Source organism: Catharus ustulatus, chromosome 4 (genome assembly GCF_009819885.2).
Source record: "Catharus ustulatus isolate bCatUst1 chromosome 4, bCatUst1.pri.v2, whole genome shotgun sequence".
NCBI lineage: Eukaryota > Metazoa > Chordata > Aves > Passeriformes > Turdidae > Catharus > Catharus ustulatus.
In genome coordinates this window covers 49,753,937-49,816,223 of record NC_046224.1, presented here as the reverse complement: position 1 = coordinate 49,816,223, position 62,287 = coordinate 49,753,937, and the positions used below count along the sequence as shown (strand labels likewise).

The following is a 62,287-nucleotide window of genomic DNA, read 5'->3' as shown; positions in this document are numbered from 1 at the left end:
GTATGTAAGAAGAGAAAAACATATAGTGAAGAGTCACAGCACAATAAACCCGAGTATCTTCTCTTTAAGGAAGGGTGCTTCTCAAATATGAAGGAACAATAAAATTATCTTGTTTTCTCGTTGGTTAGAAATCTAATATGACCCCTATATGACTGCTAAAACCTTTCTCTATCCCTCTAATTTTCTTTCACTAGAATTTTTTTCATTCCTTTAAATTAGATCTTTCTCCCACTCCTCTGGGATTTCCAGTTTTCAATGTCTTGCACATCGTTTCCCCCTTAGTTGTTCTTGAAACTGGGAAATTTCTATGATGTGATTTCTTTAACATGCTGATGATAATTTCCATATAATGTTACAATTTGTGTGTATGAAAAAAATGGTGTCAGAGAACCTCAAAAAAGGATCCTGGCCTCTTTAAGAGATGCTTTTTCTGTTGGAAGTGTTTCTTGGCACTTGAAGTTCAAGTGGTCATTTTTTTCCTGAGCATTGTCTCAGCTGAAAGCAGACAGTTGATGATGTTAGAAGGAATATGGTTGTGGGTATATGGTAGACTTGCCTTTTTGGAAAAACACTGGATCTCAGTCCTGATAACTGTTTGTTAGTTGCCCGCATGATTAAAACTTTGACAGGTAAACTGACTGGAAGGTGAGCTTATACAGTTGGTTTTTTATCAAGAAACATCTCAGTGGATACAGGTCTCTTTGATGCTGAACAAAACCAAGACGATTCATCATTGTCTTGCTGCAATGTTCTCAGCTTTCATAAAAGTCGATAGAATGAGCAGTGAAATTTAATACTATGCTTGTGTTGCTTGTATATACGTGAAAACATTTTGCAAGTGTTGGCTTTGACTTAACATTGATATTTCAATGTTAAGGTAAAAACAAGAAACTAAATCTAGATTTATTAGTAGTAGACTATGTATGTCCAACCTGAGCTATTTTCATACTGAGGGAATACTTTTCTCAGTCTCCTCTCACTGGGTACTACTTGCTGTTGTAGAAACCTGGAATAATTCTACCAGCAGTTGTTACAGGATTATTTATCTATTCAATAATGCTAAGGAAGTCTGGCTTTACTTACTCTTAGAAAACAAGCTGTGTTTATTGGTATTTTATGTTTGGCTCATAAATGCTTCCTAAATGCTTGTTAATCCTTAGTTTAGATAATGAGATAGAACTGTTTCCATGATTAGCTAACAGTAGGCAAATGGTAGCAAGTAGATGGTGCTATTCTGACATAATATCCTTGTAACCACAAAATCCTGTTGCTCATTTAAGTAGAGAAGGATTCTTTCTATACGTGGTAGTATCCAAAACGTATTATGCTGAGGTGATTTTCCTGTCAAAGATGCACCCGAGGTGGTGCTTCTCAGTAGTAATGACTGTTTGACTCAGTTATATCAACATCTGTAAATGTGACTGACTTCCATCTTCATGTCCCTACTCCAAAATTCTTTTCTATATTTTTCATATGAACTATTTATCATGAGAAACCTGTGTCACTGTGAGTGCCTGGGGCTTGTAAAAACTGGTCAGCAGCTACTTGTCTGGTGGATATAATTACTTCCAAAAATGTCCTGATTCCAGACTTCATTGGAACTTTTGCCTTTTTTAGATGTCTATTCAGAACATTTGTATATTTTTCTTCTGTTTGCTTAGTGGTGACAGAATATGGGCAGTTTTCAGCATTTAAAGATGGACTAAAAGAAAGTGAAGTAGCATTTGCTGCTAACCTTAAAAGAGCTTTGTTCTATGTTCTCTTTTTCCCATGTTTTCCAATGTTACCTTAGACAAACAGGCTAATGTGTGATTTAGTTTCGTTAGTAATAGTAACAAAATAGAAGTTCTACATCCCTATCGGGGATGGCTTTGCTCTTGCATTTTTGATTACTGTTACTTTCATCGGTAGTACTAATTACATGACCTGTGTGAAAGTACAAAGACAAGATAAGTCATTTTTATTGCTGTATTTTTTGCGCATGTGTAATTAGTTCTGGGACCAAAGGTCCTTAATATGAGAACATTAGACTTGCTGGCTAGAACCCACATCATCTTGCCTCAAAAGCCTTGCTAGATTCTCCTTTAAGTGTAGTTTAAATCCGTTACATAAAGCCTCAGTATAACCCTGACTGTAGTTATGGAGGAATGACATCAGCTGGGACAAAGTCATTGAAACCTCTGACAAAAGCATGATGTGTTCCTTGGCATGTTCATAACCATCTGGAAGAGAGTGCTTTTGTCCCAGCAGGATCTCTTCACGTAATAGGAAAGCAAAACACTTCTACTGGGTTTTCATGGATGTGGTGGGAGAAAATGAGGCCTTGCAACAGTTCTTTGAAGGTAAGACTAGTTTCAGGAGAAGCCTTAACAATTTTTGGTGGCAGCAAAACCAGTAATTGTTTGGGGGTAATTGAGGAGGAAAGAAGGAAGAAAAAGTACTATTAAACCCAAAGCTGTATTTACAGTAAGTTATCAGATTAAAGCATTACAAATAGTACAGATGTGCTGCAGTACTTTTTTCTTTGTGCTCTGGCCAGAATATCAAAGGGAAGGGCAGACCCAGCAAAACTTGCAGTACAGGCAAGGTAATTGCCTTGAGGAAAAACTAGGAAATGACTGAGGACTCATTGCAGAGTAACACTTCTGAAATCTTAGTGATTTTCATATGGTTAGAGATCTCACTTGCTCCTCGGTTTTAGCATGTCGGGTAAAGAGGGTTTTCTTTCCACTAATGTTCTTCTGAAATGGCCTGAATCTAACTTGTAAAGTCATAATTATGTCAGTATCCTCAGGAGCCTTCTGTGGAGTTAAACTTGAGTATTTTTGTCTTTTGGCTGGGATCATCTGTCCTTTTATTCTAAGACATTTTCTATTCAAGCTGGTACGGTTAGTTTCATCACTCTCTCTTACTACAGAATTCACTTCCTAATAAATTCCATAATAAAACTGCATTTTTTTTATACTCTAATAATGTGTTCAAAGGTTTTTTACTTTTGTATTTATTTACTAAGTATTTTCTCTTTCTTCTTCCTTTTACTTTGCTTTTTGTTTTGTTGTTAATCCATTAACTGTTCTATTCTAAACTGCTTTTGTTGTATTTGTTTTCCATCTATTATCTATGCAGGTATTCACTGATCTCAAAGTAACTTGAGAAACTATCTTTTCTGTTGTGATTTTCTTTCTGTGTTTTTTTTCTCCTGCCCCTCTGTTGCCCTGGGTGAGAGGTGGCGGCTGTAACTTAAGTTTTAATTTCAAACTAGGACATTAAAAAATTGATCAAGGAGATACATTTAAGCCAAGAAATCCAAGAAATTTTAATTGATGAGCTACAGTCTGGGGCTGCTAGCCAGCAAATATGTTTATAGATGGTAGGAAATTCATACCATGTTCCTTAAGTTTGGTTTATGCCATGGAGGTGAAAGGCTAACAAACTTACTTGGCTTTGCTTTCAGCAGCATAATACTTGTTGTTATCAGGCTTGGCATAGCTATTAAATATCAAAGTGGTGTTGAATATGAATTATATTAAAAAACCCCACATTTTTAGGAATCCTCTTGGAAAACACAACTTATAGGTTAGCTTCTGTTGACTTGTGACAATGATACTTTGATGGTAGAAGCTGCGGCAGGGATTTTTAGCTGTGTGTGCTCTTTAATGAGAATTACTATTTTAAATTATATAATTATGGCTTCAGCTGTTTTTAAAAGGTCTTTTGGTAGTCTGTGCCAGTGTGAGGGGGAAAAGCCCTGTTGATTCCTTTAAATTACAGGAAAAATGAAACCCCTTGGGATGTCATGTCCCTTCCATAATGTGTGGTTCTGCTGTGTTCAATTAGAGTGTGACAAAGGTCTGCTAATGCCATAGCATGCAGTGATAGTGTTAGATGGCTGAATTTCATTATCTGGACACACATATATGTCAAGGTTGCAAGAACTAATCATTCATTCAGCATGGAGTAGGCTCTCTTACAAACCATAAGTAAGTCTGTGGAGAGAGCAAGCTGAAGTGAATAGATGGCTTGCCCTCTTTTCAAGCACAGGTTATGTTTACTGTAACTTGTAAACTAGTTCTAAGTAGTGGCATCTCTGCAGCTTGGCATTACAGCTTGTGGGCTGGCTTTGTAATACCTCAATGAGGCAAAACCTCATTGAAGCAAGAGTCATAAATTGCTAGTGTTGATGTGGTGGTCCCTGTGATTAGTTGTAGCAGTGTAGTAGTTATTTTTCAAGGCTATGAAAACACTGCATCTTGCAATATCAAGTGGAGAATGATGCTATTGAGTGGTTCCTCAGTGGTTCAGTTTTGGCTTACAAACACATCAGCTGGCAGTTAATGAATCTATAGATCTGCTTTTTAAGATTATTTGAAATTCATGAACACAAAGAGTCCCCTCTGCCCAGTGCTTTAGTTCCTTACAAGTGTGTGTTCCCACAAGTGCATGTTTGTTTTGACACTCACTAGTAAGACAAAGTTGCATCTGCAGTATTGAGAGGGGAGAGTCTGAAACGGGATTTTTTTTTTCAAGGAAAGTGAGATAATGTTTATTTTCCTGGCAGTCACTTCTTTGAATAGTTGGTAGACCTTTTGGATTAGATAAAACTCTGGGATTTGACCTTGGCTTTTTCTCACTCAAGTAAATGGCTTTTGTCTTGTGTAGCTGAGTTCTCATTTATTTGTTTCCTTTCACTTGCATATGAGAGATTTCATCTTTGATGCAGGTTTTTTTTCCCTATCATTCCTGTTGAAATGAGTAATTATAATTAAAATATTTTGAATTTTAGAGTCAAGAAGTTCCTATTTGTCAAGGGGAGGTCAGAGCTCCTGATTATCTCTTCCGCCTGCGTGTGGCAGAACAATCTGTTCTTGCTGATGTTATCAGTGGGTTGAGAGAGCTGGTAGAAGGTCAGCCTAGTTGCACTGTTGAACTCAGTCTTTTATGTTGTAAGGTACTCTGAGGTGTCTGAAATGCATGTGTTTTGTCTGTGCTGTCTGTGATCTAGAGAAATCTCTTCCTTGGTGGAATCATCACCTCACTGTATAGTCATGCTTCTGCATGGGTAACATGGAATACAGATTAGAGTTTGTGGTAAACAATGAAACCACTGAAGAAACATGCCCTTAAAATACCAAACACTTAAACCCCAGAAGTGCCACATACCATTTTATGGATGAGACCTTGAAACAGGAATAAAAGATGAAATTAAAAATATAAAATATTGGTGGTAACATTTGTTTCTATAAAAATGTAGCTTTGGGGGAAAAAAAAGTCTATCTTAACACAAACTCACTGCTTACAATTTGAAGTAATAGGTCTTCCTGAACTTGAATAACCTAGGCTGTGATAGCTCCTGGCTGGCTACAGCTGATTTATGCTTCAAACCCTGTAGCTCTGCAGCTTGTGTCAATGACAGCAGGTCCGTTCCAGTCAAAATGACCTGAGCTTCTGTGCACAATTTAAATAAACCAGTCCTTAGAGTCCCTTGGCCTGAAAGAAGGGCCTATAAACCCCATAGTGTAAGTCAATAAGGCTCAGCAGGACTTTCCATTGCGCCTGTATAGTGGAGCTCATGAAGTGCAGAAGCCTCTTTTTGTTTAAAAAAAACCAAACTACTTACTTTTATGGTAAAGTGTCTTTAGATGTAAATCAGTTATTAATTCTCAAGCAGAGAAACATATCTCTCAAGTTGGAAGGCTTTGTAGCAAACATGAATTTGTTCAGCAAACATTACTGAACACTGACCATGTTCTCTGTGCCATTTTTAGCTGTATATAAGGATTGTTTCCTGTGTAAAGTAGCTGATATTTTAACACTGATTTTATTACAGATATGTTGACTTGTCTGGCAGCTTCCTTGGCATCCTCTTCTAATGTCAGGAAATTATTAATTTAGTATTGATTTTTAGTCAATACTGTTTCTCTGTCCCCATCCTTCACTTTCCATTTAGATACCGCTGGAAAGGAGGCAGCTGATTTAAATGCAGATATACATAAGGCTATATGTAAGTGTTGGGAGAATTGGTCAAGGTAGGTTTTTTGGGAATTGAGACTTGGTCACAGGACCATAGGGTCAAGCTGAGGAGCCAAGTGATGAGAGCCTCATGTCTTGGAGGAAAGAAGGGGATGTCTGCCAAAGAGTAACAGCCAAATTAAGAGACTGGGGTTCATACTTCTCTCTGGGGGTCTGTGGCTAGGTATTAGGGACAGGCTAGGTGAGAATGGACAGGGAAACAGAAGAGAGTTGTAGTACTGACACGTTTTAGACCAAACAATGGAAGTATCAAGCTTATGAAGAAATGAGAAAAAAACCATAGTCATATGCAGCCTGTGACTGCAGTGTGTGTTCTGCAAACATCTGTGAACCCCCTGATGTGGTACTGCCTTGTCCTTTCATCTTCATCTGTTTGTTGGGTAGCTGGTAGTCCGCTGCACAGTGACACCAGGGTTGAATGGGTCACTCAGTGCAGACTCTCCCAGGGGTGTCTGGGCACATTGCAGTGTGAACTGTGAACTGCAAGCAGAGCACAAGCTGATGATTGAGGCTGCTGACTCCACATATCCTGCGGCAGCTCTTAGCCAGGCACATGGTTCTGTGCAGGAAGCTGTGCTCACAGAGGCCTCACCACAGGGCTTGTCCTGCCACATACACAAAGTTCTTTGCTCTTACGAGCATGTAACATCCAGGTGAGTTACTGTCTTGCATACTGCCCATATCTGTTAAGTACTTACTGTGATTAAATGCCTGTGACGTGGATGCTACCATTTAAAATAAATTTGCATATGATCCAACAAGTCCTCCTCTGCTGAAACAGATGCCAGTGCAAGCACGTGATGCCACTGACCTGGAAAGTACATTAACAAAATTAAGGGCAGCAAAATGTGCCCACTCTTCCATGCACCTGCGTCACAAACATTCATTAGTGGTGGCCTGTCTTCCTGGTGTGCTTCCTTCCTCTCCCAGCAGTGCTTATGCTTTTATTCTCCTCCTCCCCATTTAGCCGTTCATGCAAAGTGGAGAGATTAAAAAGTGATAGATATTTCTGTTATCATCACTTAGCAACAGAGCTGATCTCTGAACTGTGGGATGTCCATTTAAAAGGCCTTGTTCATGTTTGATTTAGAGCAGTATTCTTTGATTCAAAGGAGCCTGTCCCTGATCTTAGTCAAAATAAAGGATTCTTGATTGTGCGGTACAGGAAAAATGTTTTGTATTTGATTTCTGGCCTCAAGTTAGTAATGAAATTATATCATCCTACATGAGGGTGAAAGAAGGTGATTGAATAATTTTGCTGTGGACTTCATTAGTAAAAGGAGAAGGGTTTGTAATTCAAGGTAGGAGGACCCTACATTTGCACATGAAGAATGAAAAGATGAGAATCCAACAGGTTTGAGGAAGGCTGCTAAGGAATGCCAGGCTCTTTTGCACTCTCCAGTTGGTTTTGCAAGTGATCTGCTGCTACTTCCAGAATTTGTGTGTTCCAGTTTTGGAACAGAGATAAGCTAGTGGGCTGCACCTCTTGAATCTGTTCTCTGGTGTGTGTGGGACAGGTTTGTGTACAACATCAGTACGCTGAGGATCTATCAGTAGCACACCTCCAAGTTGCTATGCCCCAGTGAAAGGCAGTCAAAATTAAGCCTGCAGCACCAACAAGTAAACAATGCCTAGATTAATCTATGATCACAAAGCAATTTGGGCAGTGTTTATTAGCAATGTGGATTTATTTGTTAAGACAGACACATGAGGGAATCCTGTGCAAAGTGGTGGATTTTTAGATTTTGTTTGCATGAATGTTCTTTCTAAACAGTGGATGAAGAAGGAACAGGCAAAGACATCAGAAAAGGAACTGAAGAGATATTAGGGTAAGTGTCCTATGCAAGGTAGTACACTGGGAAATAACGCCAAAGGCAGTGACTACTCCTCGGTTTATAGGCAGCAATTAGCCTTTTGTGTTTTCACTAGCTGCTGCCAAGCTGAGGGGACATGGTTGGTGTCAGACTCTATGGCTGAGCCTCACAGCTCTGGATGTGTGGGCTGGTCCATTTTATCATGTGTGAAGTGGGATAGGCACTTGCAACTCGAGCAGCAATATCAAGGTCCTTATCTTGTTTGCATTCTGACTGGCCGCACCTGTATTTATGGAAGGCTGCCTGCAGAGGTGGGGAGCCTGCAGAGTAGGGCTGCTTGGCTGGGCTTTTTAATGAGTGCCTGTTGACTTTCATAGAAAGTTGTCATGAATTCCGGAAACTTTATAATCATAAAATCTGTTTATAGTCTTCAGTTACTAAGCAACAAAGGACAAAGTACTGCGCCTTTCTATTTGCTAATACATTTAAAATGTTAGTGGGCTGGGTTCTTTTAGGCAGAATAAAAAGAAGCCTCCAATCAAACATTTTTAAAGTTTTACTTGGGTTTATTTGAACTCAGTGGATTTTTAAATGGAGTTTTAAAGCAGAAATTCACTTGCAGTACTTGTGAGTACTAATGCACCAAGTGGATCTGTGTAAGACAACTTTGTCTGAGCTTCAGCCCAACAACTGTTTAGACCTCAATGTTGGAAATTATCTTCAAAACCCTTTTTCTCAGTTGCAGACTGAGGTTCTTCAAAACCCTTTTTCTCAGTTGCAGACTGAGGTCCTTCATCCTCCTGCTGTAGTAATTCCCTGAAACCTTAATGCCATGCATTCAGTGGTGTTTGCCCAGTGCTGCATTGTCATCTGCATTGCTCCTGCATGTTGTTAATTGATCTGCATTTCTCATCCTCCTTTTTCCCAGAGTTACTAAACCAGAAGCATGAGCCATTTGTTACATGAGACAGGACAGATTTGGTTTTTCCTTTGTGTAGGATCATTGGCAGCATCACTTATTCTGAAACACTGACAATTCCTTCTGAATTTTTGTCTTTTTTCCTTTTAACCTTAGGGCAAGATGTCCATGGAGCCTTGGAAAATCCCATGGTGGATACAAGCCTGTTGGAAGAATTCATTAGTAGTGACATAGAGTTTGGAACTTTGTAAGTATTATAGCAACATGTACTTCATCTTCTTAGCCACAGCTCCTAGAATTAATGTTTTAATTAGTGCCATGATAAAATTGGAGTTTAAGGAGGATTATGGCTTTCTTGGCATTGTTTCTTGAAACTGCATACGAAGACTTAGAAAAAAATGAACTACAGCCAGTAATGGAAATATGGTTGTCTTCTTGTTCAACAGAACAAATGATAATGAACTCTGAATTGATTCACAACTGTTGAGCTAATTGTGACATTAAATGCAGAGCTGTTACTTTAACATTCCTGTAAGTGCTAATTTACTGTTTATGTACACAACAAGTGATAGAAGTGAGACTACTGTATTGTAAATGGAGAGACTAGTGGAAGTCTCCCAGTCTGAAGGAAGCAAAGCTACTGCTTTCACCCTAATACTTCGTTGAGAACAGAAACTGTTCATCAGTCTCTTTTGAGACTAACTTTAAAACTATCAAAGGATACACAGTGCAAAGGCTTATGGTCAAGGGTGGAAAATTATGTAGTATAGATCCATCAAAGACCTTAACCCTAAATCTTTCATATAGATGACTGTCAGATGGATGTTGTTCAAGGCAAAATACTATTAATAGATAGACTGACGCTCACACTTGCCAAGAATTGGAGCAAGAAGGGATGTTTTAAAAATAATTAAACATGAAATTTTTCATTCTACACAGACTCAGCTGCACGTTTACTTAAAGTGGGCCAAATAGGCTCCTACCTGCTCTAAATAATGAATAATGAATTGATTCTCCTTGCCCACAGTATAAAAGTAAAGACAAATGAAGAGAAGGTTGTATTTAAATACCCATGACCTTTATTTTTAGTTACTAAATGTGTTTTAGGTTAACAAGATTATTGAACTCCTGTATAACAACTTTAAAATATTATTTTGCTTTTATACAAAAAATAGCAGAAATGTAAATGTGTATATATAGATACTATTATGCAGTTTAAGTAAGATATTGTAGTTATAGTGCTACAAAGTACTTACATGCTAGAAAAACATCTCTAAAACTGTTATGGGTTTGGAGGCTGAACAGGATTTTACACTAATACTACAGTTCTATTTCATTATTTACAGCATTAAGAACACTTACTGAATCATTAGATCTCTACAGGTCAAATTATTAAGCATTTGTCTGTAGTGCAGAAAATTTGTGCATAAACAGAATAGAATCTCATAAAGGAAGTTGTCAAAATACATCAAAGGAGAAAAATATTAAAAGCCTCCATATAAACATATAAAATGCAGAACTCCATAATGTCATCTGCAATGAAAAGGGTGCTGTTACCACCAAGGTCTTGGGTGTGCTCTGAAATTTCCATTAAAGATCATCTTGCATCAGAAAGGCCATCAGCATTACATTTATTCTTCTCTTATGCCACATGTGAAGCACCATGTGATTTCCTCATCTTTTCCCACAGTAACACTTTACACATTATCAGTGAATGGAGAAAAAGGGTTGCCAGGTCCTTTGTTAAGTAGGCATTTCATTGATATACTATGTAATTGGTATTTCATTGATATACTATGCTTGTAATGTAGAATCATTTAAATTACAGATTATTTTCCTTCAAAAAGCACAGCATCAGTAAAATTCTAACTTGGAGATGTATCCCTGCTACCATGCACCAGCACATGTCAAAAGTAATAGGCTGCAACCAAAAATGAAACTGCTCTCCTTAATGCTATCCAAACTCAGAAATACAAAACCTGAAGTGGAAGCCATAGAGTGAAATTTTCCCACTGATACTTGGCAATATTTGGTGTGTATGTGTGAACATCTTTTATGCATATGAGGGTGTCTCTTTAAGGAATTTTATTTTATTCAGCTTTGGTAAAAGAGATGTGTCTCATTAGACTTCAGTCATCCTTCCTCTGCTGCAGCATTTTTAGCATAACATGCATTTTAAGTCTTGTGTTTTAGATTGAGCTTCAGAGCAGTGTTTGAGCTGACAATTCATAGGAATACCTGAAAGGATTGAGAATCCGTTTCTTGAATGTACATCTATTCCAAATTTAACAGAGGAACCCTCTGTAGCTCCTTTAAATGGCAGCAAGATGGCATAGGATTTTCTCTTCCTTAAGAGAGATGAAGATGCTACGCATCTCTAACCTTTAGTCTGGAGAGAATGAGGCTTAAATCCCTTGTGTGCTGTATGTTGAGAGTCACTGGTGTGCCTGGAGATGACTGAAGAACCACTCGTGGGAAGGAGGATTGAATTCAGCAGGTTGTGAAGGGGGTATTTGGGTGAGAAGGGATGGGGTTCAGGCCTTCCTGCATGGCAGAGAGCCACTGGAGATGATGTGTAGATGACATTGCTCCTGTGAGAAGGGGCAGCAAACATGGTGAGTGATGTTTCCTGAAGACCCTTGTCAATAGTGAGTGGTCCCCCTCCACTTCCAGCATTGGTGGTTGTGATCCTCCATGTCTTGTCCAGTAGAATGAAAATATCTTTTTCATCCCTAGGCAAAGCCAGTTGCCAGACTCCCCACCAGACTCTGGATCAGAACCATGTTCCCCACCACAGCTACAAAGTAGGTGACATGAATTTGGCCTCTCCCAAGCTTGTAGGAAGATCTCCAGCTCCTCTTCCTTGTTCTTACTCTCTTATCTGTTTATTTCCCTCAGCCCCATGGTGCAACGCCCTGCGCCCCGCTGGGCTGCAGCCTCCGCTCCCGTGCCCGTCTGTCGTGGCACCCAGCAAGCTTCCCTGCAGGTTCATGGAGACTCACTCTGACCCCAGGGCCATGGGCTATCCTTGCACCATCTCCCAAGGCTGCTGCCTGAAGACACAAAATGCTGGGACTCCATGGAATCATTCTGCATCCTCCAGCTCTCTGGGCCTTAATTATTCATACTTCCAGCCTAATGCACCTCAGATTTCTGGGTAAATGATAAAGCTTTTATGCAAAGAGTAAGACATGCAAAAACCAGTAGAACTGGTTTAAGACTCGTTGTAAATCCCTGTGGGTGTAGGATTTTCCACAGGATGGCAGTGTTTAGACATTTTTGAGATACTTGTGGTTGAGGGTTCTTTAAAACATCTTGATTGAGGTTTAGATTGGAAACAGGAATGTATTTAAATTTTTAAAACAATAGAAGGCTAATGAGAAATCAACAGGTTTTTAATAACTGGTTTATAAAAATATTGAGGTGTTTTGCAATACCTGTTGTAGAGATTTGTGCATGAGGATCTTGTAAGTGTTCTAGCAAATGGCATAAGAGAAAAGGAATTATCCTATCTGTATAAGCAAGTGGAGCACTAATCATATACTGTCTGCCATATTAACCCACCAATGTGTTCTGGATGCTCAATTATTTTAAATGTTCTGGTATTCAAAGATTAACTGCTAAAAAGTAAAATTAATCAAGATAAAAGCTGTGATTTTAATGCAAAGGTCAAGAAACTAAACCCCAGCTACTTATGCGCTGTGTAAATTTTTAAATGGGATCAACTTCTTTATTCATGTGACATTAAAAAAAAAGTTTTGGAAGGAAAAAATTGGATAATTGAGTTTTAAAAACCCACCTACAATCTCCTCCCTTAGCAAATTAGAATTTGGATGACAGTGCAGTTAAAATGAGATAAGAGGTTTCTGGGTGTTCTTTTGTTATGATCTCTAGTTAAACTTATAAATGAGTAATACAACATGTGTTTTTACAAAAGTATTTCTGCAGCATCAGGCAAAAAAAGGAAGCTCTCCCAATTACTAGGAGATGGGATTGATTCTCCAGTACAGTCTCAGGATTCCAGACAAGGTGAGCAAGTGCATGAAGAGGAAATTTAATGTTTTGTGCCATAGATAAGTGAATACTTGAGGAGCACGCCTCCTGCTGGCTCAGAAAAGATAATGGTGTTAATGGTCTGTACTCCACTACCCAGTCTGGAGGATTTTACCTTTTTGGAAAACCAGGATTTATTTATATTTGGCAAAGAGAAAAAGGCATTAGAGGCTCATGTTTCCTGATGCTTTTCTGGATAGAATACTCTGCCCTTTTCCATATGTGAACCTCCACTACAGAGATGGTAATAAACTTTGTTTACTTTGCTTGGCACTACCTTGAATGGGCAAATAAATCATTTTGGGTCAGCTGAAGGGCAAAAAGATTGCCATTTCCCATTATCTGCTCCTCAGTGGTTTTTTTTCCTACAAAGTTTCTGCATACACAAGCTTGGTAAAAGCTTTATGTTCTTTACTGCCCCTTCCCCATATTGGTTTAGTTCACTGTTTTATCAAGATAAAAAGAATAAGCTTATGCCAATTCATACAAAAAACTTTATCAGGCTTGTACAGAGGTGAGCCAGCTTCTGTGAAATGCGAGGTTCTCTTTGAATGAACACCTTGTAATGGCCAGTTTACCTGAGGAGTTTTACCCATGTCTGTTAGTGAAAAATCAGAGTTGCTTGTTATTTCTTCAGACTAAATTATTTGTCAGCATTAAATCAATCTTTTAGAACACTTTTAATGTGTAGCAACTGGATTTAGTGAGTTGCTTGTTATTTCTTCAGACTAAATTATTTGTCAGCATTAAATCAATCTTTTAGAACACTTTTAATGTGTAGCAACTGGATTTAGTAAGTTGCTTTTCCTTTAATATCTTTAGTTTAGTGTTTCTTGACTGGGACTAGTCCTCTAAGTCAACCACTGCTGAATAGAGAAGACAAGCAGACACTTCTGTATCTGAAATTCCAATTGCTGTTTTTAATACTGAAAGATATGGCTTTGAAATAAGCTTTCTTTGGGTGTCATTCTTAATAGAATCTCACTGACCTGTGCATTAGAGACATGGGTTAAAATGGCATGGGGATAATTTAGAAGTGAGGTGTGAAGTTCTTTACTGTGATGTTTATCTCTCTATCTCTCTCTCTATCTCTCTATCTTTACTCTGCTGTATGTCAGAAGTGGGGACTTGCAGGTGGAGCTTGGGCCTGAAGTGATTCTGAAGGCTCTGTCTTACTATGCTACCACTGACTGTGGATGGATCTTAGTTGAATGCTCAATTACACATTTTCTCCTGTCCTTACTGCACTCTATCTGTCTCTCTTATCACATTTTCCTCTGTCTTCATAAAATGTATAATATCTCAGAGAATTTGGGTTGACCCTGTCTGTCAAAGAATTCTCTAATGTATAGGCAGAAAGCAGTAAGGAGATTGACCAGATGAAGTGGTGAATGTGCTTGCTATTGGAAAACTGTGCCTCCTGTAGTATATTCTTCAATTGAAACCTGTAGTAGAGGGAATGGGAAACAAATGTAATTATTTTGCTTAATTGCTTCTTGCAGGGTTCCAGATTTACAGTAGAATTCTTAGCTTTCCTTCTTCCCTCTCTCCCCCAAAGGAAATTATTCATCCTTTTGGGGAGAATAAAAAATAGGAAGTGCTACTTGTGTACTATTTTGTAAATCAGGAAAGCTGCAAAATTTATTTTCTAGAGCAAGAGAATATAACACAATCTTGTGGAATAACTGCAAAGGATAATCACATTTAAATATATATGCAACACATTTGTGATTTGTATGTGCATTTATGTAAATATATTTATAAAGATGTCTATGCAGGATTTTTGGCTAGTCCCAAAAGAAATAACTGAATTATCACTATCTCTCTACAGCAATTGTAAAGGACTGTGCTGCTGAAGTGCAAGAATATGACAGTGATGGACAGAATGCAGCTTTGGAAAAATGCTGTCAAGCTCTTACATGGCAACCATTTCAAGCTTCTCAGTGGAGCAGCTTATTTGACTCCAATTATGAAGAACTGTAAGCACTGATGTTTGCACTTGAAAAAAATTGGTTTCTTTTTTTTTGTTTTCTGTTTTATCTGTTGTCGTAATTTTGTAGGAATAAATGATACATTTGGCATCCCTTGTACTTATTGGAAATAAGAATAGAGAAGGAAATAGAAGAGGTTTGATGAAATATGAACTTGCAGTTGTATCAGATAAGCTGAACTTGAAATGGTGGTTGAAATTAGTGACAGATTTTCTGATTTCTCTTCAGGGATTTAGGGGCAAAAGAAAAATGAGTTAGCATACCTGGTAACTTTTGTTTATTTTGTCAAATTCATTGGGGCAAATAATTACTAAGCATATGGCACCTTTCCCTCTAGTGGTCTAAAGCATTAAAGGACAACATTAGAAGTTACCAGTATTACTTCTGGGCTCATACAACTTAAGACGTTATAGACATGTGTGTGACATGCAACTGATTATTCAAAGATTTAGAGTTTTCCTGTGTTAATCAAACTGTAATTTTATTTTTATTTTTATTATTTTTTGCCACATGGTCTTGAAAAGATCATTCCAAATTCACTTTACGTCCCTGATTTTCTCCATTCTGATATTTAGCAAATATCAGAACAAATTAACAAATCAAACCTTTTTTATAGCATCTGGTTAATTATTTGGGATTGGTGCAAAAAACTTGTCACTGTCTACAGGGGACTTATGTGGTACAGTAAATTTTAATGCTCCTCTTGCCCAACCTGCCAAAACGTCTCCTGGGAGCTGGGTATATACCAGTGTCATCGCTGGACTGATGTTCCCTGTTTGCACACAGGGAATAGGGGCATTACACATCTTACTAGGTCCCACACAACCCTTCTCCTCAGGTGTTGATTGACATGACAAGAGAGCAGACCTTTACGCTCCTTGGGAGCTGGATAGACCCAGAAACTCCAGCTGAATTTGTGATATGAGTAGTCACTCTAAATGGAAGTGGCTTCCAACTCCTGTTGCACTTTCAGTCAATGACTACATGAGATCTGCGTGCTGATGGTGGGAGATTGCTCTCCTGCCACTACCCAGTTACTTGTTGCTTCCCATATATCTAAAATTAAGGTTCCAGACACCTTCATTTGTGAACAAAGCCTATGTGATGCTGAGCAATAAAATATCCCAATACACGCTCTGTTGCCATTACCGTGGGAGGGGATTTAGGTGTTACTTGCAGAGGAAGTCAGTATTACTTTTAAGTGAGGTCAGTGGCAGTGCTGCTGTTCCAAGGTGCACTGTAATTGCAGCACATTGCACAGATTTTCTGAGTAGTGCTCCTGTGTTCTGTTGGTCTCAAAACACTCACGTGCTTCTCATTACTTAGTGTAGAGGGATTGATCCCATGCCTTCAAATTGCTGCACCCATTTGAGGGGTATTTCTCAGGTTAATTATTATTTTCCATTTTATTCATACAGTACTTGAACATCTTAGTTATTTCATTTTCAACAATAAAAATGCTACTAGCTGATGTAGATTCATTAGAAAAGGTTACTCTGCTGTTAATTCTGCCCTTCATTGCGTCTACTTGGCACATTCTTGGCCCTTGTCTGATACTGGTGGTGTCTGTCCCAAAGATGTCTGATGACTTAAATTCTGAATAGAAAGAGGAATTTGAAGCACATTTCTAGTAGGGATGCTTTTGTGATAGGGATAACTTTTGCTACCTAAAAGTTATTCCAAATTTTGCTTTGCTTCTTGGTAAGACTTATCATTATTTGTGCACTAAGAACAAAATATATGTTTGCTCATATTTACTGTAAATTATATACTCAGAAAATTGTAATATGAAATTGTTCTTTGAGAGCCATTGTTCCAAACACTGCAACTTGGAGACGTGGACATTTGTAATTTTGCTTCTCAAGCTGCTTGCCTGTGTGTAGGCAAATAGTCTCAAATTGCATTAAGAATATCAGCTAATGAACTTGCTGACGCCTTAATATAAAAAACTACTCCTTTCCCTACTGTGATATATACTCATTTCCTATATAAAAAAAATGAAAAATACCCATTGTAGGGAAAAACTGAGTAAGAAAACTTACTTAACTTCCTTAATAATGATGGCTTGAGGAGATGGTAGAACCTTATTATAATTTTAAAAATGAAGTAAAACATTACTTAGTAGTTTTGAAGAAGTTACAAAGTAGTTTTCTCTTTGTTCCCTGTTCCAGGTAATCAATAGTTGTTTGAAAGGGGACTTCTGTTCATAATTTATAAAACAGTAATAAAATCTGTGTATTTCCTATGAAGTCTGTACATTTTGATTTTTCCAACTAATAATGGAAGAGTAATTAAAATCCATCTTCAGTAATTGTGTTAATGAGAAGTTCTCAGCAACATCATACAAGATTATCATTATCAAACTTTCATTAACAAGAAAAGCCAATGTCTATATAAGGCAACCTTGCCATGTAGTTCTGTTGTTTTAGAATTATCCATCACTTAAATCTGAAGGACTGGAAACATTGTTGGGACGGTGAGTTCACAGTCTCTAATAGAAAGATCTTTTGATACCTTTCCTTGTTTACTGTGAATCATAGAGACGGAATATTCTTGCTTTTTTGGGTGACAAATTGCTCTCTCAAGAAATAAAATAGAGTTGCTTTAGCTAGAGTAGGAAGGACAGCTTATAGTCAGGCTGGAGGGTTGGTACCCATAGCTTTTCTTTTAGCTTAAGTAAGGCCTTATAGAATCCCAGTAGCTTCTGCAGAGGCACTTGCTGTGGGAATTTGTGAACAAAGTGGCTGGCTCATTAGCTCATTGCTATCTGCAGCACTAGCTGCTGACTGCTGTTTGTAGCAGTATTATAATGAATGATTGACTACACTAAAAGGTTGGTTTGTGTTCTTAAGTGCACAGAATTCCTTTATATCAGATTTGTGAGTGAGGATTATGTAAACTTCTCAACCTCTGGTTTCCAGACATTTCAGAGTAGAATTAGAGGACATTTTATATGTATTTTCATTTTTACACCTTTGACATTTTAACAAGAAAATACCAGTAGAACTGGTGGTTGTAATGATGTATTTTTAGTCCAGTTTTGTCACTAAAAATCAGAGGGGTTTTTGGACCACATTAAAAACATAGGAGCTCAAGATGTCACTCAAGTATGTCAGCACTTAAAGTTGCTATTCCTTCTCCTTGTTTTTGTAGACCTGCTGTAGGATATCACATTGTCACAGATAAAGGATTTAATTTTTCAACAGCAGATGATGCCTTTGTGTGCCAAAAGAAGAATCATTTCCAAATCACAGTTCATATTAGAGTCACTGGACATCCAAAATATGTCAAAACTCAGCAGGGGAGGACACCAATAGAAAAGTTTTACTTGAAAGCCTATGGAATTAAGGCAAGTGTGTCTCCTCTTTGAGATTATTACTTTTAATTATCCATGTAATGAGGTAAATAATTGAAGTGAACTTTTTTTTGACCAAGAACATGTAACTATCTTGTGTAGGTTCTCATGTTGAATATCTACATTTATGCTTGGGCGTGGAATGAGCCAATAACAGTTTGGATTCAGAAAGCAGTTTTTCCTTTTAAATTAATGCACTTACAGTAGTTTCACGAATACAAGACGCACGGATTATAAGCCGCACCCCCGGTGCCTCGACAATGTTGCTGTCTTTGTCAATAGATAAGCCGCACCCCGAATATTAGCCGCACTTTCGTTCGTCGCGAGAATCCGTGCGCAGCTTTCACAAATTGGCTGATTAGTAAGAGGATCGCGGCATAGCGGGCTTTACTGGCTCGGGGCGGGGCCAGGCAGGCTCGGCCCGCTCATGGTTGCCGACGGGGCCGGGTGGCCCAGCTCAGCGCCACGGCTCGGCGGGGCTGGCCGGGTGGTGCTGCCGCTGCTGCCGGGCTCGCTGGCCCCCCTCTCCCGTCAGCACCGCCCCGCTGCCGCGTTCGCTCGCCCGGCTGGCAGGGCTGCCGCCGCCGGGCTCGCCGTCCGCCCCGCTGCCGCTTTCGCTCGCCCCGCGCCGCGCCTCGCAAGCGCCGCGCCCGCCCCGCGGCGCTTTCGCGAGCGGCGGCGCTTTCGCGGCTCGCGGCGGCGCTTTCGCGAGCGGCGCTTTCGCGGCTCGCGGCGGCGCTTTCGCGGCGAGCGGCGCTTTCGCGGCGAGCGGCGGCGCTTTCACGAGCGGCGGCGCTTTCGCTCGCCGGGCGGCGCTTTCGCGAGCGCCGCTTTCGCTCGCCCCGCCGGCAGGGCTGCCGCCGCTGCCACCAGGCTCGCCGGCCGCCCCCTCCCGTCTGCACCGCCGCCGCGTTTCCTCGCCCTGGCCGGCACTGCAGGCCCCCGCACCGCCGGGCTCCCCCACGCTGCTGGCCCCGATTCTGCTGGGCTTCCCCCGCTGCCAGGCAGCCCCACCCGCCGGCCTTCCTGCTTCTGCCATGCTCCCCTGCACTGCTAGCCCCAGTTCTCCCGGGCTCCCCCGCCATGCTGGCTCAGGCTCTGCTGCCCTCCCTGCCCCGCCCTGCTGGCTCAGGCTCTGTCGCCCGCCCCCGACACTGCTGGCCCCGCCTCTGCCAGGCTTTCCCACCTCTGCCGGGGCCGGCCGGGCTCCAGCTTGGCTTGGGGCTGCCGCGGGCTCTCACTTCCGTGTTGGCAGCTTTTAGAATTTTGTTAATAGATTAGCCGCCCCGGAATATTAGCCGCACTTCCGGGTTTCCACCAAAATTTTGGTCAAATTGGTGCGGCTTGTATTCGTGAAATTACTGTACTTTCCTTTGTTTTTTTGGGTTTTTTTCACTTTCAAATTATATCTGTTGAAAGACTTGGGTCTTCAGATTAGATTATCAATTATCAATTGATCAGGAGTCAGTTTCTCTATTAATTTCTATGTCATCCCATTAGAAATGAGTGCTTTTTCACTCTTTCAGGCACAGTTTACCTATTAACGTCTATTTCAATTTTTATGTGCTTGAAAATTTACCATTCTTGTTATTTTAAAAAATTATTTTTGTTTTATAGGTGGAAACTCCAAATCAAACAATTGCTATTGAACAGTCTCAATCAGATCGAAGCAAAAAATCTTTTCATCCTGTTAAGTAAGATTTTTGAGAAAATTATTCCATTTTGTTTCAATATGTATGATTGGTTTGGAATATGAAGTAGTTGTTTCTTGAAATCTTGCAGTAGCTCTAAGCCAATTTTCAGATTTTTATCCAGATTTCATTGTGATTGTACACATAGAATCACAGTAGTAATATGTACCTGGTTACACTTCATGAAGGAAAATTATCAACAGCTTTACAGATGTGTTAATTATGTCTATCCAAAATATTTATATTCAGCTAGAAACACTCTTTTATGCTGCTTGGAACTGTATGGCAGATGCATTTCCAATCTTAAAAAATGTCACAATGTTCCTGTCCTGTATAGGGATGAGATACATTTACAGTGCTTAAGGGGGAGTTAAGGGGGAGTGCCTCTGCTAGAAACACACATGCAGCATCTTTCTGGAGCTCTGCCATTCTTGAGCATTTAACTCACTGGCAGAATCAATGTTTATTCTTCTGGCATAAGTTTCCTGCGTTGCAGCTGATCTGTTCGCTATAAATAATTAAATAAGATTTATACTACAAAGAGAGAAGACAGTGTCAAGTTAGACAGCTCAGTGCTGGAATAAATGCTGTGCTGTGTTATCACCTAAACTGAACTTTGAGCTTGGAAGAAGAGCTTGATTTCCACTGAATTGACTCTCATGACATTTTTCTTCCTTTTGTGTACTGACAAACAGATTCTGCGTCTATGTAAATTATTTTATGTATGACTGCTTGGCCAACTTTTATCGACACAGACTCTTTATTTGATTTATCACTGGAGCACTACCACTATTTGAGACGTAGGTGTCTACTGTGTACTTCCAGACATGTAAATTATGTGGAGATGAAAGGAAGGACAAGCAGTAAGATCTATTAATTTACTGTGGAAATTCAGGCCCAAGAATTAGCAAGCACTTATTAATCCTGTGAAGCAGCCATCATATGGAACACATACAGTTTTGTTATATTCAAGACATGTACAAACAGAACCAAAAACATAAGACTCTTACTGCTAAGAACAGTTTCCTACTGCTGGTTCTTTATCCTGTTTATCTTCTTGATGTTGTCACTGTTTTTAATACATTTTTAGAAACCAAGGTTACTGCATTTTTCCTGGGGTTCCTCTTTTTTGTTGATCTATCAGTTTTTGTCAGAACTGTTTTAATGAATTTGCAGAAACCTAGTTTGAGCAGCTAGATCTCCAAATACTTAATTCCCTGATCTTATTTCCTTTTCTATTTTAGAGTTGATCTGCCAGGGGACCAGATAACTAAAGTAACACTGGGACGACTGCATTTCAGTGAAACAACAGCAAATAACATGAGAAAAAAAGGGAAACCTAATCCTGATCAGAGGTATTGCTATAGCTAGTTGGCCTGTGTGTTAGAAATAGAAAAGAGAAACTCTACTGTAGAATGGAGTCAATGTTTGCGAAAAATCTCTGCTATTAAATCTGTGGGGTTTTTTCAAATTCTTGGTATGTGCTTAAAAACCTCTTTCTCTACAGACACACAATGATATAAGAATAAAACACCCCAAACTTCATCCTCATGGTTAGAGATAGTTTCAGGAAATCATAGCCAGAATAATGGCTAACAAAATCAGGAAGCAAAAAAACCAAATCATGATAATTTTCTTCTGAAGCAGGAAAAGTTTTCATCTTTGAGACTTCATTACTTGTATTTGTGAAAATTATTGTATTCTTTGTTAATGTGCAATGATTGTGGGGTTTGTAAGAGCGTATTTCTTAAGAGTGAAAGAAACTCTTTTTCTTTTCTATTGTAAGAAATACATTTTAAAAACATTGTATGTCTTTTTAAGTATCAATAATATCTGTATTTAAAACTTTTTTTTTCTGTGAGAAAGAATTACTTCGGTTTTTGTCTTGATTAAATACATTTCAAATTAGATACTTCATGCTGGTAGTTGGACTGTACGCTGTCTCTCAGGACCAGTTCTACTTACTATCTGCAAATGTCTCTGAAAAGATCATTGTGAGGGTAGGTATAAATTTATATTACTTTCATGTAAAAGTATTTACTGTTTTGATATTCACAGGAGATTGAAGGGTTATGATTCTTGGGGATAAAAATTACCACTGAGTCAAATAGTTTGGGAAAAAAACCCTACAGCTGGATGTTGTATGAGTATGTTATCTTCTAATTATCAGAAATTAAGAGTGTTATAAGTAGAGCTATAGATGGATTTTAAAAGAAAGCTTGTTATGGGTTCCAATAGAAAGTATGTTTATGTTTCCAGATTATTTTAATTTGCAGTGAAACTATTTACTTCACTTGCCAGGAATTTTGTAAAAGTTCTAATTAGCTAGTCTTCATTTTCCAAGGAGGATGACAAGGAAAAAACAGTAAGGAAAGGTGGTCAAGCAGCTCTAGGAAGTTTAGGACCCATAGCTTTGCTTTTCCAGTGTGTTTCCAGAGTGTCCCACCTCTCAATTTGATGGTAGTAATACAGGCTTCAAATTAACAAAAGGAAAAATAATCTCTTTTCCTCTTAACTGTTACTTTTCAGTTGCCTGGTTCATAGAACATTTTTCTTTTAGTACTCAGCTTTAGCCTACAGTTAGACTCAGAAAAGAGAAAAAACCCTAGATCTGCAGTGTAACAAGAGCTATGGAGAATTAGGGGTGGGGGCTGCTGGAAGCTTTCTGTCCTGGCCTCTTCTTGTGATCAGTAGGTGGTGGCTGATTTTTGAACTGGGGTTATAGTTCTGGAGTTATAGTTCTTTCTAAGGCGAATGTTATGTTTAGGGCTTAGAAAGATGGGAAATATGTAAGGTGCCATGTGACAGGGCTGCAAAAAATGGAGAGGGCCTCTTGAAGATTGCAGTCCATGAAACTTTTTCATATGGGTCAATTGAAGAGCTGCTGCTTGTTTGCATGGACTCTTTCTAACCCTTGGCTTATGGAGAGGAATAGGCTTATGATTTTGGTTTGGATTAATGCAAGACCAAAAGCTCTGGTGCATTAAGTGGAACTGGGAACATGCTTCTAAAGAAAGTCAAGGGCTCTCAAAAGCTTTCAGTCCTGGCTCTGGTTTTTGCAAGCCATTGCTTGCATCCTTTTTGGCAGCCCATCATCTCCCTAGGCTTACAACTATGATCTGGTTTAGCATTTGGGTTTGGAGAGAGCAAAAGGCAAATCTCCAGCACGTGGGTTGTTGCTCAGGGCTTTCCAAAGGAAGATGGGGGCTTTTGCATCGTTTCAGTCCTGACTCCTTTTTTATCTGAGCATCCTCTTGTGCCATAAACCCTCTTTCTGTAGTTAAGAGTTAAGTTTTTGGGGGGTATTATGGCCCAGAGCTCATTTCTGGGCGGAGCTGTGAAAAGGCTTTGAAAGCAATGTGTGGAGTTCAGCAGTCTTCTGCCCTGATGAGTTTTATCATCCTGGCTGCTGCTGTTTGTTTTTTTTTTCAGGATGCTGAAACAATGTTTGCATCATTCCTACATATATTATATAGTTATTTTCCTTTATTTGTCCATTTATTTCCGCAATCCTGTTTTCATCTTGATTTCTCTTTCTGGATCTGACAGTGTTACAGATATGACATCATGAATAATTTGGGGAAGCTTTTGAATTTTCACATTTGTCTCATTATTTTACAAGATATATATTTTTATGTAAGGTTTAGAAATTTACGTTTTCCCTCTATTTTTAATGTTATATTCTTTTGAAATTTCAATGAAGAGGGCTCCATCAATGTATGTGAGACAGTATTTGAACAGGCATTCATGGAATGAGATTTTTAAAACCTGGTCACTGTTTCAGACAAAAAAAAAAAAGCAGTAAGGCAGAAAGATCAAGAGGCTCTGTTCTGAAGTGGTGAAAATATCAACAGGAAAGACAGAAGGAAATAAAAGTAATTTTCTAGCTGTCTAACAGGGCTTCAGTGGCAGGGTAATGCGAGTCAGCCACTGGCTACCTTAAAGTGGCAAAGCCATGCATATGCACTGTGAGAAAAAGCAGCTCATCTTCCTGGCCCTCTATACACCCCAAGACAACAAAGCTACCAGCGAGTGGTGCTTGTCAGGCATATCAGATCATGCTCTAATTGTGACAAACAGTGGTGAGTACACAGTGCCAGGCCTTGTAACTGGCAAAGCCTTGTGAAAGCCTGTCTTCTTTTTATCATGATTGTGCTTTGGCCTGAATTCAAAGTTTAAAAAAAAAACCCTAAAACAATAAATAACCCAAAATTAACTATTGAAATAAAATACCTTTTCTTGTTATACAAATTCTGTTGTTTTATTGTTGTTCTTTAAAAGACCCTTTTTCCTTGACATGAAACTTTCAATATGAGTTACTTTAAAACATGACAGAGGATTTTATGAATCACATGTGTTTAATCTCTGCCTTGCTTTCTCTTTTCTGATTTCCAGTCTCAGCTAAAATTTAGCGGTAGATAAAGAATGGTTATGTGGTATAACGTCAGAGTTAAAATTTGGAAAGCTTTGGATATCGTTAATTTACCTTAAGGTGCTAATAAAGTAGAATTCAAGGGAAAGAAGCATGAGGCTGGTGCATTGTGAGCAGAAACACTTAGAAGTAGCTACACTCTGTTTTTTTATGTTGGTGTGTTAAAAAGCTCTTGAATACAATTTCAATATTTAAGATTTGACTTTTCATTTTCTCCAAATTTCAAATAGAATAAACAATAGTGCATCTATGCTACGCCGTGTCATTAAGCAAAAAATTTTCTTCCAGGCATCCAACCCCGGGCAGTTTGAGAATGACAGTGATGTCCTGTGGCAGCGAGGACACGTTCCAGAGGCAATAGCCTATAATGGTCGAGTAGGAATTAACACAGACACGCCAGACGAAGCGCTGGTTGTCTGCGGAAACGCCAAAGTCATGGGCAGAGTCATGCACCCGTCTGACAGCCGAGCAAAACAGAATATCCGCGAGGTGAGGGCTGTGCTGCGCTTAGGGCACTTGTATTTGCACCACTGCCCGTGTGGATCGCTGCTCTGACACGTGGAGCAGCTCCTGTCCTGGCTGTGCTGAAATGCTGGCTTAAAGAAGCCAGATGTACCACTGTGCTCTGTAGAACCATCACCTACACGCTTTGGGAAGGCTCTCTGTCAAAGCTGGGTGTTGTCAAACGAAAGGATAACTGGCAGTGCAAATACAAATAGCACTCTGGTGGTGGGCAATGGGAAAATTGTGTTTTTCAATGTCATGATTGACCAAATGGCTCTGTCAGGCTAGTTGTGCTCTCAGTGGTGTCCTAGATGCCATGCTTAGTGTTTCAGCATGTAAATCTTGGTATTTTTCCAACTAGGTCGATACAAATGAGCAGTTGAGAAGAATAACACAAATGAGGCTGGTGGAATATGACTACAAGCCTGAATTTGCATCTGTTATGGGAATAAAAGATACCCATGAAACAGGTATAAAGTCAGCTCTGTTCCCATTATTCATTAGCACCTACTGATATTTATTGTGCCATAGTGCCTTTTAATATCCTGCTATTTCATCCTCATTTTTTAGGTTACTGCAATTGCACACTTTGCTGTGTATCTCTTGTGGTATAAAAATGTCAAAATTAGATATTGCTTGTAATTTTACAACTTCTGTTTCAATTTTTAAGGATGGGAAGTTTATTTTCCAGAAGTTTAATTAGAGTAAAGTATGTGCTTACAAACAAGTCTGTTCTTTCTGCAGAGAAATAAGAATTCTAAAGGTTTCTGGGGTTTTTTGTGGAATGGAGAAAAACCCCTGAAATCCTGGATTTTCCTACCACAGAGACATTCTAGATATTTTTTTGCTTTTCCTGTTTTTTTTAGAATGGTCAGCAGGTTTGCCAGTGTGTTTCCTGACATTAGTTTTTGTTACCTCCTGAACAGGAATAATAGCCCAGGAAGTGAAGAGGCTTTTACCTGAAGCTGTTAGAGAAGTTGGAGATGTTGCTTGTAATGATGGAGAAAAAATAGAAAACTTCCTCATGGTTGACAAGGTATGGTCCTGAGGGAGAAAGTGGGAGAGTGTATTTAGTCTGTTCTTTCATGTGGGGAGCTATGAACACACGCTGTGCCCCAAAAAAATCTGTAGCCCCTCCCATGTGTTATAGAAACAGCATTCAGTGAATCATCTAGAAAAACTGACCCACCAGCTGTTAGTAAAGGGCTGAATCTTTTAATAAGAAGTATCTATATTAAAAACTGTTTATGGTACTATGTAATAAGAAAAAGGCATAACTTTTCTGAATAAAAGTGGATAGTGATTTCATAGCATTGATTCAATAAGTGGTACTCCAAAACATTCTTTTGTGCTTGTTTCAGTTAATTAAGTGTTCCACAAGTGAATTAAGCAATGATGGTGTTCAATTTATTGAATAAAAACTTCCTTACTCTAATCCTGGTATAACCTCTGCATACCAAATCCAACTCCTAGGGGTTTTTTTTTATTTTTGGCAATCTGAAATGTTTTTTATAGGTTCAAAACCATATGCTATGAAATGGCACATGAAATAGTTACCATGCTCATAGGCTGGAAACACTGCTGAGGTATTGTCCTGTACTCTATTCTCCTCTTTTTCCTGTAGAAATATGACAGCAAGGGACTGTCAGTCACAGAGTCCAGTCCCACAAGGCTGCAGACAGCACTTGCCTCAGAGCAGCAGCCCCTCTGCTGAGTGCTGGTTCACTGCATGCCAAAGACCACTTCCCAGCTTTTTCCCCACTTGCAGCTGATAATGAGAAGAGGGAGGTCTTAGAGAAAGGTCACCTTATCTTGTCTGTAGGATATCATGAATACAATCCTACATTCATTATCATACTGAATTTTTTCGTTATTCTATAGAAAACACAAGTTTACACCACCAAACTTGGAGAAAATATCTACAAAAATATTGTATTTCACTTGTCATCTTTTGATAGGCTATAAATAATTTAGATGCATAGGTTAAATCTTCTCTGTTGTATTTCATATGAAAGAAGTATGAATTAGACACCTTGAATAAAACTGTGGAAAAAGCACTTCCACAGATATTGTTGAAAAGGAGACTTTTAGAAAATTGGCTGTATTTGGTCAGGGTTCCAGACTGTAGCTGATTTCTAGATGCTAGCAGAAGAGCAGTGGTGGAGGGTGACTCCAGGTTAGTTTTGCCCTTTAGGCCTTCCTATTATATTATATTATATTATATTGCCAATTGTAACATCATTTGCATTTTTGAATGCCTTGAAAATTTCTTTGGAGTAGTCAGGTTTTTCATCTGACAGAAGTTTAGGTTGGAGAATTGAACTTTTGATTCATATCTCTTCCTTGCTGAAATATCACACAAAATACCATCTCTAACAGTGCCTCGCAGTACTGCCTTTTGGGCCCATCATATTCCCTTTCTTCTCTGTACCTTAGGCCACTGGAGAGTGCTTGCCAGGATGTGTTCCAGGGATGTGACCTACAAGTGGAGAGTGCCTACTTTCTATTCATGCTGTAGGGTGTGATTCTGCTGTGTATGTGGTCCAAGCAGGAATGGATTGTTACAGCAATGGCTTATTTGCTGCTTAGCATTTTCTTGACTACTTGTCTAGGTCTGGATCTGGGATTACTTCACAGGCACTTCGGTGTTTTAATATGGTCAGATAAATCTGTGCTTTCTCCTCTCTTTCCTAACACTTGTGGCAGAGTATATGAAATTCCCCAATTCCATTACCTTTCAGGTGACAGGATCGGGAGACATCTGTGTCCATTTAAAATGTATGTTGAATTCAGAGATTCAGAACATGTCTTGTTCAGGTGGAACATCTGATTTAAATTTCTGGAGCTCTCAGCTCCAGAATGGCTCAGCAGTTTGCATAGTAAATGGACAATGCTTCATATTTTTTTCTTTCAGATTGGCAGGTGATGAGACGTTGACCTTTGTTATCTCATATTCCAAGTTTATTTCCAGATAAGTAGGGTGTTTGGCTGGTTTTGTGTCTCTTTGTCAGTTTGGAGCTGTTGAACTCTGTAAAATTAATTGATTGCATTGCACATTTGAACCAGGCTCTGCTACTTTCTGGAGAAATGTCTCAACTATGTGCAATTTTGCACATAAAATGTGATTTTTGAGACAGAATCTTCTCAGTTGCACTGTGCTCAGTACTTTGTCACTAGAGGGGCAGTAAAACTGATCAGTTCTTTTCCCCTCAAATAGAGTATTCCTTCATTTTGCCAGAAGAGCAGTTTTCTCAGCTAGTTGAAGTCACCTAGAAGCAATTCATGCTTGATTTGAAGACAATGGAAAGGACAGCTGCTACATATCATTGATATGGGAGGGCAAGTGTCCATATAAGTGATTTCACAGTTCTAGGTACAAGAGATTATTTTGAAGTTACTTTTTATTTAAATGGGCTGTTCGTATTCTGGCAGTAGGGAAGCTTGTGACTTGCCACTGATAAAGTGCTCTGACTCTGCATGAAATATTGTCTAGTTTTGTGGAATGCAGTCTACCTTTAAAAGAAAGGTGTGAATGGCTTTTACAATGTGAAAGGCAAAACTGCTTTTACCTTCTGCATAACTTGACTAGACTAGAACACTAAGCGACATTAACTACAGTAGTAGCTTCATCCAATGGCACCAGCCTGGTTGTACATAGTATGAGAAAGCCATTCTTTCAAACACAGCAAACAAAGTACTCTTCTACAATGCTCCTGCAGTGGATCAGTAACCAGTTTTGGCTCAGAAATTGATAAAATATTTATTATCTGGATGGTTATACTGAGGGCTTCTCCAGCAGCAGATGGTTACCTAGATGATAAGCAGGGGTAGGAGAATAGGAGGCTTTTCCTGGGTAAAACATCCAGAAGGAGTAAATGGAGGGTATCTGAAAAAAATGTTTTAGTTGCAGAGATGATCATGTTGGTAGAACCTACAAGACTCCTGTAACAGACTGGAGAGGCTGAAAGGGAGAGCAAAATACTATAAAATCACAGCTTGATGTCTGGTGTGGTTTTTAATCTGTCTCACTTATCTCTGTTGATTAACATTATGTGTACAACATGGATAGAGCTATGGTTTGTCTAAGCCTACCTAATGCCTATGGGGAGATGGTTGGATGTACATTTTGCTAAGGGATTTTAAAGTCTATGTTCAGCTGCAGCACTGAAAATCAAATAGTAGATGCATATCAGATGGACCAGTGTTAAGGTTTCAATATAATATGAAGGTAAAACACAGTTTAAATTTTTGGTGTAAAAAACTCTGTATCTTCTTCAAATTTTTCTGCAAGTCCTCATTTTCAATTTACTGGAAATTGAATGTCTAGAAAACAGGTTTTATGGTCATACGTGCACCCATCTACAGTGAGATAACTGATGTTTATTTCTGCACTCATTTCTGCTTGTTATATCTGATTGATTGATGAATATACTATATATCTACTATGTACCTACTTTTGTCATTGTTTTATTCTCAGGATCAGATCTTTATGGAGAATGTTGGTGCTGTAAAGCAGCTTTGTAAACTGACAAACAATCTTGAAGTCAGAATAGAAGAATTGGAACAGTGGAATAGGAAACTGGCCAGGCTGAAACGCTTGAACAGTTTAAAGTCAACAGTCAGTGAAGAGAGCAAAGTCAGGTATCTCGGACTGGGGTGTTCTCTAATATATAATAATAACAAATGGTTAAAGTGATCTCTGCGATAGAAGTGAAAGCTGATTTTGCTTGACACTAGAGTTCAGCTATTTTACAGTATTTAAGTTGTGCAAAAGACCCCAAATTCTCATATTTTTAGTCACTGGTAAAATTAATGTTTGAAATGGCTTTTAAATAGCAGTAATTTTTGTAACTGCTTCTTCTGCATAAAGTAAAAGGTAGATTATGTCCAGTTACCACTCTGGGACTTGGAAATTGCTTCTAAGGCAAATCTGCAGAGCTTCTTGTGAAAGAAGAGTTCTTTATTCGTGCCTCAGTGGAAGTGATGAGTGTTTCTGAGCCATTTCCCCAAGTTTTCTTTGAAATCAAATGTAGCATTTAAGAGCATTCAACTGAATGAGTTAACTGGAGACCTTTGTCCATGAAAATGAATCTACTGACACTTCTGCCTTTCCCTTTGTAAATGTTAAAATTGCAAAAGCAAGTGACATTAACACATAAAAAATGTCTTTTCATTAATTAGTTGCTGAAGCATTTGAATGTTAAAGAAATCTTGTCTCTTACAGCAGATACAGTCGAGCTACTAGTCCCCTGTCATCAATAAAATCAGTGCCACTAAAATCCAGGAAGGTGAGTGAAACTAAATCCTTGTCTGAGTCATTCACTGTTATTTGCATTCACTTTCTCTTGCCTGCATCGTGGTATAGGATACCCCTTTTCAAAGGGGTGAGTGAGGCAATACATATATTAACCTTTTCCAAGACATTCTTTCTAGGCTACCAAGCCCTGTTCTTTAACATGAACCAGTGCTCATTTCCCTGCCTTGCTTTTGCCAGTGCCAAAGAGCAAGAGAAAATAATAGGTCAAATATGCTTTGTACCATAATGACAGTCAAATGCTCCATCATCTAAGATTATCCTACTTATTTGGAAAGTGCCTTTCTTTTTTGTATTTATACCAGTCCTGCTTTAACATGGTCTGAGCATGTACTGACAGCTGCTGAACTTTTAGTTCTGGACACTTACTGAGTTCTTAATTTGGTTTTGAAATACTTCAAAAGCAGGAAAAATGTCAGGAAGAAAGGACAAGGGACTGTTATTTTTATCTATCCTTTCTTCCTCTATAATGTTTGTGCCCCCACACTATCTACAATGTACAGTGCACTTGCAGTCTTAAGGACCTTTAAATTATGAAGTTTTAATTAAGAAGTTTTTCTCTGTAGATGTTGCCCCCTATATAAGGGTGACCATGAAATAAACAAGGGTGATGTAAAGTCAACCTAGTGTAGTATTTCTTAATCTACTAGTAGTTGCTTAAATGTGTGCCACTTGAATTAACCAAACATTTTTTTACCCTAGGTTTGTTTGTCAAAGACCAAAGAATCTTGCTCTGTGAAGATTTTCCGGGTGACTATAATAGCTTTGATTGCTATTATGGCACTATGGTAACAATTAATTAACAACAATTTGACTTGTTTCTCCCTTCCCCTTCCTACTTATCTGAAAGAATATAGCACTTTTTCTCCTTCTTTTTCCTTCCTACTCAAAGAGCACAATGTACTAAAATTAACAATAATGTTGTAAAGTTGAAACCATTGTATAAAAGTAAGGTACTCATGTGATGGACACACTGCTGACCTCTCTCCATGTCACAAAGTATGGTGCACCTTGAATGTACCTTAGTGGCTTTTACTGCAAGTGCAAAACTGGATTCTGCATGTTTTATCCAATCATTCTGTGCCTAAGTACAATTTCTGATGTACAGAGTGATTCTGTTGTGTGAAAGGAAGCTGAATTTGTTCCCACTGTGGTGGGTAATTATGTGACTGAAAGCTTAGCTTGTGACACTGGATTTGTGGGAAGTATGCTCTGGACTTCTGTCATTGCCATTTTCTGTCTCCAGCCCAAAAACCTGTGACTTACAATCTCTGAACTGATGGTGTGATTCTATTTAGGTTGGAAACTGGTCGTATTTTGTATTGAATGCAAGTAATTGAACACAATACTGTATACAAGTATCTGATCTAAACCCCATCAAATTCAGCTGAAACTTTTCCCACTAAAGGGAAATTTAACACTTTAACTTTCTCTTTCTTAAATGTTAACATAGTTAACGCTTGCATGGCTGCATTTTGACACGATGCTGTCAAGGTATTATTCATATTGTGTTACAGAAAAGATGGATGTAAATTTACAGAGCAATTCTCTTTCTACAGTGCTTTGACAATATGGAGCCTATATTTACTTAGCATTCATGACAGCCGTTTTGAAAAGCATCCAGTTTACAGGCAAGTAGTTAAATTACCATTAGTGAATTCAAATTAGTGGAATCAGTAGTAGGCTGTGGATCAATTTGTTTTGGTCCTCAACCCTAATGTCCATTTCTTAATGAATTGTTTTTCTTCATCAACAGTACCTCAACTTCTGTTCTAGTCTCTCCTACCACCACAGCAGGTACTGTGTCTCTGCTGGTCTGCATACACATAATGGGCTATTATAAAATACCCGTACAGAGCATTTTTGAGAATTTTATATTTTTTCTTTTTTTACTTTAGAATTGCAGAGGGAAAGCACAGTTTCTCAGACCACACAGCCCGTGAGCAGGATCCCTGAAGTGAATTTCTGTGACCTTTTGCCTTGTGACAAGGTCTATTGTTGTCCAATTCATCAACCAAAAGTCAAATCTCTAAGTTATGAAAAAAACAATGCAAAGGAAAAAAGTAAGTTTAAAATTTAATTATTTATAATTTGTGCAGAGATTGTTTGGAAAGTGTGGGGGAAGGGGCAAGGTAGTTTATCTTTAAAGGTAGTTAACTTTCTACAAAAGAGCTTAGTCCAGAGGATTTAAAAAAATCTTGATACAGCTAATCATCACTACAGTCAATATGCTTTTGAAAAATCTGGCCTGATTACCCTTAAGCAATTGGGGCCCTAAGATGTTTTGTCTGGTGTTGCTGTTCTTCCTGGCCATTCTTGGTAAATTATTTGATGTGAACTGGAAAGTCACTAATCCCTTTAATTACTTTTGGCTGCAGTTGGATGGGAGTTGGTTACGTAGTAGAAGATGAATTAACAAATGTAAAAAACTCCAAAAAACTTAATTGTGTCACAATGTGGTGGTATTACATCTTTTCTGTGGTCTGAGACAGAATGCCAACTGCTTGAAAGCATCAAACTCTGACTGTTAAGGCAGGGGTTTTGAGTAGTATTACTTAAAGACAGAGCTCTATAAAATAAAATACTTTTGGTGGAATTAATTCTATTACTGATATTCCCTGCTAGATATTATCTGTGTAATGTATGAGAAAATGCATTGTTTACAACTTTTATAATATTTATAAGAAAGGGTTAATGCATAAAGGTATGCATAAGTTGTGAGAATCTGTGTTCCTCTTTCCCTGTCCTTAACATACCCAGTGTCTGGAAACAAGTGTTGATATTACTAAACCAGCATTCAAACTCTTCCTGTCTTGGCCTTGGGAAAAATTCTTGCTTTAACAGTCAACAAAATGAAGTGAAACTGGGAATGGATGCAGTTCAGCCTCTGAAGTACCAATGTCTGCCAGAGCAGGCATTACCAATTGCTGTGACACTCTCAGCATGAACTGTTTCAGTGGGACTCACCCACTGGCCATTCTTTATTCTGCAGACAAGCTGTGTGTGAGTGGTCCTTGAGAGTCTTGTGATCAGTGCTGCAGTAAGCCCTGTGGCAGATAGAGCTCAATACAGAGCTTTCAAGAGGTCATACCTGAGTGATTTGTATTGCTCTGAAGCCTGAAAGAGTGTTGATTAATTAAGAAGACATTATCTCGTTTATAAATGAGGGAATTGTAGACGGATGAAATTGAAATATGAAAACCTTCATCCTTAGCTGACTGCTTCTGGTATTAGGTGGAAAAAGAAGATAAGAATGAACACAAAGCATTACCTTCTCAAGGTCTTATGCTCCAAATAGCATTAAGACTGGATCCAAGAGTGAAAAAATCAGCACAGTACATAAGCTACTGAAAGATTTCAGTTCTTCACAAGTTTAATGAACCTGGATATATCCCCATATGGAAGGTAACAATGTCAGTATGAAATCCAAACAGAAGGAATACCAACAAGCTGTTTAATGTAGCTGTAGCCAAGATAAACGAAAAGGAAAATGTTTTCAGAATATTTCAGAATAGCTGAGAGTTAAACATGGGGAATAATCAAGATAAAAAGTGGATATCTTAGAATCAACTGATAAGTCCTGTCCATGGAAAGGTAGAACTGTTTGAAATTGCAATTAAATTAAATACTAATTTAGAAGTTATTATAGACCTTTTGCTGCTCCACAATGTAATACCTGAATTTGGTGGGTGCAGACTACTACAGAGTCCCTCCAGTTTAGCTCCTAATCCTTTGAATTCTGGATTTGTTAATGAAAAGACTGTTTGGAAAGTTCAAGTAGAAACAAAAGCATTCATAAGCAAGAGAAAGTTTATTAAACAAAACCTCAGTAAATCTTTATGTCATCTAGCTTAATGTGACCTTGTTTCCTCATATTTTCTTTTAACTGATTTCTCTGGAGGATTTAGGCTTTTGAAAACTCCCATTGATTTCAGTGGAATTCAGGAAAGTGAATACCCTTCAACATTTGGGCCTTTTTTGCTCTCTGCTTCCAAGCCATTAGTGCTCATTGCTTAATGTTAAGTGTCACCAACAACCAGGAGCTGTCCTTACTTGTTGTTTCTCCCCAGTGTCTCTCCTCTCACAGTGAGAGGTTGGTGAGAGCTCCCGCTGGATTTTGGTCAGCCTCATGCATTCACATTGATTGCCTTCAGAGGGTACAAACCAGATTCATAATAAAGTACCACCATGATAAGAAATCATCAGCAGTTTTTTCCCATGCTGCTTACAGACTGTTACAGCTCACTTGAATTAAAACCATAGAGTATTTGAGGGGAAAAACACCCCCTACATTTATTGGATGAGTTTTTCTTAATCTTATCTGAAGATGATGGTTTTCCTCATTTCATTCTTGTCATGCTTGCAGTTCTATATTTGTTATTGAATTGGATCTTCAACACCCTACATGAGCCTTTGAGAGTTACTATATGTGAAAGAGTGGAATTTCATTTACAATTTATTGAAGATTACTGTGGTGCTTTGTGATAGTTCTTGGTCTTCTCAATTGGCACCTTGTATTCAAAATTTAGATTGCATTATCTGAAAGAACAATTAAATGGTAATTTTATGAGTGAAAACCCAAGTGAAAATAAAGTTCTATGCGAGTTACTGACTGAGTTTAAATAGTTGAAATCTTAGTGAAGTGAATCTGTCTTTGCCCTGGTTTTTGTACAAAATTCTGATACTGTTTAATGCTTTCTTCCACCATCTTCAAAAGAATCAATTTTAAGTGTTAACTAATCCCAACTTTTTAATAAATATTCCTACCTACACTTGCACTGGTTAAACTATTTTATCTACATAGAGCAATCCTTCACTTCTTCTAGGGGATATAGGTCTTCTACAGAATAGCTCTCTGCTAATGAAAATACAAAATTACAGTGTTTAATGCATTGCTAGCATATCTGGACTATTAAGAGAATTCAGGAGAAAATGAATGTGTGACAATTAGCTTGTGAATTAAGGGGAGGAATGAGAGAATGAATAGGCTTTTATTAGATCTGCCCCAAGCTGAGTGTACATGTGTGATTGCATGTGTTCAATGGCCATTTTTCTAGGTGTGTGGAACTGTATAAGAATATGGCACAGCAGATGACTACTGTCCCTAAATCTGGCAGAACCTGTAGATCTGTATGATGAGCTAGTAAATAGGAAATGGATTCAAGGAATAGCTGGCAGCAGTATGAAAAGTTCATTAGAAAAACCACAAACCAGATTAAAATCCCAAAGATGATTTTTTTTTACATTGCTTCTGGGCCCTTGGATTCCAGTTGTTAATGTTGTTTCATGCTCTTGGTCACCTACTAGCATGAGAAAAGTCTGGATTTCCTTATTTCCCAGTACTGATATGAAATCCAAATGTGGAATGAATAAGAAAACAATAAGGTCAATCCAGCTGTCTTGCGTCTATCTCAGTAATAATGCATTTTGATCCCTGCTTCCTATCATGAAACAGTCATTCTGAAATCAGAAAGTTTCCTTTGGAAAACATGGTAATGTAGTATTTTGGTATTCTAGAAATTATATCTGATGAATCATGTTAGTTTAGGCCAGATCAACCTTTCCCAGTGCCAGTTTTCTGTAACATGTCTCTGAACAGATTCTTAGCTGGCAGTCTGTGTAGAAGCACAACAACAGCATTAGGCCATTTCCCATGGGCTTGAAGGGCCATTTGCCTTCCTTAGGTTGTACTATATGATGATTATTCAAAGGATCTCTAAAGTTCGCTTTTCTAGGAAAGTGTGAGAAAAATAACAGAATAACAATTAAAAAAAAAAGTCATCAGCTTATATTACACAGCCTAGTTCCATGTTTGAAGTTATGGAGGTGACATCAGTGAACATGGTGATCATGTTGTTAGAGACGTGTATTAACTTTTTAAATTTGGTTATGCATCCTCTCTCTGAATTGCTGGCTCTGCTGAGGATGCTTAATTCCTCAGTATCTTAATATCTCACATTCAAAAATCTAAGTTGTTCCCCCAGCCTATATTGGCATGCCAGATGCCTATAATTCCTAATGCCATTTTCTCACTAATAAGAAAGATGTGGCTTTATCTTCAGATTTTTACTGAAGTACTTGGCTGCACATTGATTTTCAGCTTGGTTCTCTGTTATAGAAATTGGTGATGCTCTCTGTGTGTGATGAGGTCTTTTCTACTAGGCTATGTTTTGGAAATGTTTTTAGTATTTTGTAGATCTCAAAAACTTGTTTCTTGTTATCTGCAAACTTATTTTGTCTGTGTGTATCTTCTTCTGAATGGAGGTGCTTTGTATTTTAAAGGTCTCTCTCATGGTTACTCATGTCTTTATTCAAGAGATAATTAACAAAATATCTTCTGGTTTTGTATTCATACTTTGCTTTTGCAATTGTGCAAGGCTAATTTGAGCTATGTTTGTACTTTCATCCTTTCATAGGAAACAAAAGTGACATGTTACCCCAAAAAGATCCAGCCAAAAAACCTGGTGGAAGACCTGATCTTGGAAATGACTGTAAGTTCTATATTTAAATGAAAAAAAAATAAATAAAATGTTTACTTGTATGACTTTCAAGATCTACTTTTAGGCTTGGAATTATGCTTCTGGAATATAGAGAAGTTTCAGTTATAATTCATCATGATAGAGAATTAGCACTTGTGAGTCTAGTTCCTGTGAACAACAGGAAACTTGTGATTCACTGTAATTTTTAGTTTATCCTTACATCTTCATTAGATTTTTATAGATATTGACTGCCCTCTCTAGAGAGTTCTTAGGCTTGGCTTCAGATGCAATAAAATGACAAGTGGCATTTTTCCTTGACAGGGACTAAAATCTTGTGCTTAAGGATATGAGTGTGTCATTTGTGTGCAGGAAACTCATGAAGGAAGGAAGGAATGTGAAGGAAGTTTGAGGTTTGCCTCATCTCACCCTAAGGGATTAAAATGTCAGCTGCTCAAAGGGGCCATCCCTACCTTCAGATCCTGACACTGCCTTCAGAGGAGATGAAATAAAGTTCCTTGACACAGGAAGTTTGGCTTGATTTCAGATTCCCCTTTTAGAGACTGTGCACTGCTGTCAGAACCAGCCTGGGCTGAAAATATTGATTCTTTTATGTAAAGATGAGTATCTGTTGACTACATATGTTATAGCAGCATGCTCTGGCATTCATTCAGTATGAGCAGGATTATGCCTTGTGTCTTTTCAGTTTATGTGGATCCTTTGTTTTAAGGCTTGTTTTTTAAAAATGAATATTTGATTAAAGGCTAGGCAATATTTGGATGATAAAACATCTAGACTTAGACATCTAGATCATGCACTTAAAACAGGTGAGGAATAGAACACAGCTTCTGGTTGTTGCCTTGATGTGCCCCACTGGGATGCTCTGGGAAAAATAATTCTCCTCATTTTTTTTTGCACAGGTACACACACCTCAGATAAGATCCTCTGAGGCATCTCTGTGTTGCATGTTGTAATGAGTTGCTATGTCACAGGGAAATGTTCTCTTTTGCTACTTCTCTGAGATGAAAATGCTCAATTTCCCTCTGTCACTTGTAGATATTTGCATGCTGAAAATTAAATGTGTACTACCACACAGAGATTTTATAATCAGAGGACAGGTTACCCTATACTCATCAAGTTTCTCTGCAAAGTAGGGAATGGTTTGCTGTAGACCAGAGGAACAGAAATACAAATCCAGTGTGCACAGTGTGATGTGAAGGGCTTGGACCTGCTGAACCAAGTCCTCCTTGTGCTTTCTGCACCATATTCAGCACCAGGTGAAGGGTCTGCAGAGGAATCTGTGTGAGGAGCAGCTGAGATCACTTGGGTTGTTCAGCCTAGAGAAGAGGATGCTGAGGGGAGACCTCCTGGTGGCCTACAGCTTGCTCATTAAGGGAAGCCAAGGGGCAGACACTGATCCCTGCTCTGGTTATCAGTGATAGGACCCAAGGGAACAGCATGAAATTGTGTCAGGGAAGGTTTAGGTTGGATATTAGGAGAAGATTCTTCACCCTGAGGTTGGTCAGGCACTGGAACAAGCCCCCCAGAGAAGTGGTCATGACACTGAAGCTGCCAGAGTTCAGGAAGGATTTGGACAACACTCTCAGGCACGTGGTGTCTGTCAAGATTATTATGGCTTTACTCATCATCTATCTGTAGAATATTACAGAACTCTTGCAAAACCAAAAGTTCTTGCAAGTTCTAGGCAACATTATATGAAGAAATTATAATTTTCATTTAAGTTGGGTAGTTTTCTTCCACAGAGAATTAGAAACAAGTTTTGTTGCATTCCATATTATTCCTCTCAACAAAAACAAAGTTTTTCAAGTTAGCGATTACTTGAAAGAGTATGGCTTCTAGTACATTAAAATGAATATTGATGCATATGGGTTTTACTTGGGCTGCCATCAAAGTAGCCTTCAACGTCTGTGCAAAAGGAAATGGTGCAATGTTAGGTTCCTGGGATATTTGTCCTTGCAAACTGAACAAGCATCTTATCTCCAATGGCAGAGTGAAGGTAATCAACCAGAGGCTTTTAACTGAGCGCTAATTTAGACCTGCAACAAGTCCTGTAGTGGCAATCGAGGCAGCAAACTAACTGCAGTTTTATTAGGCTCTTATCTAAGATTTCTGAAATAATCAAGAATAAACCATTATTCTTAATATTTTTAGGGATTGATACAACAATCAGTTCCATACAGATTTTGGAAACTCAGCAAAGCATTGACAATCGCTATTGTAGTAAAAATCTGCAGTGCAGGTAGGTGAATTGTTTTATTATGCTGTGGTGGAATAAAACACCATTAATGTGACCTGCCTGCCTGCCTGGCTCCTGCTCACAATTGTTTCCTCTAGCATGCAGTAGTCTTTGATACCTTTTTCTATTTTTCTATTAAAATTTAAATGCAATTTCCATGTTTTTGTGAAGATATTGTCTATCTCAAAATCCCATGTGTTTTAATGCAAATTTTTTCAGCTCTGGAAACTACAGCTGTGTTATTCCTATTAACAAATACACGCCCATGGATGTAGAAATCTCACTGGAAATAAAGTAAGTACAATTAAAAGGAACACATCCAAAAGACAGCAGTAGTTCTTTATTTGATAGAAATTCTTGCCTGATGTCTTTTGTTACACAAATTTGTCCTATTCAGAGGAGTGGGAAAAATCTATATACAACTAAATTATTAATGTAGACCTTTTGGGTAGATTCCATGCTGTTTCATAGACCCAATACCATTCTCAGCTCAAGGACAATTTCACCTGATGAAATCCAGAAGTCTTAAGCTTCTGTCCTAATAATCATTTGAGCAGACATGAATGTGTGTGTTGGCAGGATTGTGGTCTCTGGCCTAGGGATCTGATTTTGCTTTTGTTGTAGAGAAACATTATTAGGAACATAACATGGGTAACTGCAGAGAGTACCTTCATGGGCCTATTGTGCCAAGCCCTGTAAAAACAGGATTCTTGTGCAGGAACTTCTGATGTTGAATAAAACTGTGACTTACAGCAGGGAAAAGCATTCCTTTCAGCAGGTATTTTCTCCTTAAAAGCCCATCTCCACTGTGTTCTCCCAGAGGGAACAAGTATTTTTCTTTTGGAGTTTTATTCTGAGAAAGGCAAGCAATAGCCAGAACAGCTGCCAAACAACCTGTTTGACAACAGTTTATGACTCCTGTTTCTGCAAGAAAGGACTTGTCTGGTCTTTAGATCTTCCATGTTATCCCTGTAAACATCTGCCTTTTTCAGATAAGATGAAATATAACAGTACTCCTGAAGTGTCTGCTTGCTTTCCACAGCTACTGAAAATTTGTCTTTTAAATGTATGTCATTATAATCCAATAGTACAGCACTGCCATGTAGGGATTAACACATCATATTCAGAGTTTCACTCAGTATGACTTTATTTGAATATTGGTTTGTGGTTTGGGGGAAACACATTTTATTTTTAATAAAGTCATTTATCCTTATTTTTCTATGTTTCTTAAAGCACCACAGAACCATTAATTATATTTCTCTGCAAAGTCACATTTGGAAATTATTGTCCCCATTATTCTTCAAGCCAAAACAGTAGGAAGGATTTCCAAGAAACCACACAGGTAAGAATTTTGTAGCAATACTCTGGCTTTTGGGAATCATTTTTATAAAACTAATGGCTGCAAAATTCTGATCTTTATTGAAGTACTAGAAATTCAAATGCTGGTACTTAGTCATGGCTGGCTTTGGCATGACCATAATGAGATGTAATCTTTCTGTTGGAGTCAGTTTTCTGCTGACTTTTATAAAAATCTGTCCAGTGATTCTCTACAAGGACAGTTTTGATTCTGCTTCAACTTAATTCATTACTACAACTCATTTTAACTCCAGAGATACTTAAAAAATGGGAATAACTTATCAGTCAGAGCTTTAGGAGAGTCCTCCAAACTCTCATCTGCTTTATGGTTTCCATTATTATCTTATGGGTAATGAGTTCCAGTTTTAAAGTCTGGGATTTGCTGGTAACAATGGTAGTATTCTGCTTTATTTCTGTGCCAACAGGACTTTACCAATAAATCCTTCTAGGGAAAACTCTTCATTTTAAAACCAAAAGTTGTTTATTTGTCATTTTTTGGATTGCCTCAATGGGGATAAAACATGGTAAAACAGGTTAGAGTTTCCCAATTAAAAAAAATAAATTAGTGACCAGGTCTTGCAAATCTATAAGCATCTGTAATAAATTCATCAAGGCTTTAAACTGTCTTCAAGTTCCCTGGACATACAGGACTCCTTCAAGGCCCGCATTTGTCAGTGTTTCTTTGGAAATGTTTATTCTGGCTAAAACAGTAGGAAAGGCAGAAGCAATGATAATAGCATTTCTGAACACACTGTAGGAGAAACAACCCTGAATTTGGAAGTAATTTCAGAGTCTTCTTCAGAATTTTGATCTATACTCCCATATATAACATCTTTTTTAATAGATTTTTTTTTTTTGTATTTAGTCAAATTATAGCACTTGCGATACCCCCACTTGTAAGCTGAACTTTTTGCTCAGCTTTTCAAAAGTCTTTGCAAAAAGTTTCAGGCTTCTCTGTAACAGTGGCAGAGTAATCTGGAAGCCCAAATTTTCCAAGTTTTTCTCTGTCTGCTGTAATTTCAACAGAATTGAGATGAAGTCAGACATAGAGAGTTTCACAATGTGGAAATGCCCTTGAAGCTTACTGGCAAAACTGGTCAAAGAGATTTCCTGTGTCAACCTGAAATCCACATCAAAAGACTAAAGCTAACTAGCCTCCAGCAGCAGTGAGCTTTCAGATTTGATGTGACTCAGAAAAGAAATGCCGCCTAGTTGAAGAGGTTTCTTTCATGAGGATTTTTCTAGGGGTGGAAAGGCTTATTCCCTACCAAAAGGCAGAACAGCAGTCATTTGGACTCACCAGTCCCATTTTTGTCATGTGAACATATCCTCTCCAGCAGAGAGGGTGTGTCGGAAAGTGAAGTGCGGAGAAAAAGATGAAGGAGTCACTAGAAATAGTGTCACTAGGAGACACTAGAAATACAAGTTACCGTGGCTCATTAGGTGAAAGAGAGGTGAGGACTAAATTTTGTTTTATTCATTGTAGCATAAACATTTCAGGTACCAAATTATTGTTTCACTTTTGCATGGCAGAGCACTGTTATAAAAAACAGCGTGAAACCTTGCGTGTATCTGTTTTTGAAATACTGAGTGAAGACACTACTCATATCTTTAGAATATACGGAGGAAATTTTCTGTCTTCTGAGCACTGTTAAAGTTGCTGTCCCAAAATCAGCAGAACTGCCATTTGCTAGTTCACTGGGAGTCAGATGTCTGCCAGTTCCCATGTGGAGCTGATCAGAGTAAACACACACTTGCACGGTTTAAAGTCAGCACTTGGTCTTAAATACTTTGACTGTAGTTATCGAGGCTTGGTATCATAATTGCCTTGCACTGCACTGGTCAATTAAATATTTCCAGAGTCTATCCTTCTCTCCAATTTCCCATGAGATGAGGTTATCTAATCTGTGTCTCATTTATCCCCCAGGGACGCCAGCACGTTTGGGCTCTTCCCGTAGCTAAGCTGTACGACAGCGCGTACTTGTTCCGCGTAGCCGTGCCGGTGAGCCTTTCCAAATGACAGCATAGCAAAAAGACAAACAGCATTTGAACTCAATAAAGTTCCTGTATGAACCTCCTTTATTTTTCTTTTGCAGGGTTTTGCTAGCTGCTCAACAGACCGTTACTTTGCTGGAATATTTTTTACTGATTACTACTTCTACTTTTATCGGCAGTGTAACTAAAATGTTGCTAAATATTGTGTTCTTTGGGGAAAAGATGAGGAAACAATACTTGAAAATAACCCTGGATATTTTTTAAACTTCTTTCTGGGTTGTATGGGACTTTCTTGGTTTTTTTCACTTTTAAATTAAACAAAAAAAAGTAGAAAAATAAAGTGTTCGACAGCAATCATAGCTCTGCATTTCCAGAAACTGTTTCTAAAAAACCACGAAGTAATGGAGTATATGATGTTGCTGTGGGTGGAGTGGGAGCTTCAAAGTTTATTAGTGAAGCCTTCCAATTAAATCACAAGGTGCAGAATGACCTCTGGCTTTCTGAACTCCTCAGAGAGGAATTGGATCCAATCTTAGCCTTAGACTTCGTCAATGGTTTAAGTCTAAAGAATTATACATGTGTAATTGAACCTTTGTACAATTTTGTCATGCAGAATTAAGGATGGTAAGCCAGATCTATAAAAATTAATGATTTATTATGATAAATGATTAGACAAAAAGATCTTAATTGGAATTACTTACTACACAGCATAGAAGCTAACACTACAAGTATAGTGTATGATCATGCATTATATTGAAGCAATGATATTAAAGATATCAAAAAAAGAAACAATTACTGAGTACAGATCAATGTTACTCACCCATACCAATAACTGTGGGCAAACATCTTTAGTTCACCTTGAGAGGCATCCCCAGCCAAAGGAGGAATCTCCACACAGGCTCCAAGAAGGAGTATGCTAGAAATCCCTGCCATTTGGAAGTGGCATTTTTATAGTATATATATGTGGTTCTTTTATAGTATAAAGTGGTTCACTGTCGGTCATATGTCTCCAGGTCAGCTGTGTCAGCTCAGCATCTTTAGATAAGGATACTTTACAATATCTGCTGAACCTTCACCTCACTATCAGGAAGTTTAATTTGAGGTTGATGAGTCAGATTTGGTTTTGCATAAGTCAACACCAAAAGCAGCATGACACCTCCTCTCAGTTCACCTGTGATAGCTTTGGAAAATTTGCATTGCTGAAGTTTTTACTGCATCCCACACAGAGTATCCTGCTACAGATGTGTAAATAAAATGATCGTATGGATCATAGTGAAGTTATATCATATTGTATGTATAGCAGACAAGAGCAAATGAGTAGGAGCACTGCTGAGCTGGGATACCCTTCAATTTTCAGAAAATGGGAAGATGATTAAATGCTATTAGCAATAAGGAGACCTGCTTCTGTCCTACAGGCATATGCCTTCTTTTAGTATCTGCTGTATTCTTTTAGATATAAATCCATTTATTTTTTGTTAACAGAACCAAAACCAACCAAAACTCTAAAAGAGAAATGTAGGACTCTGCAAATGCCCTGTAAAATAAGTGTAACTTAGGGAACAACAGGTCAGATCAATTGTCTGTGTGCTTCCATTTCAGAAAGCAGTCCTGTCATCACTGCCACAGCTGTGTGATTTAACAATGCTATTGCTGTTTCAATGAGTTATATTTTAGCTACCTTTTTCTTCCCCCTCTGAAACTGTCCACCAGGAATGAAATATTTACTCCTAAATTCAGGTTATATTTTTTCTAGGTGTTTGTGATTTGTGTTAGTATGATGAAAGAATAGAAATATTGAGAAGAAGAATGCCTTGCCTTCACGGCTTTCTAAGTCACATATGGATACACACCTGCATGGGAAAATTATTTCTGTTTATATTTAGGAAATACATTTTTAAAGAAAAGCTATTTAAATGAAATTTTACATTAGTTGCTCAGAAATAAATCAGATATAATAATCAACTCAAGTGTAAATACTGTTGTAGGGTATCTTTAGATCAATCTTTTTTTTTGTGTAGAGAAGAGAAAGTAAATATAATAGAGAGACTGTAGGGTTTTAAAGATTTATGATGTGAAAGCTACATTTGAACAACTGTCCTCTGAATGAAATTATTTAGCAGTGAAAGGGAAACATTAGGAAGAAAAATTAATGCCTAAAAAAGAACTTGCCACAGTCTTTGTAAACACTAGTGTGCCTTAATTGTACATTTATTGCCTGACAATGTAATGAGAGAGTTTAATTTGTTTCTGTGACTTGATCTGGCATTTCTTTTGTCAGTATTTTGGGATTTCCTTTAAGAATTTCCTGTTCACTGATTTTTTTTAGATGCAAGTGCTTAACTGGGGTCAATTGCAATGTTTGGCTTTTTTCCTTAAATGACTCATTTGTTTGACCTTATGTGTTTAAGGGGTTTTTTTTGTAGTGTAGGTTTTTTTTTTCCTGGGAAGTATTTGTGGTCCTCTGTAATATTCCAGGAAATAACTGGTGTTGGAATTCTGGATACAAAATAATCAGAAATTTGTGCCTTTAATTTTTTGTAGTTTGTAATTGAGGGTAGAGTCACAGTGCATTTTGAACAAAAATTCTGCCTTTTTAGACCCACCTGGTTTTCATCACACTATTCTGGATTGTAATATCCTTCCCAGTGGCACAGAACACTGCAGCAGGAGAATATAAACTCTAAGTGTTTCCTGTCATCAAAAGGCTTTCTGTAATTTGAGTCTAGGGTGAGGTGCATGTGGGATAGCAACCATTTTTTTTCTTAAAAAGCTTGTGGTGATTTAATTACACATCAGTTTGACCATTTAAGAATTCTTAACTACAGTAATTTCATGATCATAAGGCGCACCATTTTGACTAAAATTTTGGCCCGAACCCGGAAGTGCAGCTTGTAATCCGGAGCAGCTTATATATGAACAATGTTCTGAAAGTTGCCAACCCGGAAGTGGGAGCCCGCAGCAGCCCCAAGCCGAGCTGGAGCCTGGCCGGCCCCAGCAGAGGTGGGGAAACCCGGCGGCGCGGGGAAGCCCGGCAGAGCCGGGGTCGGCAGCAACGGGCCAGGGCGAGCAAACACGGTGGCGGTGGTGCAGGCGGGGACGAGCCAGCCTGGCAGTGACAGCAGCGCTGCCTGAGCGGCCCCGCTGAGCAACAGCACCGAGCTGGGCCACCCAGCCCTGTTGGCAGCCCCAAGCAGGCCGAACCCGCACGGCCCGAGCCAAGCCAGTAAACCCCGCGATCCCGCGATTCTGTTACTAATTGGCAACTTTGTGAAAGTTGCACACGAATCCTCGCTGTGCACAAAAGTGCGTCTTATAATCCGATGTGGCTTATGTGTGGAGGAAGAATGAAATATTGCCGACATCCCGAAAGTGCGGCTTATAATCAGGTGCAGCTTGTAATAATGAAATTACTGTAGTTCTCTAGTCCTGTCATGTTTGTAGTAAGACACTGCTGAAGATTTCCTTCAGGTTTCACGTGACATGTGGCTGTATGAAGGCTGTATTCTAACATGTCTGAGATAATAAATATCAATCTTAGCAAAATCTAGGGAAGACCTAGCAGGAATTAAATACTTGGAGTTAAAAGAAGTGTGGCTGGGTGCTCTTTAGATACTTACTAGGGTTAAACTGTGATACAGCCCCACCAGAAACCCAGTGAATGACTGACCTGCGTGACCAAATTTTGATCCGTTTCAGACTGGAAATGTAGAAGCTCTAGGAATTATTTTCACTCCCCTAGCTGCTGAGCCTTCACTTTACTTTGGGGAAGTGGAACTCATCTTGACAGCACTGGGCTGGTGACATTCTTGGCCTCCTGCTGTCCTTCTCCCTTGTATGGCATTGAACTAGAGCTACCAGAGAAGAATACCACAGGGCCAGCAAGGGAACAGCCAAAGGAAGTATGGATTGACCTTTCCAAATGAAAAAGTTTGAAAAAGTTTAACCATGTTTGTTGTTTTGGGTTTGTTTTTTTTTTTCCATTTCTGTGTTCTCGGTAATGAAGTTACATTTTTTAATAGAGGTCATTCTAAGTTGAAAGAATTTTTGTAAATACCAAGTAATGAATTATTAATAGTTTACGTAAATTCTACTTGAAACAGGAAATTCTCTTTTCCTTATCTATTTTTACCACAATGTGGTTGTGAGAGACCTTTAGGCATCCATTGCTGGAATATTTCTGCCTAATTTAAGAGGGAGCTGAGGCAAAGCAGGCTGCCAGGCTGTGTGAAAGTCACAGCTGTAAGCTGCAGAAGGCAAATGCAGGGCTAGAATGGGGTGATCTTGTACCATCTGATCTAGGTTTCAAACCATGCTGTGCATACCAAGAACATGATGCGGCAATTCATGTTTTTACTTGACTGTAACACAAATTACTTTGCTGTGATTTCACTAAGTTTGATCTAGCAGTGGCAGCAGCATTTGAAGTAAGAACAGAGATCACTTCAAAGCCCAGTGCATTAAGCCAAGAGGCTGTAAAGGCTGAAAAAATCCTTCATGGTCACTTCACAGAAACCAAGGACAGGGCAGAAGAGCAGAGGAGGATTTTACTACTCCGTCTAGGGTTAGGGTTCAGCTTTGGCACAGCTGTAAAAAACTGTAAGCAGAGAAGCATTTTGGTCTCTTATTACAGCTCATTTCAAGTGACTCTGGTTCAGAAGATGCCTGGTAGGCAGTGAGTAGGCTGCCTTATGACATGACCTGAGACCACCCTGAGAAGTTAGCAGTCCCAAAACTGAGTTTGGAGTCCTGCACAGCACAGGTCTGAAGGGAGATCTGGGAGTGAGCTTTGGATTAAGTCCTGATTATCTATGTTTTTCTAGGATTTTAGCTTGCTTTATAAAATTAGAAAAATACTTTCATTAAGATTTGCTAATGGGTTAAATTCTGCTCACAGTACAAGAAGGTCCTCACTCAGGAGTCACTGATTTCTTGCACTACAAATCTGTTGCCAATAGAATCTGAGCCAATCCACCTGCACAATGCAAACCTGATTTATATCAGGTTTACTCTTTCTATTGATATGAGTGATACAGTGTGTTTAAAATAAGCCAGTTAATTTTAGGTATAAAAACTACTTTCAAAATACAAAGAAAATTAATAACAGTTTTTCAATTGCAGTGCTGTAAGACTTCTATATGATATGTTGCTTTACATGAAAACATGGCTTTAATATGTGACATTGTAGTACACTAGAAGCATTGAACAACTGATGGAAACTCATGATAAGGAATCGTTTACTCATCTTGCCTTCATCTTGGAATAATTTTATTAATGTCCCAGGTAAATTGTGCTACAGAGGAGCAACTTACTTCAGATTTGTGCCCTGTATCACCGATAGTCTGCCACTGCGAAAATCCCAGCTGCTCTGCTGGCTTTTGTGGATTGCTTCTCCACAAGATGTTTGTTTTCTCCCATGTTCCCTACATGTCAGACAAGGAAAAAGGCAGGACTGGCTTGGATTTGAGCTTTCTCATACTGATGGGGTATAACTGCCTGTTCTCTCACACAGGGATTTCTTACTTGCCTTTGGAACTATTAAATTGTTCCTATCTGTTTCTTTCTGAGGGCACAAGTTTTGTATTTTTCAACTTCCTGGCTTCAGATTTTCTTGCATCTTGAAGAAATATAATTTGGCTGAGTCTCTATCAAATTAGATTGTAATTAGTCAACACTTTAAAATTATTAGTAAGCAAAACAGTGAAGCTGATGATATCAGCTTGTTAATTTGATGTTGGGTTAAAAGCCAGGATTTAGTTCATTCCAGACAAAAGAATCTTGAGTAATGTCTCTTGGGTTTCTTAAAGGAGATGCTTCTTTTTGAAACAGGATATTTGGGAAGTTTTAGTTTGTAGCTCCAAAGCTTTGGATAACAGCTGTGACACAAGGAGGCTGGGATGCAGTCCCACTCCTCTGTAGACCTGGGACCACTGATGAAACCTTCATGCCCCCATTGCTCACTAATCAAACTTTGCTAATTGTATTTTTACTTCATGAAGGGGAAGAGTGTTTGGAAGTGGGTCAGTGTTGTAAGGGTACATGAACTGGGCACACTGAGATGCTCAGATGTGTCAGGATTATATATGTCTGGGACTAATCAAACAGGTCCTGTTTTAGTAAAATAATGTGCTCAGCACTTTAGAAAAATCAGACCTAGTGAGGAGTGTACTAGGTCTAGATTTAGCTTTTCAGCTTGAATGCTCTGATTCTGGCATGTTAACTCAATATCCTTCTCAAGCTACAGAAATGTTTCTCCAGAAAAAGTATGAATGGATTTTTTTCTGTACAGTCAGTATCAAGTAATTGAAAGAAACTGTTTTCACTGTTACAGTTCCACCCTTCTCCCGGCACTTACGCATGCATAGTATTTGTTAAATTCTTCTAATATGGACAGAGTAATCTCAATCAACATCTGCAAACCATCACATAATACCTGGAGTGGCAGTTGCTGGCTACAAGTCATGCACTTAGCTGTTAGAACTGTGCTTTCTAAGGAAAGGCCAAAGCATAATTATGTCCCAGTCCTTGATCACATATATGTGTCCAGTGACTTGCTTCCCCTTCTGCTTATCTTTGGGCTGTGCTGGCAGGTGGTCAGGAGCAGCCTGGCTGATGCACCCAGGGCACCAGAGGCATTGCCTGGAGCCTCAGTGAGATTCAAGATGTGCAATGGTGCTTTAGTCCTAGTGTGCCTTGTCCAGGTATGGTGGCAGTAAAAAAAGAAAAATTCGTGCACTCACAGCACTTTGAGTGCTGATTTCCTCATAAGTAAGCGTAGTTTCCTCTCCCCTCTTCAGCTTCAACACATAGCATGTTTTCTGTCAAAATAGCACATGAATGAACATTTTCAGTGCAACCCTATACTCAAAATAACAGGTTTTGCACTGGCAATCCTGACCCAATTTTAACTGTGGTTGCTATGGTGCTCTGCAGGCTGGGTGGCTGGCAGGGCAGGACGATGTGGGGATGGCACACAAGCCTTTTGTTGCTCCTTGGCCAGGGTCCAGCCAGCTTGTTTCCCCTTTTCTCCCTCCACCCCACAGCAGCTGGCAGCAGCCTACATCTGCTGATCAGGAGAGTGGCCAGGCTGCAGCCCCTGATGCCTCTCTGGGTCTGTGTCCTGGAGGAGGCACCTTCTCCCAGGCCCCAAAGCTGTTCCTCGCAGACCAGAATGCATCCTTTGGCTGCATGCCCCTGTATTGGATAAGCCTTCATCTTCCTGCTCCTGGGTTTTAAGCGGCTCCCTCGCCTCATCTAGTTGCTTTCCAGACATCCTGTGTCCTGTTTTACTCCCTCCGGAAAAGGAACTCATCACAATACTTCTAAAGGATGAGATCTAAAATAGGTCATCTTCTTAGTAACAGGTGGAAAGTGACTGCTATGAACAGGATTTGAAACAAAACTCATTATATTAAAGGCTGGCTTTAAAAATTCTAGTTGATATTAAATACATCACAATTGCCTACATGCAGTAATATAAGCACAGGAGTTGCAAATTTGAGTTTAATGTTAATTTAGCTGGTAGATAGTCTGCAGGGTAATCAGTGCTTTGCATTTTTCATTCAATCTTAATGTTACACTTTGCCTTCCGCAACATAATCCAAACCACAGACCAGCTGGCTGTGTTGATTAAAATCCTTTTTCTGCTTTTTATTAATCTTCATGGTTTTGCCCTAGAATTATGAAGTGGTCATGGTCTATCAGGAACGAAATCTGCTGGGCCAGAATGCAGTATTTACAAGTTAAGATTTCTGCCTAAAGCATATTGCTGATTCCTAAAATAAATTGTGTTCTGACTACTTTGTTAGATCTGCAGAGCTTGACATGAATTTGGAACAAAGCTCTTCAGGTTAAATTACCTACAAATAATTCATTATGCATTTGGATGACACATTTCCTCACTGAATACCTAGATTAAGAGAATACCATTAGGGGGTGAAGGTGACCGAGGACTTTTGTTGCAAATAATCCTGTATTTTGGAGGCACAGAGTCATGCAAGCTCTTCCTGTGGACCTTTACCTTGATGGTAGAGGGAGATTGGGTGGGGTCAGGGTAGTGCTGCAAGGGGCAACAACAGAGGTTCCTCAAGATGCACAGCAAAGGGACAAGAATAATTCTCAAACTAGAAGTGATGGAGCAGCAGGAAGGATACTCTGATTCCCAAAATTAGCCTGAAAGCTGCTGGGACACAGTTTTGATCTTCATTCCTCTGTAAAGTTCCTTGCACAAAGGCAGTTTGTTCAGATTTGGTGAGATAGACCCCATACAAGTAATGTGCTTTGTGTGTTGTTGCTTTTTTGTAAATAACTATTTGATCATGATGAATTGAATTTTTAACAAATTTGATGTGATGATTAGGCAATCACTTTAGCATGTGTTTTTTCAATTATCTCTTGTTAACAAAATGAGGCAGTAGCTAAGCATGATCTATATTTTCTGACTTCTCAGTGTTAATTAGAGACTGTGATTATTCTTGCTGATATATTTGGGTATCTTTACATCTAGTGGTGGTTATAATGGTTATATCCTGTAGTTATGCCACCCATACATGGGCCAAGACCCTACACTTAAGGATGATACCCTGAAAATGTTGTACAGGGAGACAGATCTGCTTACAGGGCTTTGCTGCACTTTTTCCTTCCCTGCTCTGTCTTGCTATTGGGGACTGTGTCAGTGCATATGTTTGGGGCAGAAAGAACACGATATGATGATGCTTACAAACAATGCCTGATGATGATATATCAGGATTTTGCTGCAGGGAGTTTGGTTTTGTTAGGCTTTACTCTTTTATTTCTGTAGTTGCATTTAACTGCAAAGACACATTTTTACTACTCAGTAAATTTCCTTTAGGATTTCGTACCATTACTATCTGCTTTGAACTTTAGCAAGGGGATGTGAGATGTGCAGGTTGAAGAGCCAAATTTTTCTAAAGGTTTTCTTTCACTGAGGAATGATTTGCTTAGGCTCACCAGTGCAGGAGTATCCATCCTACAGCAGAGTAGGACACAGATGGGCCAGGAAAACATGGAATACCTGCAGCATTTAACACATGGCCTTCCATGATACCAGGAAGATGAAGTTTCCTCTGAGCCAGATCTGCTGTGATTGGGACAGTTGAGCACAAGCTCTGACTGTGAATGGAGCTGTTCTCTAAATTACTGCGGGTGTTATAAGCCTTTATTGGCACCCTTTCTGCAAACTCATTCTCAGTTTCTAGGCTGCTTAGGATCTGCTGCAACCTTATGATTTCACAATTTTAAACTCTAAGAAGCAATTTCTTTTTCTTCCTTTGGAGGGTCTTGGCTGCAAAAAAAGTGGCCTCCTGTCTTCCCAATTTACTTTTGTCAGGTTTTTTAGGCATTGATAATAGTTTTCTGATTTCTTCAGGCAAAGAAACTTGCTCTAGCAACTTGTTGAGGTAACCTCATTGCTGGTAGGGCGCTGGTGAGCATTGCTTGACTGGCTGCTGAAGGCTCAAGGGCCTTAAAAAAAGAAACTATGAGAGCTACTGCGTGGGACAGGTTAATTGCCTTGTTTTTACCCTCATGACTGCACAGCTCTTACTTTCACTGGACTTTTGGCATCTCAGGTATTCTATTTTAGTAAAGTGCACATAACAGCTGGGCTCTGGCTGCTGAAGTGACTGTAGTGGTATTCAGTTCCTTCTCTCCCCCTGTAGCCTCCTGTGTTCCCATCTAGCTTCCCCCTACAGCATTGTGGCTGAAGCAGTACCAATTATTGTCTTGTCAGTTGTTCTATCGCTGTCCTAGGTGATCTACTTGCTTTAAAGTTCTGCCTATTGCATTGTCTCTTGGTAACTTTAAATTTAATTTCATACCAAAATTTAATTTAATTTAAGAATTTAGTCCCAAAGAATTTAATCCCAAGAATTTAATCCTGAAATTAGAGTTCTTACCTTTATCTTCCAGAACTGTTCAATGGGCTTGGAATCTCTCTGCTGGCTTTTGTGTTTCTCCTTCCTTCAAAGCCATCACTTTTGTCCCTATACTTTCTCATGTAAATCCCTTTTTCAGGTCACTATTTCCTACAAATACTAACCTAAGTCATCAAATGCTCAGCCATGAAACCAAATACATGCTTCGTGAACTTTCATACCACAGTTTTGTTTCTTCAACAGCTTCTGTGTTTGTGATCTTACTGACCTCAGTCAGTGCTCCAGGCAGCTCTGATGGGGCTCTGGGAACAGAGCAGACCTCCAGGTGCTTTATCTGCACGTGCTCCTGAGCACAGAGCACAAGGTGGGCGCTTCACAAGCAGAAAATATATAAAAAGAGTGTTTAACAAAAAGAATGGAAACTCTGTGTTTCTGGTTCACTTTACTGTCCCTTAAAGATTTATTTTTGCATTAAGTTGTGTGGTTATATGTGTTTTTCAAGACAACAAAGAGTGACATGAAGGATCTCTTTTAGTCCATCTGTCTTGGCAAGGTTTAGTTTCCTTGCTTCTGTTCAGACAGCTACCAAGAACCATATCTCCTGTGTTTACTTATTTAAACTGAATTAGGTATGCTGGTTACACAAATCAAAACAAAAGTGGTCTGGGAATACAAGAAGCAACAATGTTCTGTTTCTGGATTAAGGTATACGTAGATTTTTTTTCAATGCAGAAATTATTTTAGAAATCTGAATCTGTCAAAGTAAGCATATTAAAGCAGATGGCTGAAAGAAGGCCCATATGCTGTACATAGTATACCATTTTCTTTCTCTTCCATGTCTGCCCTGAGAGATGAAAAACTACAAGGGCTGAAACCGAAAACATCATTAAATGTTAATCTTCTGGGGCTTCCTTAGTGCTAGCGAGGTCAAGCTCTGCTGCAGAGCGCGGTGACAGATGGAGCATCTTCTGTGAAATCAGTGCGTGCTGCCAGGAGAGACGCGCGGTCTGTCACTGTGCCCGGGCTCTGACCGCCAGCCCGGGAGCTCCAGGGTGGGAGCGCTCCCAGGGACCCTTGTGCAGGAGAACACGGGCATGGGCATGTCGTGGGGACACAGAGTCAGAGAGGATGGCCTTTAGATCAGGGCTGCTAATGAGCTTTCTGCCTCTGTGAACATATTGTAACCTGCAGGCAGGAAAATGCGGGTTTTGAGAATGGTTTGCCCTGGCGTAGTGCTGAGCTGGGGATCTCTAAATCCCTCTGAAGGGCAATGTCCCTGCTGAGCCTGGTTCCCGTGCTTTTCATCGCCTTGCATTAGAAAGGCTCAAGTCTTGGAGACTTACCATGTTTGCAAAATTTAGTTGACTAACAGCCTTAAGGACTTTTCACATAAACACATAAAGCTGTGCTGCAGCTTTGGCAGAAGAATAGGGTTTTGCTTGGTCTCTAGATACACCTGCTTGTGACCAGGCTCCCAGCATTGCTGCACTTTTGGCATCACCACTTTGTGACTCACTAGCTAATTTAGTCATGAAGCTGCTGACAGGGAAACAAACCAGCTGAGTTCCATCCTAAAGCTTTGGCTCAGCAAAAGTGGGAACAATATCCAAATCAATGCCTGCCCCAGCTGCTTTTTGCCAAAGTCCTTCGCAATGGAGGAGCTCAGACTGCTCCCCGGGGCTGCCAGGGCAGGTGCATTAGAACTTGTCTGCTCTCATTCAGGAGGGAGATAACATGAGCACTAGTCCAATGTGACCTCTCCCAGTGGCATTGCACACAGTTTTATGCATGCCTCATCCTCTGTTACACTCTGCTGCAGCGTAAACCTGTGCCATGAGAGTCAGTGTTCAGCTACGTGGTGCTTTCCAGGGAGAAGTGGAAGCCCACCCCAAAAATATTAGTTAGGTCTCTACAAATATTTCTGATGAGCCCTGCAGCAGTGTAACTAGAGAACCTTCACAACTTGAAAAACTCTCCTGACATTTCCATCAAGGATTAGGGAAAGAACAGCCCTCTTGACTCCTTGGGAGAAGTCTTCTGACGACATCTGCTGCAGGGTAATGGTGGTCCTTATCACATTTTCCATAAGTATGAATTTCACTTTAGGGAATCTGTCTGTTTATGTCAGCTCACACAGTGAATGGAATCACATATAATTTTCTGGGTGATCCAAGTTAAACATCAGTTCCCACACCACAAAGTGGTTCATTGGAGGTTTTCCTCTCGCTTGCACTGCCTGCATTTGAGCTCTGAGCTAGAGTGCATCAAGGTGACTTCTGTGGGGCACAAGTCCCACTGGCAGCCACCTCAATCCTCTGTGAGAAAAGCCATTCCCAATACTGATCATCAGCCTTGCCTGTGGTGAACAGCAATTCTTCTGTTTTCCATATTGTTGGTGCTTTTCCTCTTGTTAATAAGAATTGGTGTTGTGTTATTTTGATCCATTCTTTGTTGTTTTTCTTAATGATTTCCTCTACGGAACCTTTTTTAAACAAACAAAATTTGAAGTGTAAACTTTAGAAATATCTAACACACATATGTATCTTTGTCAGGATTCAAGCACAGAAAAGAGGGAACAGATAAACTGGCAGATGGAAAAGGATACAGCTGAAGGAATTGATCCATGAAGGGGCCTCTTTAACATGTGAGGCTGTTTTGTACTCACTATCTTTGCTTTCATTTGGATTATAATGTCAAAATAACTGAAATAACTGAAGCATAGACAGTCATACTTGAAGGAAATGACGCATTTATGACAAATTAACCATTTCCCTACTTGAGGAGAAAGTACCTTAGGCACAAGCTAGATGGTGCTAGAGCATATGGCTAAGATGATGTTCACCTCACAGCTGTGTGAAATTAAAATATGATGATCAAAACGGACTTTACTAGGGGAACCTCAGTCGTGTTAGAGGCTTTTTAACACCTGGTTTTGTCTATTGCTTTTGTTCTGACTGTTTAAAAGTTGTTTCTACATTCTTGAGCCTCTCAAAATGCCCTGTCAAATATATCAACTTATGGAAACCACTCTTTGATATTCTTATTTTGAACTGATTAATACAGACAACCCTGCTCTGCGATTTGAAGTAAGGTCGTTTTTGTCTCTCTCTTTCACTTCTCTGTTTGCATTACATCAGGAGAGCAGTCAGACATTCCCCATTGCCAAAGGGCAGTGCTGCTCGGCGTGGAGCTTGCGAAGAAAGATGTGCATTGTGGAGTAAGTGTTCAAAAGCATTCGTGGCACTGAAGGGCATAATTCCCATTGAAAACCAGCGGGAGCTGTACTTAGGAGCTTCCTATGCTGCAGAGCTTCCCCCAGCAGGCTAATGTCTGTACTTCCCCTGTTCAAACTTAGGGAAAAAACCACCCATGGCTGTGATGTAAATGATGAAGTGATTTTTAGAAGTTTTGACGCGTTTAAAATACGAATTAGTTTGACCTGAGGAATGAAAGCATGTCAGTCTTTCAGCTCTAACTGCAGTCAAAAATTTGTGACCATAAACGTAGTCAGAGGATCTAAGACTGCCTCTGGGGCCTGTGCTGCTGCTGTGCATTTGATAGCACTTCAGGGTGATTTACCCCGTGCAACAGAGCCCAGAGTGCCATTGATTAGAAGCATGCATTTGCTTCAGAGCAGAAAAGAGTGGAAAATAGTACCATGCAAGCTGAACAATTGTCTTTTAAATTTTTTTTTTAATTTTTGTTTCTATTTTTACAGTTTTTGAAATGCAAGATCTTTGCACGTTTTAAAGCACGGCCTGTGAAGACTTTAAGGTGCATGTGATTTTATCCATGTAAGAAGTTGAACAGAAAACAAGAGACTGTTCACTTAGGTAAAAATCCCATGTGCTTTAAGATTTCATACTTAGTACCTTTGTTTGTATTGTACAACTTTATCGGTGTATGACAGACACACAGTGTCCCTACACCGAAATGTGATGTGATGGATGGACCGAGCACTGTATGGTGAGTCAGGAGGCCTTTCTCCAGGCTCTTTTGACTCGCCATATGATATTCTGCAGGGCTTAGTCTCTGCTATTCTTCACTTACAAAACGTTATAAAAATGTTTTCCTTGCCACATAGAGTGCTGTGACATGTATGGGTCACTGATTGTAGCAAAAGGAGTAAAACTGGAAAAGCTGAGTATGTTCGATGCATGCAAATACGCCTGGAGGTTAATAATTTAATTGGCAGAGTGCCCTATTTTTCTGGCTAATGGGCCTGTTTAGGGAGCTCCTGCGGTGCCTGACATACTTGCCCGCTGCTGTTTAGACACAGTTGTACATCTGGTGAACCAAACTGTGCTGCTCCATCTCTCAAACCCCTTTGGTGAGTGTGTCAGAGCTGAGTGATGCCTAAATTCTCAGCCAAAGAGCTGTGCTTTTGTCTGAGGCTTGAGGTCATGCTGGCAGTGATCCTTTTTGCAGTGTGCAAGGGGATGGGGGGGCTGTGATGTGGGGAAGAAATGGCGCTTGCAGAGCACTGGTGCTGCTCTGTGAGGTGTACACGTGGGAATATAGGTCAGTGAAACATCCAGAGGGGTTGCACAGCTGCAAAGGGCATATTTACACATGCAGGGTGCAGATGGCAGGCTGGAGCTAGACAAGCTGCTGCTGAGCAGCCTGGTGTGTGCCTAGGGAGGGGGTGCCAACTCTCGCTGTGCAAGCCTGGTGCTCACAAATAGCTATGGTGCTTTGGTCCAGAGCAGCCCTCAGGCTGGCAAGGCTATTTTGTCCCTGGAGTGGGGTGTCATCTGTGATGCAGGACGGTGGGGCATTAGGATTGCCCAGGTCCCATGGCTCCCCTGCAAGTCCTGGCAGGGCTGTGTGCCTGGTTCTTGGAACTTCACTGGGCTTTGTCACAGTGAATGTGAGCAAGGTGAGGCTTGGGGATCAGAGCAGGTATTGTCTGTGTTTTCTGGCTGTATCAACTGTTCTAACAGGCATGGGCTTGGATCCACAAGCCTTTTTTCATGCCTGAAGTAGTTGCAGCCAGTTTTGCTCTTATGCAAGCCAAAACAGCTTTACTTACATCAGCTGGTGAAGTATTTATAGGTTTGTACTATGAGGTGTCCCAAGTTTCACAGTCCTTTCCTGCTTACATGTGTGAGCACCTTCTTATAAAATTTCTCTGTTCTTTGCTGCTCGTGTTTGACTGCCATGATTACTCTTGTACCAATACAAGCTGGTGGATGAAGGGATCAAGAGCAGCCCTGTGGAGAAGGACTTGGCAGGGCTGGTAGATGAGAGGTGGGATATGTGCCAACAATGTGTGCTTGAAGCCCCAAAAGCCTAATATATCCTGGGCTACATCCAAAACAGCGTGGCCAGCAGGGTGAGGGAGGGGATTCTGCTCCTCTGTTCTGCTCTGGTGAGACTCCTCCCGGAACTGCATCCAGCTCTGGGGTCCCTAGCATAGAAGAGATGTGGACCTGTTAGACTACAGCCATGAAAATGATCTGTGGGCTGGAGCACCTCTGCTATGAGGAAAAGCTGAGAGAGTTGGAGTTGTTCATCTGGGACAAACGAAGGCTCCAAACTCCAGGAAGACCTTGTTGCAGCTCTGCAATACCTATAGAGGGCTTATAAGGAAGACAGGGACAATCTGTTTAGTAGGACTTGTAATGATAGGATGAGGTGTAATGGTTTTAAACCAAAGAAAGAAGCTTCAGATTAGATACAAGGAGGAGAGTCTTTATGATGAGGTTGGTGAAACACTGGAACACTGTCCCTGTTGCCCAAGTTTGAAAGACACATGAAACTCAATAGTGTCTCTGTCAATTAAGACTTTTGAAAGTTTTTTGTTTGCTTGTTATGTGAAGCTAGCTAAGCAGATGTTTAGCTGACAAACTTACTCCGTTGTTCTGTCCTTTGCAAAAACATGGCAAACATGAGAACACAGTGCTTTGTGTCTTTCTGGAGGAGAAATTGAGACTGTGGGGAAAAGAGTTTGCTGATCATGGAAGCCAGATGTTCCCACCTGGCATTCAGTGTGTCTCCCTGTCCATGTTAGAGTGAAGTTGCAAGGCTGGGTTCAGTGGCAGCCCTTCTGAGTTTGTTACCTGTTCTGGTTTATGAAATAAGCTCAATAAAACCTATTCCATATGTTTATTTTACCAGACAAACTACTGGTTTGTGATACCACAACTGAGCATGTTCATGGATATTTAATCCCTTCCAGAGTAAGGCAAAGATTTGCTCTACAAGGAATTTTAAGCCTAATGTTAGTTCTGCCTTAGCCTGGATTATGCAAGCACTGACAAAAATTAATTTAGTGGTTTATTCCTGCTGTGAACTCAGGGTTTTCCTTTAGGGATTCTAAGATTGTTCTTACTAGTAATTAAATCTTAATCATGTTTCTGCCAAAAACACTATATCTGGCTTGGAAGGGGGAAGATCTCTCTGTATCTTTCTGTCCCTCCTCCTCCTCCCAGTCGTGTTTGCCTTGTCAGTTTTTCAGTCTCTGACTCTGCAAATTGATACCTGGATCCGCTGTGCCTGAATAATCCCTGTTCTGCATCCTGCCAGGAGTCGTTTGGTTTTGTTCCCCTGGCATCCAGAGGAGGTTTTCCTTCCCGGGAATGACACTCGTTCTGTGCCAGGAGCCAGGGATGCACAGTGTGCCTGGCACAGGGCCATCGTGGCAGACCCTGCCTGCTGCCCAGCAGGGCTGTGTGCTCACATCAAAGGGCTCCAGGCAGGAGGCCCTGGAGAGCTCCTGCATCTCATCCATCCCGAGGGATTTCCTGGCAGAGTTACCTTGGGTAAATTATGTACTTCTGTCCTTGCAACAGACAGCCTGGAAAACTGTACGTGCATGTCAGAGCAGGGAAACTTGCTAGATTTAGAAAAAGATAGTATGTAACGCAGTGTGCAGATGTATTTGTGTCTATTGTCTTGTTGTGTAATTAATCCCATATGTATCCTACTCTGGATTCTGGCGTCATATTTGTCTTTTCAGGACTTGAGTCCTTTCTTTGCTCTCCCCAAAGGCACAGAACCACAGAATCAATGAGGTCAGGAATGATCTCTGAGATTATAAAATCCAACCTATGACATGACACCCCCTTGACAACCAGACCATGGCACTGAGTGCCACATCCAGTCTTTCCTTAAACACCTCCAGGGATGATGACTCCACCACCTCCCTGGACAGCACATTCCAATGCCCAGTCACCCTCTCTGTGAAGAATTTCTTCCTGATGTCCAATCCAAACATCCTCTGGTGTGGCTTAAGACTGTGTCCTGTTGCTGGTTGCCTGGGAGAAGAGACCAATTCCCACTTGGCTACAGCCTCCTGTCAGGTGGGTGTGGAGAGTGATAAGGTCTCCCCTGAGTCTCCTCTTCTTCAGGCTAAACAGCCCCAGCTTCCTCAGAATCTCCTCACAGGACACGTCTGGATCTTTCACCAGCCTTGTTGTCCTTCTCTGGACATGCTTCAGCATCTCAACATGTTTTAAATGTCCTTTAGTGTTATTCTGAAAGAATTATGCATTCTTCTCGAACGCCATATTACTATTATTGTTTTGTTTCTTGGAATGCTCATAAAAGCCGTGTGTCCTTTCAGGAAGGAGAATGGTTATCTTCCTGGTTTTCAGCATCATTGCCATCATCAAAACAATGCTCTGTGTTACTAGCTGTGTGAGGATAATCTTCAAAAACATGAAGTCAGAAGTTCTACAAAAGCTTTTGTACAAAGAGTTTAGTTTGTAGATTAATTAACTACCATGAAAAAAGCAACATGAGAAAAAGTACCAAATCTGATCACCTTTCTCTTGCTCAGACTACTATACATATATATCTGTCCTAATGACAAATCTTTACAATTAGACATGGATTTGCTTTTAGCTAAGGACAAACTACACAATCTATTGGAATGGGGTTTTCTTGCAACTGTTTTCATTCTGGAATCATATTCTGGACTATAGGGCTTTCCAATTCAATGTACAAACTTTTTTTTCCATTCAAGAGTAAAACGGATATGTATATGTATGAATGCTCATTCCTGTACAATTTCTTGATTTTTACTTTTGGGAGTACACATAAATGTTGCTAGATGTGAAATATTTTGAGCATGTAGGGCTGAAAATTGGGGTTATATCACCTAACTTTGTCACACCTTTGCCCTTTGCACAACTCAAGGACTCACTCTCCTATGAAAATTACATGTATATTCTTGGATAAACCTTTTATTTTCCTTTCTTTGTGTTGTTAACTTTTGCACAAGTAGTCTACATGATGGTGATAAAAATTAAGCATCTGTAGAGTTTTGCCAGGAAGAATATTGGGATACTTTCCCATTCTTCTCTTGTTTGTCTTAGAGGACTTGAGGGGGATTTGGTTTGGTTCTGATTACCAGTGACATGTGCATTGCAGATGCCAGAAAGACCACCAGGAGACTCAGATATTGTCATGCAGGAGCTACCAGTAGTGACAACTGCATGTGATTTAGAGAAGATATTCAGTAATTCCTTCTGTTCTTCTCACATGAGTTTGTGAAAATGGCCCGAAATGGTGGTTTCCACTGCTCAAACCAGTGACCAGTGTAAAGGAAACAAGCTTTTTTTGCAATTCACATTGTCTCTAACACGTGGCAGTGTTCAGAGTCATGCTACCACAGCCAGATCATTTCAGTATGGAGCGTGTTCCTGTCACCCATTCTGAAAGATCAAAAGTCTTCAAGATGTGCATGTGTTTCATAGCCCAGCAGCAATTGGCTTAATGTCAGGCCTTGGTATGATATTGGATTTGGATTTTGTCTATCTGAACTAACACAGCAGTTAAGATTTACCTAGCCTGTAGTGTTAAGAATTGCATTCAAAGAAATTTACCAAATGACTAGTACCAGAATTAGTTTCTTTCAGGTGTTCTTCTTGGGCAAATGCACTGAAAAAGCAGATGGTGCCTTCACTTCACCAGTGGTAAGATCCATACCTTATTCTCTAGCTTGGATAAACTTCCTTATACTATGTAGGGCATTCAACTTCTTTGAGTGCCTTAAAAATGGAAGTATTGTGACAATATTACATGATGCCCCAAGGTGTGTCAGAGTTTCCTCTGGATCTTCACTCTGAGCAGCCTGCTTTCCTCCTCTTCCATCCACAGACCATCAGAGCCTTCTTCAGGCCTCCTCTTCCCACATTTCCCCATCTTCTTCTGGCTCCCAAAAGCCATCTCCAGGTGCTGCCCTCCCAGTACCTTGCCAGTAGCAGAAGCCAAGTAGGCTTGGCAGGTTTGACTCAATGCTTTTGCTCCCATTTTGTGCCCTCCAGGTTGCACTCAGGTCAGCCACTTCTGCTTTGGCTCTTTGTTCAGCAGGAGAGTTAGTACCATTTAAGAGAGTATGGTCATTTTTCTGGTGATTAAAGAGACAAGTTGAAGGTTGGCCAGTAAGATCCCCACTGGTCAGTGCCAATACTGCAGTGAGAGCCCTGGCAATGCCATGACATCCTTAGTGGGCTCCCTTTTAGTCAGCCATGAATGCAAAAGGATAAAGCCAGGACTCAGTTCCCCATTCAGTCCAGCTCTAGAAATCCAGCTGAAGGCTTTTATGGTGGGGGATGGGTGTTGGATTCAAGCACCACCAGGTCTTGAAACCACAAAAGGCATTTAGTCTTGCTGGTGCCTTGTGTGCATTTGTGAAAGTCAGGTTCCTCTGGTGGAATTATTTTGGGAGATAATGTAGGGAGTATGTGAGCTCCCAGAGAGACAGTTGCTTGCTTATGCAATTCAGGATATGTTTCAGGACTGTTTTCACTGCCTCCAGTTTTCATCTGTGTTGCCTTAAGTGAGGATGAGGAGAAGACAAAATCAAGGCTCTTCATGTTGATTATGTTTAGGCAGCGGATTGCTCCAGTGTTAGTAGGAGGGATGGAATTTAACTGCTCCTGCCTGGTTTCCTGCCTCTCAGGATAAATCTACAGCTTACATTTTTTTCTGCAGCCTTCATCATGCTGACATTGATGTCAGTCTGTGCTGACTTGTTCTTTCCCCGCAAACACAAACAGCGCTTGATGTGCATATTGTCATTTTCACAGCCCATATGGTCTTCTCAGGTTCCTCAGGTGCTTGGCAGAAAAGGGTTATTCAGCAACAGCTTTAATTCATGGCACCTTGGGGAGTCTGGGATAGTCCTCAATGAGGGCAAGCAGCTAATCCCAAGCCTAGTACTAACCTCTGTCTAGGATGGTCTGGTCATTGGCAATGA

At 39.7% G+C, this 62,287-nt stretch overlaps 1 protein-coding gene across 1 annotated transcript; it reads left to right on the top strand.

Moving 5' to 3' along the window:
- Positions 1–1,779: 1,779 nt before the first annotated feature.
- On the top strand, positions 1,780–42,469 carry MYRFL (myelin regulatory factor like). Its single transcript, XM_033059078.1, has 25 exons — positions 1,780–2,342; positions 8,920–9,010; positions 11,500–11,567; positions 11,662–11,920; positions 12,701–12,792; positions 14,648–14,795; positions 17,961–18,156; positions 19,780–19,856; positions 21,098–21,208; positions 21,763–21,853; positions 24,574–24,774; positions 25,151–25,259; positions 25,716–25,825; positions 29,267–29,430; positions 30,014–30,077; positions 30,806–30,891; positions 31,663–31,734; positions 31,860–31,900; positions 32,002–32,166; positions 36,520–36,594; positions 38,752–38,839; positions 39,056–39,130; positions 40,070–40,178; positions 42,120–42,194; positions 42,289–42,469. The coding sequence occupies exons 1-25, from the start codon at positions 2,297–2,299 to the stop codon at positions 42,373–42,375; spliced, it is 2,700 nt and encodes an 899-aa protein (XP_032914969.1). The 5' UTR covers positions 1,780–2,296; the 3' UTR covers positions 42,376–42,469.
- Positions 42,470–62,287: the final 19,818 nt, after the last annotated feature.

What these genes read in the sequence shown, in the direction of transcription:
- MYRFL (XM_033059078.1), top strand. Translation starts at nt 2,297, where the DNA reads ATGGATGTGGTGGGAGAAAATGAGGCCTTGCAACAGTTCTTTGAAG. An exon ending in CTTGCAACAGTTCTTTGAAG is followed by an intron (nt 2,343 to 8,919) that starts GTAAGACTAGTT and finishes TTTTAACCTTAG; the next exon opens with GGCAAGATGTCCATGGAGCC. An exon ending in ATTGCTATTATGGCACTATG is followed by an intron (nt 30,892 to 31,662) that starts GTAACAATTAAT and finishes CTCTTTCTACAG; the next exon opens with TGCTTTGACAATATGGAGCC.